The sequence below is a fragment of the Melanotaenia boesemani genome, chromosome 17, assembly GCF_017639745.1.
Source record: "Melanotaenia boesemani isolate fMelBoe1 chromosome 17, fMelBoe1.pri, whole genome shotgun sequence".
In the NCBI taxonomy this organism is placed as follows: domain Eukaryota; kingdom Metazoa; phylum Chordata; class Actinopteri; order Atheriniformes; family Melanotaeniidae; genus Melanotaenia; species Melanotaenia boesemani.
Genome location: NC_055698.1, coordinates 34,208,121 through 34,266,455, shown reverse-complemented (window position 1 = coordinate 34,266,455; position 58,335 = coordinate 34,208,121). Strand labels below are relative to the sequence as shown.

Sequence of the window (58,335 nt, the reverse complement as noted above, 5' to 3'; positions counted from 1 at the left end):
CACCCACACACACACACCACACACCTCACACACACACCACACACACAACACCTAAATACACCACACACAAATACACCACACATCTCACACACACACACACACACCTCACACACACACACACCCCTCAAAACACCTAAATACACCACACACACAACATCTAAATACACCACACACACACACATCACGCACCTCACACACACACACAACACCTAAATACACCACACACAAATACACCACACATCTCACACACACACACACACACCTCACACACACACACACCCCTCAAAACACCTAAATACACCACACACACAACATCTAAATACACCACACACACACACACATCACGCACCTCACACACACACACATCCACACCTCCCACACACACACAACACCTAAATACACCACACACACACACCACACACCTCACACACACACACATACACACCTCACACTTACACACACAACACCTACATACACCACACACACACACATACACACACCTCACGCACACACCCACACACACACACACACACAAACACTAAAATACACCAGACACAAATACACCACACCACACACTCCACACACACACCACAAACACACACACACACAACACTTAAAATACACTACACACACACACACTCCACACACATCCCATACACACACACACCACACACACTTCAAACACACCACACATACACACCCACACACCCCACACACACCACCCCATACACACACACCTCACTCACACACCTCATACACACTGCAGCAGGTGGGTTATTTGTTCGGTTTCTTGTTTACATGTTTTCAGTCTGCAGACGAGACCCCTTCAGGGGCCTGCAGTAAAAACACAAACCTGTCGGAGCTCCATCCCACAGCTGGCAAACGGTTTCAGGTGAACCTGGTTCTGTCTGAGCTCAGAGAGCAGCTGGGACTCCACCTGTGATCCAGGTGAGCTTGGTTCCTCCGCTCCGTCAGCTGGTTTCTGCGTCCAGGACTGTCGGCTGATCTGGTCCCTGAAGTTTCTTCCCAGAGCATCTTTCACCGACTGGCCCCGCCCCCTCAGGACTGCCTCCATTCACTGACTGTGGGATTTCTGCCCGCCTCCTCACGACTTCGAGTCATGATGCATTCACTGACTGAGGGATTTCCTCTCTCTAGACTGACTCTGTTGATATTTTCCTGGTGGTTTCTTCCTCCTCAGTGAGTGACAGCTGCTCCTCTTCCTCTCCTAACGTTGCCATGGCGACAGCTTCCTGTCCAATGGTTCTGGTCCATTTATCTCCTGGACTCCGGACGTCTCCGGCAGTCAGAAATCTGGCCTGCAGGTTCTGATTCCTCTCCTCACAGAGGTCTCTCGGTTGTGGGTCTGGTTTCCCTCGAACCCCTCCCCCTTCACCTGTAACTCAATGGAGGGTGGAGCAGAGTCACAATTCCATCAGCCTACTCACCGCTGAACCGGTGGAGCCGGAAGCTCATCTTTCTTCCCCTCATCTTCCTCCTGCTCCTCTTCCTCTGCTCTGGCCAACATGAACCTGCAGTGATTCTCTGACCTTTGACCTCCTGCTTGTTGCTCCTCGTTGACAGTCCCTTCCTCCGTCCCTCTTTCCTCCCTCCGGCTCCACCTTTTCTCCGGGTCCTGTTTCTGCAGCTCCGTCTCTTTCCCTCCATCCCACATGAACATGTCCTCGTCCCCTGCTGTCCTCTGCATTGTCCTCCTGAGCGCTGTAGTAATCCTCCAAGGCGCTGCTGTCACCGGATCCAACACTCAGGTACGGTGGACTCGAAGGTCTGTCGCTGCCGTCCATCTGAGTGGGAATGTCAGGAAAAGTGGGAGCGGACTTCCTTTCAGCCGGAGACGAGTCTGTGAGCAGCTGTTTGTTGAGGACTTCTCTGTGTTGGGAGATGGTAACTTGAGCGTCTGTCCCCCGGGACGTCCTGGAGACGGGAGGAGCAGGAAGGCTCCCAGACTCCATGTCATCCTGAACAAGACCAGATTTCAGCTCTGAGTCTGGAAAGCCGTGGCTGTGGATCTCCAGGTTTCTGTGAAGCTGAGCTGCAGCTGAGAATCGTTTGGTTCCGTCGCTGCAGGAGGAAGAAGGAGCATAGACTGCCGCACTGGGTGGAACCAGAAACTGGAGGGTTCTGGATGGAGCCGGTTCTGCTCCGGTTGCATCAGGTGGGCAGGTTAAGACCGAAGACGTGATCTCAGAGAGGAAGTTCTGTGGGAAAAGTGACTCATACATAAATCCATAAACCACGTCTTGGTTCCGCAGCCGGTTCTGTTGGTTCTGCTCATCTCTGACAGATGAGATTTCCTGACTACTGGGTCGGTTCTGCTGGTTCTGATCACTGTGAGTGTTCCCTGGTGAGTCCTGGGAAGCTGGAGGATGCTGTTGTCATGGCAAATGATTTGGACTACTGCTGCTCTGAGATCCAAGGAGTTGGACTGGTCCGGTTTCTGGCTGGTTTGAGTTTCTGAGTGTTGTGGACCAGATGGGTGGAACTGTCCGGTTTCTGGCTGGTTTGGGTCATGGGTGTTTTGTGGACCAGAGGGGTGGAACTGGTCCGGTTCTGGCTGGTTTGGGTTCTGAGTGTTTGTGGACCAGATGGGTGGAACTGGTCCGGTTTTTGGCCTGGTTTGGGTTCTGGGTGGTTTGGTGGACCGAAGGACTTGTGCTGAAGGGAGAGATCTTCAGAAGAACTGGACTGGTCCAGCTGCAGCTCGGCGATGTAGCAATCGGTGCCCTCAGAGGTCCTTCGGGTTCTGGTTGGGTGTTGGTTGGACCTGGAGTAGGGTACCGAGAGGGGAAAAACTGATCCCTGATGGTTCGTGGCCACAAGAGGTGGAGACGGGATGTTGAAGGTCTCGCTGGTGCTCGAGTTCTGGTGAGAGAAACTGAGCTGCCTCTTGGATCTGATCTGATCCAGATCCACCTGGCCGAGGTGAACTGGACTCTGTTGAGGAAATTGAGGAAGAACCTTTTTTTTACTGGAAAGAACCTGGATGTGGTGTGAACCCGCGGTGTCAAAACTGGATGGGTTTTTTGAAGACCTCCTGGACTAAAACACCCCCTGCTAAACGGATATTTAGAACTAGAAACTGAGGTAAAAGATTATTTAATCGCTGAAAATCCACTGACCTTTCATTTTAGTTTCTGGCTGAATTCTTAAATTTTCTTAATACTTTACTGGTTTTACTGCCTGTTGCTGGTTTATTCGTAAAAACACAGCTGAGCTCTCAGGTTGAACTTCAGTTTAAAGAGTAAAAAAATATATAAAAAATTCTGATGACATGGATCAATACTATAAAAATGATGGAAAAGAATAAAATATTTAAGTATGAAGAAAGGCTGCATTCCATTTCAAAACCTCCTGTAAATGGAAATGCAGACTCATTAAACACAACTATTATAATTATCACACCATGTTGAGCAGCTTCAAGGCTGGTGTCACAGTTATAACCTTTAAAACCTGATTTTACTCTGACAAGAACCAGTCAGCAGAAACCTGATGCTTTAACCCAGTATAAACCAGTCTGTGGCAGCTTTAATCGCAGTATAAACCAGTATGTAGCAGCTTTTAATCCCAGTATAAACCAGTCTGTAACAGCTTTTAATCCCAGTATAAACCAGGTCTGTAACAGCTTTTAACCCGTATTAACCAGTCTGTAACCAATTTTAATCCCAGTACGAACCAGTCTGTAGCAGCTTTTAATCCAGTATGAACCAGTCGTTAACACCTTTTAATCCAGTACAAACCAGTCTGTAGCCGCTTTTAATCCCAGTATAACCAGTCTGTAACAGCTTTTAATCCCAGTATAAACCAGTCTGTACACAGCTTTTATCCCAGTATAAACCAGTCTGTAGCAGCTTTGAATCCCAGTATAAACCAGTCTGTAACAGCTTTTAATCCAGTATAAACCAGTCTGTAGCATCTTTTAATCCCAGTATAAACCCGTCTGTAGCATCTTTTAATCCAGTATAAACCAGTCTGTAACAGCTTTTAATCCCAGTATAAACCAGTCTGTAGCAGCTTTTAATCCAGTATAAAACCAGTCTGTAGCAGCTTCTAATCCCAGTATAAACCAGTCTGTAGCATCTTTTAATCCCAGTATATAACCAGTCTGTAGCAGCTTTTAATACCAGTATAAACCAGTCTGTAGCAGCGTTTTATCCCAGTATAAACCAGTCTGTAGCAGCTTTTAAATCCCAGTATAAACCAGTCTGTTGCAGCTTTTAATCCCAGTATAACCAGTCTGTTGCAGCTTTTAATCCCAGTATAAACCAGTCTATATCAGCTTTTAATCCAATATAAACCAGTCTGTAACAGCTTTTGATCCCGGTATAAACCCAGTCTGTTGCAGCTTTTAATCCCAGTATAAACCAGTCCTGTAGCAGCTTTTAATCCCAGTATAAACCAGTCTGTAGCAGCTTTTAATCCCAGTATAAACCAGTCTGTATCAGCTTTAGATCCCAGTATATACCATTCTGTCGCAGCTTTAATCGCAGTATAAACCAGTCTGTAGAAGCTTTTAATCCCAATATAAACCAGTTCTGTAACAGCTTTTAATGCCAGTATAAACCAGATCTGTAGCAGCTTTTAATCCCAGTATAAACCAGTCTGTAACAGCTTTTAATCCTAGTTATAAACCAGTCCTGTAGCATCTTTTAATCCCAGTATAAACCAGTCTGTAACAGCTTTTAATCCCAGTATAAACCAGTCCTGTAGAAGCTTTTAATCCCAGTATAAACCGTCTGTAACAGCTTTTAATCCCAGTATAAACCAGTCTGTAGCATCTTTTACCCCCAGTATAAACCAGTCTGTAACAGCTTTTATCCAGTTTGAACCAGTCGTTAACAGCTTTTAATCCAGTATAAACCTGTGTTTAGCAGCTTTTAATCCCAGTATAAACCAGTCTGTAGCAGCATTTAAACCCAGGATAACCAGTCTGTAACAGTTTTTAATCCCAGCGTAAACCAGTCGTTAACAGCTTTTAATCCCAGTATAAACCCAGTCTGTAGCAGCTTTACAATCTCAGTATAAAACATTCTGTACCAGCTCTTAATCCCAGTATAAACCAGTTTGTTAAAACCTTTTAATCCCAGTATAAACCAGTCTGTAGGAGCTTTTAATCCCAGCATAAACCAGTCTGTAAACAGCGTTTAATCCCATTATAAACCAGTCTGTAGAAGGCTTTTAATCCCAGTATAACCAGTCTGTACCAGCTTTTAATCCCAGTAATAAGCCAGTCTGTAGCATCTTTTAATCCCAGTATAAACCAGTCTGTAGCATCTTTATCCCCCAGTATCAACCAGTCCTGTAACAGCTTTTAATCCCAGTATAAACCAGTCTGTAGCAGTTTGTAATCCCAGTATAAACCAGTCTGTAACAGCTTTTAAGTCCCAGTATAAACCAGTCTGTAGCAGCTTGTAATCCCCAGTATAAACCAGTCTGTAGAAGCTTTTAATCTCAGTATAAACCAGTCTGTAGCAGCTTTTAATCCCAGTATAAACCAGTCTGTAGCAGCTTTTAATCCTAGTATAAACTAGTCTGTAGCAGCTTTTAATCCCAGGATAAACCAGTCTGTAGCAGCTTTAAATCTCAGTATAAAACAGTCTGTACCAGCTTCTTAATCCCAGTATAAACCAGTTGTTAAAACCTTTTAATCCCAGTATAAACCAGTCTGTAGGAGCTTTTAATCCCAGCATAAACCAGTCCTGTAACAGCGTTTAATCCCAGTATAACCAGTCTGTAGAAGCTTTTAATCCCAGTATAAACCAGTCTGTAACAGCTTTTAATCCCAGTATAAGCCAGTCTGTAGCATCTTTTAATCCCAGTATAAAACCAGTCTGTAGCATCTTTACCCCCAGTATAAACCAGTCTGTAACAGCTTTTTAATCCCAAGTATAAACCAGTCTGTAGCATCTTTAATCCCAGTATAAACCAGTCTGTAACAGCTTTTAATCCCAGTATACACCAGTCTGTAGCAGCTTGTAATCCCAGTATAAACCAGTCTGTAGAAGCTTTTAAACCCAGTATAAACCAGTCTGTAGCAGCTTTAATCCCAGTATAAACCAGTCTGTAGCAGCTTTTAATCCTAGTATAAACTAGTCTGTAGCAGCTTTTAATCCCAGGATAAACCAGTCTGTAGCAGCTTTTAATCCCAGTATAAAACCAGTCTGTAGCAAGCTTTAATCCCAGTATAAACCAGTCTGTAGAAGCGTTTAATCCCAGTATAAACCAGTCTGTAGCAGCTTTTAATCCCAGTTATAAACCAGTCTGTAGCAGTTTTTAATCCCAGTATAAACCAGTCTGTAGCAGCTTTAAATCCCAGTATAAAACCAGTCTGTAACAGCTTGTAATCCCAGTATAAACCAGTCTGTAGCGGCTTTTAATCCCAGTAGTATAAACCAGTCTGTAGCAGCTTTTAATCCCAGTATAAACCAGTCTTGTAGCAAGCTTTTAATCCCAGGATAAACCAGTCCTGTAGCAGCTTTTAATCCCAGTATAAACCAGTCTGTAGCAGCTTTTAATCCCAGTATAAACCAGTCTGTAGAAGCTTTTAATCCCAGTATAAACCAGTCTGTAGCAGCTTTTAATCCCAGTATAAACCAGTCTGTAGCAGTTTTTAATCCCAGTATAAAACAGTCTGTAGCAGCTTTAAATCCCAGTATAACCAGTCTGTAACAGCTTTTAATCCCAGTATAAACCAGTCTGTAGCAGCTTTTAATCCCAGTATAAACCAGTCTGTAGCAGCTTTTAATCCCAGTATAAAACCAGTCTGTAGTGGCTTTTAATCCCAGTATAAACCAGTCTGTAGCAGCTTTTAATCCCAGTATAAACCAGTCTGTAGCAGCTTTTAATCCCAGTATAAACCAGTCTGTAGCGGCTTTTAATCCCAGTATAAACCAGTCTGTAGCGGCTTTTAATCCCAGTATAAACCTGTCTGTAGCAGCTTTTAATCCCAGTATAAACCAGTCTGTGGCAGCTTTTAATCCCAGTAATAAACCAGTCTGTAGCGGCTTTTAATCCCAGTATAAACCAGTCTGTAGCAGCTTTTAATCCCAGTATAAACCCGTCTGTAGCGGCTTTTAATCCCAGTATAAACCAGTCTGTAGCAGCTTTTAATCCCAGTATAAACCAGTCTGTAACGGCTTTTAATCCCAGTATAAACCAGTCTGTAACGGCTTTTAATCCCAGTATAAACCCGTCTGTAGCAGCTTTTAATCCCAGTATAAACCAGTCTGTAGCAGCTTTTAATCCCAGTATAAACCAGTCTGTAGCAGCTTTTTAATCCCAGTATAAACCAGTCTGTAGCAGCTTTTAATCCCAGTATAAACCAGTCTGTAGCAGCTTTTAATCCAGTATAAACCAGTCCGTAGCAGCTTTTAATCCCAGTATAAACCAGTCTGTAGCAGCTTTTTAATCCCAGTATAAACCAGTCTGTAGCAGCTGTCAGATTATGAGGCTAAAATGATGTAAAATAAATGTATGAATAGATTTAGCAGCATAAAGGCCGACTAGTGGAAGAAAGCAGAATTTATTACTAACAGAACTTTGCAGAAATAACACACAGATCAGATTCTATTCTATTCTACAGTCATTTAGCAGACACCTTTATCCAAAGTGACTTACATTTGAGAGGAAGAACAACACAAGAAAGATTTAAACAAGGTGGGACGTCATCATTAAGTGGTAGTCAGACTGCTGTCTACCATTTAATTATGACTTTCTATCTTGTTGTCTCACTCCTATAATGGATCATTGCGGATTTACCAGATAGTCTCTGAATAAATATTTAGTGGCTGGATTGTAAATCTTCTGGATGGGATAGAAATGCCTGGAAAACCTTGATAGATCACCTAAAGGGTAGTTATCCTCCACAGTTTACCCCACAGAGCTACACACCACCGCTCCTGATGGAGGAAGTGGAGCTTGGGGAGATTTGATGGATGTTTACGGGTTAAAAAACATGACAGCAAAGATTTAAAAATATGTTCTCATACTTCAGTATAAAGGAAAGAATACAGAATAAAAGAAACCATCCTTCCAGTTTTTCAGTGAAGCTTCAGGTTTTAGAAATTCTGCTCATCTGATTTTCAAAAAGTTTAGTTTGCATCTACATCCTGCTGTGTAATGAAAATCATGATGGTAGAAATGTCTTCATACATTGCCCAACCTCTGCAGTGTCAGATGACCCTGGAGGACAGTCGTCTTACCTCATCTTGATGGGCGGAGCTATGAAGGCTGGATGCACTGCTCCAAATGTTCTCCTCATTTTTCTTCTTCTTTCTCAGGGTGATGGAGACCATGGGGAACCTTCTAGGTTTCCTGAGGTCCAACTCAGAGAAGCTGATGTGTTTGTCCTGAAAGGAAGACGAGGAGTGAGACAACCGCCAGGAAGAGGACGGACAAGAGACAAGAGAATCTGTAGATGGTTACTAGTAATGGATCAATAAGTGTGTGATAGATAACTGAGATTGTTTCTGTGGTTAGGGTGGAGCTACTCCATCTTCAGACATGCGGAGGACTGACGAAGCCAGTTTCAGAACCAGCCAAACTGTTTTCCCATCCACTTTTGGTCCAGAGGAGACGGAAGCATCATGTTTCTGACCTGCTAATGTTCAACCTGACTAGCAGGGTCGTTCTGGGACTTCTCCAGACTTCTGTTGCTCCATCTCAAAGGTTTCTGGAAACAGTTCTGGAAGACTGGATCATAAAACTTCAGCCTGTGTGGTGATTCACGTTCAATCTACAAAGTCTTTGTCTGGACCAGACCCGACCTGAGTTTAACTTCTCACGGACTAAATGCTACAGCATCACCTGGAGTTGGTCTGACCTCCAGCAGACGGAGCATCATCACCTTTCAGGCTAGTTAATTGTCCTGGTGAGTCCAACGACCTTTGAGACTAAAATCAGAAGAACCAAATATGGTCACAAAGTGGATGCATGTTCCTCCAAATCCTTCAGATCATGTTTCATATTCTGATGAGTGATATGACCACCACCGGCTGGAGTTTAAAACTGGAAAAACATTCATAGTAGTGTTTTAGGAAGTCCTTTCCAGAAGCATCCACAGTGCTGCTCGGCAGAGCACTGGCGCCATCTTCTGGTGGTTTATTTCACCTCCTTTATCGCTTAAAAAACAAGTTGAGGACTTTGTGTTAGTGAGACTGAACTGGAAACAAAGGAAAGTCTCTGCAGACACGTCTGAACACTGAATGTTCTGCGTGTGGAGCTTGGAGGAGGGAGCGTCATCATATGGGGATGAGAGCACAAGTGTCTGGATGCACCAAAACATTCCAGGATGAAAACCATCCAAAGGACAACAGCTGTTGGTCTGACTGAAATCCAGTCAGCAGGTTTCAGGTTGAACACATAGACGAGGTTTACGTCTGTCATTACCAACCACTTTAACGCCGGCTTTGTGGGCGCGCTGCCTGAGAATGTTTGAAAGTGTAATGGCTCATAATTAAGCTGAAAGAGCCGGAGGGTTTCAGGTAACAACACCTAGATGGAGCGACCGTTGAAGAAGGGTGGGGTGGGTGGGGATGATTTAATGCAGGAGAGGCCACAAAATTCCCCCTGAAGAAGTTTCCTGCTCAGACATGTTGGTCATGTCAGAGAAAGCTTCAGCCTTTCAGAAAAAAATAGATGTGGATACAGCCAAGAACACCAGCCAACGAGAAGACCGGCAGGATCGTTTTAACCCCGGTTCGGTGTCTTAATCCCAGTTCATCGTCCTTTAATTCCGGTTCATTGTCTTTTAATCCCGGTTTCGGGAGTATGGAGTGCTGGACCCCCTTGTACGAGCTGACCGGTCCCTTTACGACCGGTGCCAGAGCTTGGTCCGCATTGCCAGCAGTAAATCAGTCGTTTCCAGTGACAGTTGGATTCCGCCAAGCCTGCCCTTTGTCTCCGATTCTGTTCATAACGTTTATGGACAGAATTTTCTAGGCGCAGCCGAGGTGTTGAGGGGATCCGGTTCGGTGGCCTCAGGATTGGGTCTCTGCTCTTTGCGGGTGATGTGGTTCTGTTGGCTTCATCGGGCCGTGATCTTCAGCTCTCACTGGAGCGATTCGTAGCCGAGTGTGAAGCAGCTGGGATGAGACCATGGTCCTCGGCCGGAAAAGGGTGAAGTGTTTTCTCCGGGTCGGCAATGAGGTCCTGCCCCAAGTGGAGGAGTTCACATATCTCAGGGTCTTGCTCAGCAGTGAGGGAAGGATGGAGCGGGCTGTCTGGCCTCAAAACTTCTATCCACCCACATTTAGTTAAAAAAAAAACAAACAAAGATGCGTCTCTCATCGTCTTCTGGAAGCAGTTTTCCCATCCAAAATCACAAATTTCTACCATCTGCATGGGTTAGATGGACAGATGAGAAATATTGGTTCTTTTTCTTCTTTCTTAAGCTCCAGACAGAAAACGTCCCTTCGTGTAATAAGCTGCTGCCAGCAGGACCAGACATGGAGGGAAGAGGCCTGGATGCAGCCTCTGCATGAAGTTCCTCTGGTTTCAGAGCCAGTAGCAAGAGGTCTGGAAAAAGAACTGTGTTAATGCGCGATAATAACGTATTAACCTGCCCAGCTTGTAATAAAATAAAAATGTTTTGGTCCAACATGAATCTTTACCTCATGTGGATCTTTCACAACCGACTAGATCTATCAGAACTCATTAGGATGGAGCGGAGCTGTCCTTGTACAATCCTGGTTGGTTGCTTCTGGGTTCCAGGTAGGTTCCTGGGTTACCTCATCTTGTTTACAGAGGACCAGAACACCTACTCTTCAGCCAGACCCCAGCCCGAAGGGAGAACCTCATCCCAGCATGAACAAGAATCACCAGCCTATGGGATCCTGACAGAACCTCAAAACTCTGTTATGGTTCTGTTAGGACCAATGGGATTTTTCAAGATCAACAGGAGATTTCAGGAGAGACAAGATCTTGGAAGACAAACTTGATTTATCAGAAGTGACTACATCTATCAGGATCGAGTGGATCTATCAGGACTGACTAGACCTTTCAGGTTTTTCTGGAAGGTCTCAGGGTCACTGACCTTTGCTCTGGACTTAATTTCTGAAGAAAGAAGACGACTTCTTCACAGTGACGTCAGATTCTTCATCCTCTTCAGGGTTTCTGGACTCAGCAGATCTGAAGGAAACAGAACTTTAGCTTGTAGAAATGTGGAGAACCTTCACCCGCTGTATCCATTAGCATCTCACAGCAGAGACCTGCTGAAACACTAGAGAACCTCCTGTGGTGGACTAAAATCTATCAGGACAAATTTATTTAAATGAACATTTTTTCATCTTTTTCTCATTGTAAAAGAAAGAAAAAGAATCGATTAAAATCGGAAATCGGATTTGGTTAAAAATATTTATTTTTAGGCCATATCACCCAACCCTAGAACCAGATGTACAAAACCAGGGTCTGAAGAACCAGAGTCTGAAGAACCATATGTACAGAACCAGGGTCCAAAAAACGAGTGTCTGAAGAACCAGAGTCTGACAAACCAGATGTACAGAATCAGGTTCTGAAGAACCACAGTCTGAAGAAAGAGATGAAACCTGAGCTCCTTCAGACCTACACAGCTGTCTGATGAGGTTTACTCCACCCTCCCTTCACACTCAGACTTCTCCTTACTGTCTGTTAATGAGGCTACAGAAACACTCTGCTCCTCTCTCGCCTCCTCTCTGGACAAACTCTGTCCTCTGGTGTCAAACCAAACAGACAAAACTCTCCCAGTCCATGGCTCACAGAGGTTCTAAGGGAGCACAGAGCCGGACTCAGGGCTGCAGAAAGAAAGTGGAGCAAATCAAAAGAGCACACTGACTTGTCTGAGTAGCAGCAAAAACCTGAAACTTTCACATCCAGCCTAAAGGCCAGCCAAGAAAACCTTTTATCAGAACAAGATCCGCAATGCCTCCCAACACACGACATGTTCATGATGTTTAACTCTCTTCTGTCTCCACCACCTGCTCAGCCTCCCACTGTGCTGACTGCAGAAATGTTTGCTTCCTACTTCACTGAAAAGGTCGCTACCATCAGTAACCAATTCACTGAGCCTTGACCAACTCAGCCTTACCAAACCAGCTACTGGTGCCTCACTCTGCTCCTTCCGCTCTCTAAATGAGGACCAAGTCTCAAACCTCTAGTCAAACTCAACAACCACGGACCCTGTCCTCTTGATCCTGTTCCTCTGACATCCTGCAGAGCATTTTACCTACAATCAAACCTGCAGTAATACCCATATTATCAACTCCTCTCTTAATCGGTGTCTTTCCTTCTGCCTTCAAGCAAGCTCGGGTTCCCTGCTGCTGAAGAAACCCACACTCAACCCAGCCCAGGTTGAAAACTACCGGCCGGTCTCACTGCTTACATTCATGGCTAAACTACTAGAGCGTGCCGTCTTCAGTCAGGTCTCACAGTTCCTCCAAGACAACAACCTGTTAGATCCATATCAGTCTGGATATAGGCAAGGTCGCCTCTACTGAACCTGCTCCTCCTGTCAGTTACTGATTCCCTACGGGTTCTATTCTATTCTATTCTACAGTCATTTAGCAGACGCTTTTATCCAAAGCGACTTACATTTGAGAGCAAGAACAACACAAGCATGAATTCAAACAAGATGGGACGTCATAATTAAGTGTCAGACCACTTTGAGTCCAGCTGGACCTAGGTGCTGTCATGTAGTGCTAGTGCAGTGAATAATTTTTTTTTTTTTTTTTTTGTAGTCATTTTAAGTAAATACAGGATCACGATTCATTCATCAAACAATATCAACATGGTCATAAGTGCATGATTTCATCACACAATATCATCTTGGGCATAAGTGCACGCAGCTTCTTCAGTGCTTGGTTGAGCCAAAAAGCCTTGACAAATCTTTCTAGCGTATTTAGTTACGCTAAATGTTGGAAATGCTCCTTAAACAACTGAGTCTTTAGCTTAGTCTTAAAAGTGGATACGGACTCTGCGGCTTGGACGGAGTTTGGTAGATCGTTCCACCACCGGGGAACAACAGAGGAGAAGAGTCTAGCTACTGATGTGGCGCCACCTTGTTGGTGGGAGCACTAGGCGTCTTTCACTGGCAGAGAGTAACTGTGGAGAGGGAGTGTAGCTCTGGATTAAGGAGTGGAGGTAGACCGGAGCCGTTTGGGTTATTGTTTTGTAAGCCAGAAGCAGAGCCTTGAATTTGATGCGCTGCAACTGGAAGCCAGTGGAGAGCGATTAGCAGCGAAGTGACATGAGGTCTTTTGGGCTGGTTGAAGACCAGACGTGCTGCTGCATTCTGGATCATCTGTAGAGGTTTAACTGAGCATGCAGGCAGGCCAGCCAGTAAGGAGTTTGCAGTAGTCAATGCGTGAAATGACCAGAGCCTGGACCAGGAGCTGGCCGTGTGTTCAGTCAGGTATGGTCTGATCCTCCTGATGTTGTAGAGAGCAAATCGGCAAGACCGGGAAACCGAGGCAACATGGTCCTTTAAGGTCAGCTGGTTGTCTATCATGACACAAGATTCCTGGTAGAAGACGTAGGCACAAGTGTGATGGAGTCAAGCTGCACACTTATCTGTGGCGGTAAAGAAGGACTGGCTGGAAAGACAATAAGCTCAGGTCTTGGACAGATTTAGCTGAAGGTGGCGATCCTTCATCCATGCGGAGATATCAGAAACATGCTGATATTCACATTGAGACGTTGTGTCACTCAGGTGGGAAAGAAAGGAAAAGCTGAGTGTCATCTGCATAGCAGTGGTAGGAGAAACCATGAGAGCTATTGACTGCACCGAGTCAGGATGGTGTATAGTGAAAAGAGAAGAGGGCCGAGCACCGAGCCCTGAGGCACCCCTGTTGTCAGCCCATGTGATCTGGACCTCGCCCCCTCACCAAGATACTTTGAATGGTCTTCCTGTGAGGTAGGATGTAAACCACGAGGAGGACAGATCCTGAGATACCAAGCTCCGAGAGTGTGGAGAACAGTATATGATGGTTGACCATGTCAAAGGCAGCAGACAGGTCCAGCAGTATAAGGACTGAGGATTGACCAGTGGATCTGGCAACCCTCACAGGGAGATCCTTCAAAGTATCTTGGCGAGGGGCGTATCCAGATCACATGGGCTGACAACAGGCTTGGTCATTTCACGCATTGACTACTGCAACTCCTTACTGGCTTGGCCCTGCCTGGCATGCTCAGTTAAACCTCTGCAGATGATCCAGAACGCAGCAGCACGTCTGGTCTTCAACCAGCCCAAAAGAGCTCATGTCCCTCCGCTGCTAATCGCTCTTCACTGGCTTCCAGTTGCAGCGCATCAGATTCAAAGCTCTGCTTCTGGCTTACAAAACAATAACCCAAACGGCTCCGGTCTACCTCCACTCCTTAATCCAGAGCTACACTCCCTCTCCACAGTTACGCTCTGCCAGTGAAAGACGTCTAGTGCTCCCACCCACAAGGTGGAGCTCACATCAGTAGCTAGACTCTTTCTCCTCTGTTGTTCCCCGGTGGTGGAACCATCTACCAAACTCCGTTCCGATCCGCAGAGTCCTTATCCACTTTTAAAAGCAAGCTAAAGACTCAGTTGTTTAAGGAGCATTTCCACACTTAGTTTAACTCTTCTACTCAGAATGAGTTAGAAAGATTTGTCCAGCTCTTTGGCTCAACCAGGTACTGAAGAAACTGCTGGACTTATACCCAAGATGATATTTGTAGGATGAAATTGTGATATTGTATTTAAAACAAAATTACTTACAAAAACAAACAAAAAAAAAAAAAACATACACACCACACACAAAAAGGCACTGCCTCTAGCGCTACATGACAGCACTTGGTCCACCTGGACTCCAGCAGTCTGACTATCACTTAATTATGACGTCCATCTTGTTTGAATTCATGCTTGTGTTGTTCTTCCTCTCAAATCTAAGTCACTTTGGATAAAAGCGTCTGCTAAATGACTGTAGAATAGAATAGAATAGAATAGAATAGATATATAGACCAGGGTCTAAAGAACCAGAACCTCATTTATCAAAGCTTGCAGAACAAAAACCAGCATACGCTAAATATAGTTTAACTTTTTGGGATTTATAAAAACCAAACATGACAGGAAAATGTTTCTACCTCCACAGCAACTCTGATCCAGGCGTACGCACAAAATCTGGAAAAACAGGAAACAGCGACACCAACGGTCCAGAAATAAAACCAAGAAATGATGTGAAATGTGAGACATTTGTACACAATCCACTATTACCTTCCACACCACATGTTTACATATTAAAGCTGTTTGCAGACATGAATAAAGACACATTCCATATTAATCCTCCTAAGAGCCACGCTTGGGAAAACCAGGATTTCCAGGAAAAGGGAGATGATGTTAATAAGAAGCTCAACACTAAAACAAGTTCTGTCATTGTGAAACAAAACTTCATGTTATAAAACCCATCCAGATAAATAAGGAGCCAGTCTGCTGCCAGCATGTAGCAGCCAGTGTGGAAAGTAGCTTTGGTCCTCATTCCAGCAGAGCGGGACCAGACTGGAGGCTGGAGGTCTAGAAGTGATGCTACGCTAACGAAACACACAAGAGGAGGATTTCCTTTATTTACTCTTACACAATGTTTTTACTGTTGTCCTCATTTCTGTCCAGAAGATCGTTATTTCCCACAACTCCTCGTCCACCTCATTAATAGCGGTGATTGTGTCCCTCTGCACCGCCCACCCAACTGGAACACTGCCCACCCAGATGGAATACCACCCACCCAGCTGGAGCCCCGCCCACTCAGCTGGAGCCCCGCCCACTGAGCAGGAGTCATGCCAACCAGCTGGAACACCCAGCAAACTATAAAGAAATGTTATTTAACACTAAATAAACTGCTACCAGTCTCAGATGTATCTGCACATGTTCATTTTATACATTAAGACAAATTACTACATTACCGGCATCATTAATGTTGTTTTTACAAGGTGATTCCTCCCTGTGGGATCGAACTTCCATCTCCTGCATGGCAGACGGATGTTCTACCGACCGAGATATCCAGTCGGATGTTCTGATGTCTCTGCTGTGTCATCCCTCTGATACTGATGACAGCGTCTCCACCTGCCTGCCACTATTCTGTCTTTCTGACACCAGTAATGTCCACGCCGTGTCCATCAGTTAAACATTTTTACCTTCTCCAACGTGGTCCATCAGGATCTCACACCCTGAAATATTCCACTTTTCCCTTTTTTTCCCTCCCAAGCCGTCATGGAAATGATGGGATGAATATGTATTACAGGCGTCCGCCTGAACATTTATAGCCACCATGTGGGCGGAGCAAGGCGTCCCTCACCTGCGCCACTTTAGAGTTGGTTCTGGTTTATAAACAGAAACAGGTGGAGGATGTGCGTGTGCACACTTTGATAAATCTAGAAGTTGATGTTTGCTGCAGACGCCGCCTGTAGTTTGCTTTGCTACACACAGTCTGATAAATGAGACCCCTGGTCTGTAGAACCAGGTCTGTAGAACCTGGTCTGCCAGAACCAGGTCTAGAACCTGGTCTGTAGAACCTGGTCTGCAGAACCAGGTCTGTAGAACCTGGTGATTTAAACAAAAGTTTAAATAATACACACACACACTTCACAGAACAGGGGGTCACATGACCACATCCATATCCTGGTGTTTTTCAGAAGCCGTCAACAGACATGTTGCAGCTGATCTGGAGCTGGTAGACCAGCTGTGGAAGAGGAGACGGCCAAGCATGTTATTTTGCATGGACTAAAATAAAATAACAATATCAAAATAACAAGATAAAAAAATACAACAAAATAAATAAATAAACAAAATTAATGGAAATTTCTGGTGGAGGTGCCCAAACTTTTGCAATCTGTACTGTAAAAGTTCTGAACAGTTTATCAGTCTGCTCATCATCAATAATACAGCTGATCAATCACAACCATCAACACCTGATCATGGAAAAATCTTCTGAGGCCACAACGTCCTCAGGACTTCTGGAAGAGGGACAGCTGGACAGGAGGAGGACAGCATGACAGGAGGACTGCTGGACAGGAGGAGGACAGCTGGACAGGAGGACAGTTTGAAAGGAGGACAGTTGGACAGGAGGACAGGAGGACAGGAGGAGGACAGCTGGACAGGAGGACAGTCGGACAGGAGGACAGTCGGACAGGAGGAGGACAGCTGGACAGGAGGAGGATCGCTGGACAGGAAGACATTCTGACAGGAGGAGGACAGCTGGACAGGAGGACCACTGGACAGGAGGAAGACCGCTGGACAGGAGGAGGACAGTTGGACAGGAGGACAGTCAGACAGGAGGAGGACAGCTGGACAGGAGGACAGTTTGAAAGGAGGAGAACAGTTGAACAGGAGGACAGGAGGACAATTGGACAGGAGGGACAGGAGGACAGGAGGTTGGACTTCTTACGTCCTGATGTGTTCTTTGTTTCTATGTTTATTTCTACTGTTTTCCTTTTTATTTCATGTATAACCTTGTAAATATGTCTTAAAAATTAAGCTTCATGTCTGTCCTCACGTCTGTCCACACGTCTGTCCTCACGTCTGTCCTCGTGTCTTTGGTTATCTCAGCGACCATGGTGCTACAGGATGTTACAGAGGCAGAAAGCAAGCAACCAGCCGCCTGATCGCCTCACGATGCCCAGATCTTAAGACCAACTGTTGTGGCTCTATGGTCACATGACCAGAGTCACGTGTGATCACCATGAAGGTAGATCCGGTCTTTCTTCAGACCTGATCAGAATTTATTCAGCTGAGATCAGATCAGAGTCCACAAAGAGACGTTTGTCCAGCAGGGTTTCAGGTCATGCAGCAGGTATGTGGAGAGACCGGTTCTTCTCCACCAGCCTGAGCAGTCAGGGTGTGTCCGCAATGATGATGATGATGAAGAGGGCGTGTCTCCTCACCGCAGTGATGAAGATGATGAAATCTCAGACATGACACCCGAACGTCATCTGAAGACAGATTAAAACCAAATCCTCCCCAACCCAAACAGATCCAGGACGTCTGGACTTCCTTCATGTCCAGCTTCACACCCAACAAAAGACCAAAGGAATGAACTAAAAAGACATGATGAACCTGGTGAAGAAGTCCAACAACAGCTCCTCTTCCTCAGGAAGGTGAAGCGACGGGACTCTCTTCTCAGCTGCTGGTGAACTTCTACAGAACCTCCATGGAGAGCATCCTGTGTCTCAGAGTGACGGTACGGCAGCTGCACAGGACCAGAGGAGCTTAGCCAGGCAGGTGAGGACAGCTCAGGGGATTGTGGGCCGCCGTCTACCAGGTCTGGACTCCATCTACACCGCCCGAGTCCAGCCGACCCCGCCCACTCAGGCAACGCCCTGTTTGTACCACCTCCATCAGGAAAGCTGGACAGGAGCATTAAAACCACCACAGAGACTCGGTTCTTCCCCAGCAGCCCCCTGTAGCTCAGCACTACACCCCCTACAGTACTCACTCACTCACACACACACACACACACACACACACACACACACACACACACACACACACACACACACCCCACCATCCTTGCAGCAGGATGAACTTCATCCAGCCGGTAAATTTTACTGTCTGCTGGGATTCTTGTTTTCTGTAAATATAGACGTGTTCTCATGTCTTTTATATCTTTATTTTTTTACTTGTTTACGGAGACTGTCCTCCTCCGAAAAACGACCACATAGGTCGTTTGTACCAGCGCCGAATTACGACCACCTTTTACGTTTTAAAGTTTAGCGACCTCTAGCGGTCGAGTAAATATCGGCAGGCTTGTGTCTCAGGAAAGACGTCACCAAATGAACCTTGACCTTCATCACCAATTTCATCATTTCCTGATTGAACGTTGTAGCATTGGTAAGTCCGACACGTTTATATTTAAAGGAGTTTTACTTGATATTACTTTCATCTGTCTAAGAAAAATGGTTTCTACACGGTATAATATGTGATAAAATGGCTAAATCCATAAAAATTAATGACTCATTGATCGCGTTTATGTGAGTCCAGGAGGTTAGCGGAAGCGGCTAGTTTTTAGCTAACTAAAGTGTCCTGACTTAATATCAGGTATAGCTCTGCTGATATTTTATATTAAAGTAAGCTATTACTTGTAACTCTTACGTATCCGAGTTTGTTTAATTTGATGTTTCAGTTGCTGATCAGTTGTGAATAATAGAAAAGACAGGATTTTACCAATAAGATGATAATGTTAGCTCACAAGCTAATGTTCGAGCTAGTTAGCTTAATGACCGGTCCACCTCAAATAACATGCAAATCTGAAGGTGCGTAGCTCAAAACATAATTATCTTGACCAATAACACACTGACGTTACTGTTTTACCGAGCCATTATTAGCAGAACGCGATATAGACTTGATAAGTGTTAAAGAGAGATAACTTTTTGTCAATGGGGTTAAACTAAATTCTATGACCAAGCAGATTCTGTAAGCTGTATTGCCATTTCTGTCCGCAGTAAACAATGTTGTCCTGTATTCAAACTGTATTTTGACCATTTTGTGTCTGACTTAAATTCTATAAACCCATCCCTTCAATAAGGGTCGAAAATGTGAAAGAAAATTGCAGGTGCAGCACTAGCTGGATTTACAGTTCAGAATCAGGTCCATGTTAATTGTTATTGCTGATTTAATGGCTAACATGTCAGAACCCCATCAGTGGTCAAGGATCAGTCTTTGACAGTCCATAACCAGTTGATACAGACTCTTGTTTAATTAATCTACTTTTCTTTTACCTTTGTATGCACAACTTAATCCCCGTAGACTTGTTTGTGGTTATTCACTTTGCATTTAGCTAAATGTTCATTTCAGTGGCAACAAACAGAAGACAGTAGTAGTTGCACAACTAATCCTAGTTCACCTGTTTTGTTTGATGTTGTTTCTGTTTTTCAGGTCTTTTGAACATCAGTCAATTTCTGTGCAATCCAACGGTTCTTCTAAGAACCAGTTTTTCATTTCTTCTACTAGTTTCTCTTTCTCTCTTAGCTTTTGCTTTTTGTGGTCGTGTTTCTGTCTTTCCCTCTATATCTTTCTACTTTGACTTTTTTCATCCTTCTTTTTTTTATTTCTCCTTCCCTTTGTCTGTCTCAAAATGGCATCTGAGAACTTCAGACAGTGGCTTGAGGAGGGGAAAGCGTTGGCAGATGAGTTGGAAGCCAAAAAGGTAAGATTTTTTTAGATATTTTTCTCTGTGATTGTTCTTACCAAATTTTCTCTGAAAAAAATTTTGTGCACACTTTTTTTTCTTTCTTACTTTTAGCCATCAAAGAAAAGGAAACAGAAGGGAACCGGAGGCTCCAATGTTTCCTGGAGGACGAGGGACCATAATGGGTACATAGTACCAAAATTCATCAGAAAGAATCGATCTGGTCAGCAAAATATTATAGTTCTGATTATAAGTTGATACTGTTGGTCAGTATTAACGTTTCTTTCATCTTTGTAGTTAAACACAGGCGCACTATGGAGGTGCCAGAAGTTGAGACCTCGCAGATGGATGAAGTTCCTCAAGAGGTCACAAATCTTGGTATGCATATTGAATTCTGTCAGCTCAAATAGAGTCAAACTTAATCTTCTAGTTTGGAAAACATTAAGTACTTATAGGCATCTGAATATTGTATGTACTGTAGCAGCCATGTATATAATGCAATAGCTGTGAAAAAGCGATATAGATTTTTTTTGTTTTATTAAAAAATATTCTTATGGCTGTCCTTTTTACATTTTTTTATACTCTATCAATTTAGATAACCATCTTCAAACACTGAGAGACCTGCTGAGTTCGGTCACCGTCCCTGCATCAGCAGAAGTTGAGGAGACAACCAGCATGTCTGTGTGCACCAAGAGGCAGCTGACCACAGAGAGAAAATTCAAGGCTGCAGTGCCAGAGCTCCTGAGTTGTATGCTGGCCGCAGAAAGAGTTCCCCAGCATTGCTGTCAAAAGTGCAAAACAGTCAAGGCTGTGGTCAGGTGCTTGGACTGTGTTCCCTCAGGAGTTCAGTTTCTCTGCGCAGGATGTGACTCAATTGTCCACAAAAAAAATGTATTTCATGACAGAGAAGTCATGATTGACCATTTTTATAAACACATTCCTCCCACATCCTTAGTGAAGATGGATGAAAGCGGTCATTGTGAACTGGTTGAACAAGGTGTGTTTAAAAAAATGTATTAGTCCATAAAATCTACTGCATATACAGTGGTATAATATGACCCATGTCTGAAGTTTTCTGTAACTGTTAACATTTTTTATTTGAATACTGGTATTTTTTTCTGACATTTTCTTAACTATAGTATGTATGCTGCCGATTCTTCCACCAACACAAATCTGCTCCTGTGGCCCAGACCAAGAGTATACCATCTCTCCAGGAAAGCAGACTGTCTTGGTGACTATCAATGGTATGTTGACACTTCCCTCTACTCTCTGGATACCATCACAGGCCGATGATGGCTTACTATTATCACTTTGTCCTGTTTTGTAAGGATACTTTTGAAACGGTATATGTTGTTTTTTTTTTTTCAGGTCCATACAATCTTTGTCTGCCTGCTGTGTATTGCCCACATTGCTCCTGCAAGTGGACCCCAGGGATCAGTGACCTGATTAGTAGCCGATACTGGCCAGCAACAGCAAGCTGCCAAATGCTGTTCAAATTTGATGTCTTTGCATCATTTGAACAGATGAAGTTGGCCAGCCCAGCTACGTCCCAAAAAGCATTTATAAGAATGCTTGAACATCGGGCACATTGCACAGGACGGGTAAGAACTCTTGTAATTGGAAAATTTGAATTCCAAACTGCAAAGTTTTTAATTAACCAAAATAATACCATCCTTGTTTTCAGAATGGCAGTATATGCGGTGATACATTCCACAGGGTGTATCGTGAATTTGCCTTCTGCAACTGGAAGAAAGAGCATCTGTGTCAGGTTGAGCCCTTCAAGTGCCCTGCCTGCACACCAGACATGCTTGCCATAGCTGCAGATGGTAACAGAAAGCAGTACCGCTTCAAGAAATCCAAAGGGTTAGCAGACTAATCTTTGTAATTGATATATTAACTATAATGAACCTCATTGCTAAGAAAAATATATTTCAATGTACATACAATTCATATTCCATCATTCATGGCATCTAAAATTATTATTCTAATTTGAAAATCTTTCTGGACAGTCAGAAAACAATGTTTATAACCACATAATTGCAATATTGTAATTCATGATTTTAATCCTAAAATATAACACATTCAAAGTAACTATGTAGAAAAGCCTTGAATGTTCAGCATTACTCTTTAGTTGATACTTTCAGGCCACATTTGATGTAGTAAATGGATATAGATATAGATATTTTTACACTTGGTCAGATGTATTATAGCCCTGTTCATAACGTGGTTGTAATATCACAGTTCCATGACAACAATCCATTAATTTGTTCGGGAACTTTTTGTATCCGTTCCATAGCCCTAATCCACACCCAACAGCTTTACCCTTACAGTAAACCAATATTTAACTACTCGCTTTATGCCAACTTTCAGCTTTCTTTTCCACAGGTGACATAAAGGTTGTAATAAAATAAGGAAATTCCTCTTATTTAACAGGACAGATGAACAATCTCTTTTTGATGGCCTGTTCATTGCACAAGATGCCCAAGTGTCTGCCTTTGTGGATCAGACAAGAAGCCAGATGACGATTGTAAGGTTTTATCCAACCACCTACCCCTTCGTCTTTATTTTTTACTTGTCTCCGGGCTACATGTAACAGTTTATCTCCTTTCAGAGAACTGGTCATGATGTATGTGGGCCGGCAACTTTTACTGCAGGACGAGAAACCTCCCAGAAGTCCAGGGCCAAGGTGGACGAGGAGGGCCTGGAAATTGCCGTTTGCAGACACGGAATCTTGCTACAAGGCTTGAATCACTACCGTGGAGAAATTTATGCTTACCCACTGTTCCTGCAGAAGGAGTTGGCTCAGGCTGCAAACATCAAATTCTTTTGTATGGACCTCACTTGCAGGTGATCTTAACCCTTACCATACCTGAAGCTTGAATCTGTTTTTTACACTGTATTAACTCATTTTAGCTTGGCACAACAGGCCTAAAATCATACCTTTGGGACATTATGGCTGTAGAAAGTTGATATGGCTTATTTTGTATCACCTCTGTGTCCAGCAGATACAAGGTATTATTAGCATTAGCATTTATTTTGCTACATGTTTGTCTGTGGTTGGTAATAGAGTTTTTACTGGTGACCTCCCCCGATTTGTCTCCTTATCATTATGTCAGTATGCACCCCAAACACTTAAGTGGTTTTCTCATTACAGGTATTGGCCATACTTGGAGAAGATGGCAGAGAAGTTGTCAGAGCTCCAACCACTGACAGAGATGAGGCCTTTTCTGTCTGTAATGCATGCCAAGGCTCACACTGGCAAATGTGTGGTACAGTGTGCAAGTTAAAAGTTTCTTTTCACACTAGAAAAATTCCAAGTCTGACCAAATTCATTACTATAAATCATGTGAGAACAGTCAGTCCACATATTGATCAGATACAGTAAATCTGGTGTGTAGGAAAGAAAGTAAATACAGAAAGTTTATAACTCGTGCATATATTTGTGTGTTTGTTTTATTTTCGAGCAGGTGAGGTGGGGTGGCAGAAACCAGGATGGTGCAGGAAATACTGTTGGTGAGGAGGTGGAGCAAGTGAACAGCTTTCTCTCAAGGGCAGCTCTGACCACAAAATACATGACCAAGTCAGGTTGGTTTAAAAAAAATAAAAATTAAAAAAAGGCATGCTTTGACACTGCTTGAATTGACATATTCTCTATTTTACAGGGAGAGCCGATATGATAACAATGCTTGCCATGGGATGGAACAACAGGAAGGTGGAGAGTCTACACAAGACACTGGCGAAGCGATTTGTTAAAGTAAGACGTCTACACTGTATTTTGGTATTTTAACATTTACATTTGTCATTTCAAGCATTTACATAGCAAAACTTTATAGTGTTTTTAACCAACCTAAACGTTTTACAAGGCTAATCAACATTCACCTCATTCACACATTCATACACAGGTGGCTGAGGCTACTGTACAATGTGCCACCTGCTCATCAGATTATCATTCACACACACAGCAATATGGGGTTCAATATCTTTTCCAAGAATACTTTGACATCTAGACTGAAAAGTATTGAGCGTTTTTCAACAGCAGATAGACAGTTGAATAAAAATTATTCTTGCATTGTATTTTTTCTTCTGAAAACATAAATAGATTACACAGAGAGCAGAAAAGGAAGCAGCAAATCTTCAGCATCTCCAGCATGACCTCAACATCACTTTGGAGGACACAGAACAGTGGATTGAGGATGTGAAGCAGTGGGCAGCCACTGGTATGTAACACGGTTGCCGGTGTGTCAGATTGGTACTGTCATTCATTTGGCTACGTTTGGTTTTCCATCTCTGCTTATTTGTGTTTTTCAAGGGAAACATGGTGCTCATAGTAGCCAGGAAGAACTCCAGAGAGAGATTGATTAGATCATCTATTCCCTCAGAAGGAAGAAGCATGATCTCTACCGACAAAATGGTATTTAGTTTTGCATCACTTAACAACTAATGCTTGTTTGTTGTTCTTACTAATACTTTTTTAATATAACAGACAGCAATCAAACGAGGCAACGGAAACGGAGGAGACTGGGTGAGCTCAAAAAGAAACTCAGAGAGAAGATCGTCCAATACAACACAGTTGCTGCAGATGAAGACAAAATTGACTCAGAAGCAGCATGCAGTCTCTCTGATGAAGTCGTTCTCCCTTGGGAGGCACAAGGAGATGGTAAGCAAAGTGGTACCATTTGTGTGCTTGTTGGTGACCATTAATCTAAGTAGTAGGTATAAGTGTGTTCATGTTAATATTAAGCTGTGGATATTGGTATAAGACGACCAATGGGCTCTAGGCACAACTCCACTACTTCAAGAACTTAAGGCAGCTCCTTTGTTTCCTGTCTTTCAGTACTAGATGAACTGATTAATCCAGGTGTGTCTGGCCATTTAATGAGGTCGGGCACACCTGGATTAATCAGTCTGTCTAATAATGAAAGACAGGAAACAAAGGAGCTCCCTTAAGTTCAGGAAGTAGTGGAGTTGTGCATAGAGCCCATTAAAAATTAGTGGGCCACATAATGATCAATACTGAAAATTCTGGTAGAACATGTTGAAAAGTTTTGATTGATTCCCATCTGTTCTTTTTTTTTTTTTTCAAAATAGTGGTGAGTCTCCGTTTGAAGAGGCGACTTTTTGACCAGGTCATGCTGGTCAGGCGCATGGAAGAGGAGAAACCAATCCTTGTGAAGGAGATGACTCAACATTATCAGTACCTGAGAAAGACATTGGACAAACTGGACAACCTCCTCCATCACACTGAAGAGAACATCAAGAACCATAGTATGTTCTACAAATATTCTATTATATTCTAAAAGGACCATGGCATTACCTGTTTCCAACTTTATCTGCCTATTTTTAAATTTCATTCTTCAATTTTCACTCAAGCTACTCCTACAGATATGACAGAGGCTGGATACAGGGGACTGCACTGCTGTCTTCTACAGAAGAAAGACATTCTTCAGAAGAAACTGAGTGCTGTCACCAGCACCTATGCCCGTGTAGACACAGACCCCGGTGTTTTTAACATGTTGGAAGAAGATCTGGAGGACTTTGAAGAGGATTACAGCAGTTCAGAACTTTCAGATGAAGAAATGTAGTACGTCACGTAGAGCAGGTTGTGCATCAGCTGCCACAGATGACTGAACGTATGAGCAATTTCTCTGAAACTTTTTTTTTTTTTTTCTCTCTCTCTGGCTGTGTCGGACCACTTGGAAAACTCCTGGTATTCCCAATGGCCAGTCCGCCCCTGGCATCAATACATTTGGACATGTGTGGGTCATGCAGTTATTACATGCTGAATATGTCTGGAGGAGAAGTTATTGTTATTTTATTTTCTATGAAATGTGTACATGTAAACAGTTACATCTGGAATAAATACATGCCAGTTTACTCCACATCTACTGTGTCTTGTTTTAAATCCATCTGTTAAATTTAAAAACATCTCAAGTTTGAGTTCATTTGCACAATAACAAAAAGGAAAATTAAGCATAGTCTACATGTTGTACAGGCGAATTGGCGACGACATCGATACAAACTACACAAGGAAGAATGGGGACAGAGACGCTATATTTCTGGTGTGTCTTTGCACCCTTGTAGCATGTTCACAAGCGGCAACGTTTAGCTAACACGTTTTATTATTAAGCGATCTGATTGATTAACTTGTATGGAGCACCCTCTCGGTAGGAAGCCACATTATATTTAAACAAACTTTAAACCACTTTTTTACTCAACAACAAAAATAGATCCAAGTTACGAGCCCCGAAGTTCTGTTTTGAAACGTTGCTGAATCCGTTCTGCCATTGAACATACCCTCTGTAGACTGCGAAACAGAGCGACTGGAATAAGTGCTAAAATAGCATTATTTAATGTTTATGTAAATGTTTTCATGTCAGCAAATTAATCAAAATACAAAAATATACGATGTAGTTTGAGTTTTTATGTTGAAAAATGAGTACATAGATAATTTCGAAACCCTAATGTGACAACCCTAAACCTAACCCGGAAGAATACTTAAGGAACTACAATTTGTACAGAGTTGCAATATGGAGAAGCGTGGTGCGCCACATGTTTTGTAGTTCTGAACTGTTTTCCCTATTATGTGGTAAGATTACAAGGAAGATTGTAGGTTCTCCGTGGGTTTTTGAGGGTGGAAAACATGTATTTGTAATCAAATTTGAGATTTCTTGTTGTTTAGAGGGTTAAATTATGTTTTTTATGGGTTTTAACTCAACACAGTGGCGCCCCCTGTTGGATTACCTTCGGTTATGATAGTGGAGGTCAAGACCTTTCCAAAACAGTTGACCCCATATCTGTAACACTTTTTGTTCCTGTTCTGTAAGCCTTCAAAAATGTCACATTTTCAAGGTTCAAAGGTCACTCCTGAGGAGAAGGAACCTTGCACAGTTTTCATTCTGATATATGTTACTATCTAGGTTGAGACCTTTCCAGTGATGTCTTCATTGTTATCCTACGACAAAGTAAATTTTTCATCTTTGCTCCAAGCCAGCCCCTTCCAGGTATAGTTTCTTGCACCCTTTTCAAGGCCAACATGGATAAAATCAGAAAAAGACATTTTCACAGATATTTGCCAACCAGATGTGTTTAACATATTGATGACTGACCTATGCACCATCATACTTCTAATTTTTGACCAGTTTACATCAATTATTTCCCCATTATCACCATAATGCTAACCATTCTATGTAAATAGTTAAGGTTCAAAGGTCAATATTTCAAGCAGGAGCCATTTAGAATCTTCATGCTGACGTTTGTTGCTCCACAGGTCAAGACCTTTCCATTTATGTATTTCAATTAGTCCTATGACAAAGGTTTGATTTTAATACTTCATGGTCATAGCCTTGCCCAGATTAAGATTTCTAGAGCCATTTAGAGGCTCAGTGGGCTCTATGCACAGCTCCACTACTTCCTGAACTTAAGGCAGCTCCTTTGATTCCTGTCTTTCATTACTGGATGAACTGATTAATCCGGGTGTGCTCAACCTCAGCCATCACAACAGCAATGGCTAGACACACCTGAATTAATCAGTTCACCCAGTAATGAAAGAGTGGAAACATGGAGCTCCCTTATGTTCCCTAACTGTGCATAAAGCACATTGTTTGAATTCTGAAATCAAGGTTCCAAGGTCAATATTTCATTATATTTAATGATTTATGTATCAGAAAGAACACAGCCAGCAGCACGTATGTTATTTTAAAATATTTTATCACACATTTAGCCAGATATGAATATTGAAGTGCTGCTCTTCATATGATAACTTTCTTCTTTCCTTGACTTCTCTTTCTCTCCGCCATCATGGGTTTCTCTCGTTGCCCTGACCTGGGGGAGCTGCTAGTGGGAGGGAGGTAGAGAGAGAGAGAGAAAAAGAGAGAGTGGCAGAGAGAGTGGTGGAGAGTGAGAGACTGGCAGGTAGTTAGAGACAGTGGCAGAGGGAGAGAGGCAGAGAGATGAAAGATGTGCGCTGTTTGCAGACAGATTTAAGAGAGAAGCTATGTTCATTTGCATGAACTGGAGTGTTTTAAAGACAAGACTGCACCAAAAGTATCTCATCACGCTTGTGTTGTTCAGGTACCAATATTCATCAGCCCTCGAGCTGATGCTTCTCAGAATTACATGAAATGCATCCAACAATAATATAACACAATGACAAAGTGTTTGAAAGTAAAACAATATGTTTATTACCTTCCCAACAACAGAAAACAAACAACTTACCAAAACAAATTTGTGTCACATAACACAACAAACACAATTTTAACAATTTTTTTTAAGGAAGAACGTTGTCTTTGGGCTCCCAGGAGTTTTTCCACTTTGCTCCACTGTAAGACAGACAGAGAGACCGTAAAAAGTATCACTGTCACATTCTAACATTTGAAATATGTACCATGCTGATACTGAACTACTTTTAATGAGGCATGGAGTCTTCAGTTATATATTAATTCTTTCTTGTTGTTATTCTTATTATCATCAAAATACCCAAGCATACTACCAATGATCTTGCAACCTCGTCCATTTTTCAGAAGTCTCACAATCTGGTCTCTTATGTTCAGGCAATTCCTTAAAATGTGGAGCGATGTTTCATTAAACACAACCCTCACCAAAGCTCCTTTCAAGTCTTGATGACTATGCAATGTGTTTTGCAAAGCAAGTGACTATTCGCCCTATTCACACAGCCTGAGGCTACCATCTACCAGAATATCCATCCACCCACAGTCACACACTGGGGGCTACGCCATCAGAACCAACTGGATTTGGAATTGGGCAACTGGTTCAGTATGTTGCCCAAATTAACTTCAACATGTAGACTGGTCACAGGTGAACACGATTCTGTCAGTTCAACCAAACAATTAAATTTTCATTTTGTATTTTAATTTAAATACAATACACTACACTGCCCAAACAGTATTTGACCTCTCTGTGGAATGCTTGATGAGAAGACTTTGCAGTTGCTTATAATTGAAGATTAAGTTGATAAAAATATTTGTTTCCCTAACCCAATCACCATCAGTACAATAAACTTCAGATAACATACACACCATCCAGAGCAAGGTTGCCACTCCACCAACACCTCGACACAACCCTTAACAAGACACAAAGTAAAATTAGTGACAAAAATGAAAAATGGACAGCAAATACAACCTGAAGCACAAGTAATGTCAAATTAAAAGTGTAATATGACTAAAGATTGCCACCCTCTTTTAAACAAAGCACCTTGACGTATTTCTGTGCAGACAATTACAGGGTATGGTTCCAAAGAGTTATTTTCATCATCAGTAATTTCTTATGTCTTGGAACAAACCTCTCTGAGTCTTTGACTCAGAATCCTTTTGTAGGGGAAAACGCTTAGACCTTGATGAATGGGGCATTCTGAAATGAATGAAAAGATGGTAATAATTCTTAACAGACATCTTATTCTCTGTTCACATCTTGATATTGCCATGAGGAAAAAGTTCTAAATAATGCTAACACTTCTAATAACAAAAATGATTGGTAACTGATATCTGAACAGGACCTGTTTTCAATTATGTAACAGTAACATGACATGGAAGGAGCACATTTTGGAGATAAGGACATTTGCCCATGATTTTTTTTTTTTATTATTAATGTAATGATTTTTGAAGCCTTTCAACAATAATTACATGTTGACGACGAGGAAATCATTGGTTACTATGATTATCATTTTTTATTATCATTATTTTATGATAGTTTATGGTTCAGAACAATCTGGGGTACATTTTCCTAGGTAGCACTTTTCATGGGTGGCTAAACCAGAATCATGAGTATTCTGCACTACAAAGATTGTAACTGGAAAATACTTTGATTTCATATCTGACCACTACTAAAATACAACAGTGCATCATTTTGTAGCTTGTTGAACTGTCATGCATATGTGAGAGCATCCTTTAAAGTTCTGAAACGTTTGGGAAACTATTTTTTTTTGGCTGCTCACATTTTAGTTATTTTAGCTACACTACTGTCATATTACAGAGGAATGTTTTATTAATAGTAAGAACATGAGGAATGATCACAGCGGCCAAAAATTCTCAGCATGTAAACATGAACATGTGTGTGTTAAGCTTAGAAATACTGTAAGGATATCTTGATTATACCTTACTCGTCTTTCATTTTACCCCCAAAGAACTATGCTGAGCTAGTATATTATCATTCAATAACTTGCTGTACAATAACTGTAGCATTTTGCAATCATTTATAGAGATGTATTTCAAGTCACATTGAGGCAGACCCCGTTCCTTCATCTGAGAAAAGGATGGAATGAGCCTGATCTCACTGAAATTGATTGACAAAGTTGATTCAAACAGTTTGGATTCACAGAAAAACAGACATACTGTACATACCACTAATGTCTGCATTCCTACATAATTTTCTTTTCTTCTGGAGGCCAGACACTGGTGGAGTAAGGGAGGTGGAAACAGGCGGGGTGGACACAGGCGGGATGGACACAGGAGGAGCACAGGGGGTGGACACAGGCGGGATGGACACAGGAGGAGCACAGGGGGTGGACACAGGCGGGATGGACACAGGCGGGGTGGACACAGGCGGGATGGACACAGGCGGGATGGACACAGGCAGGGTGGACACAGGCGGGGTGGACACAGGAGGAGCACAGGGGGTGGACACAGGCGGGATGGACACAGGCAGGGTGGACACAGGCGGGGTGGACACAGGAGGAGCACAGGGGGTGGACACAGGCGGGATGGACACAGGCAGGGTGGACACAGGCGGGGTGGACACAGGAGGAGCACAGGGGGTGGACACAGGCGGGATGGACACAGGCAGGGTGGACACAGGCAGGTTGAACACAGGAGGAGCACAGGGGGTGGACACAGGCGGGATGGACACAGGTGGGGTGGACACGGGTGGGGTAAAGGAGCTGCCTGTAGCAGGACCATCACTGGTCTGTGCTGGAGTCTCCATCGTCCTGGTTGTCACCGTCACTTTTGGGAAGAACAAACATGAATTTTTGTGAATATTGGCTTAAGCAGTTGCAAAAAAAAAACATACATATATCAAAGGCTCTACTTTCAAAAGTCTATTGAAGATGCACAAAGAAATAATTGACAGTTTGATTTGTTGCTTCATTTAAATCATATTCTTACTCACACCTTAATGTTAAATGTCTGCAAATCTCCACTAGGGACATACAGGAAAAAGTTTCACAAGAACAAGCAATGATATGGATGTAGATAATACACAGTGAATATTTGGCCTTCCCAGAGATCTGCATTCACCAAGTGCTAATCTAATGGGGACTGAAGGCCTCTACATACTCCACGAGAAGCGAGAACTTTGTTCTCGCTGGCGGGGGGTCCGGACGTGAATGAGGACAGTTCTTGCCACATCGAGCTGGCCAAACTTTGTTCTCGAGGGGCTCAGAGAAGTGTTGCGTGATTGGTCGGACATGTGAACAGCTTTCACAAACAGCTGATCGAGGCTGAGAGAAAGTAAAAAAACGTTTCCAACACACGGTACATAAAGACACGGATACTGCCGCGTGCACAGTCCTGCACTGTCACCGAACAATTTTCATGTAAAATAAAAAATAAGCGGGTCAACCGGCTCGTTGCACAGAGAGACACAGACGAGCCCCCCCGCAGTAATCCCCGCCTCGTCTCGCGCTGCTTCTTGCGGAGTATGACATGCCCTGCCGAACAAGAACTTTTTTCTCGGTTTTGCAGCCTCGACAACAAGAACAAATTTCTTGCTTCTCGCGGAGTATGTAGAGGCCTTGAGTCCCCTGAGTTGTACTGTTTCCTCCCTCTGTTGTATCTGCAGGACCAGAGGAAGTGCAGCCAAAGTGCCATTATGTGGACATCTACAGGCAACACATAGTGCACCAACTTCTTTTTTGTTTTTCACTTTGACTTTAATTCCTCCAACATTGTCTTGTCACTCCAAGTCATCTGACTTACATACATGTATTGTATGTATTGTATCTAATAAAATTAAAGTGTGACATCTGCTACTTTGTGCTGTGACTCTGTTACTGCTACTGTGTTGAACAGTTTCACTTTAAGTTTGTATGACTAAATATCATTAAAACAAGGGATAGCAGTACCAGTAACACACTACTGCTGCAAACCTACCAGAGTGCAAAGGAGAGATGCAAAAAGTGCATGATGTTTGTTGAGCACAGAGTAAAAGATGCCAACTAAGATATGATGAAGAAATATTTACAATATGATATTACAATTTTACCCTAAACTATTCACATGAATGTATGAGAATGATTCAGAGTGCTGGAGACATTGTGCCTTGAGTGATGTTGCTCCTTGGTTTTGATCATGCAGTAAAAATGTTCATGCACCACAACCTAAATTCATGTCCTTTGTCTTGGGATCTTATCTGAGGACAGAAAAGGTTAGCGGTACCTGCCATGTGTTTAGAGAAAAACTTGTAGCTACCATTGAAAGAGGCATTTTGCCACAATGGGATAAATCAAGAGTAGATGTTCAATTAGTCAGCGTGGACACAGTTGAAAGGCGAAATATTAACTTTACTTTGATATGAACAAATGTGTGTATTTCTTCTTTTTAAATTCATCCTGAATTCACTGTGGATTGAGTGTAAATATGACATGAACATTTGTGTACATTACCATTGAGAAGACTCTCATAAATCTTCTTTATTGTGACAAGTGCATCCCTTGCATCCTCTGTGTCCAATGGCCAAGGACAAAGGCACTCTGCTACAAAGCCACTGGAGGTTCTCCTGGCGAGGAGGAGGACGGGATGCCTCTCTAAAAGCTCCCATTTGTGGAGCTGGAACAAAGTTGACACAAATTTTTAAGACTGAAAATTAGAAACATGTTAAGTCAGATGAATGTTGTATAGTCAACTGTGGTCAAATTTGTGTGGTGTATTACTTTGCATACAAAGACTATTTCTGATTTTCTTTGTCTAAAAAATTATCTTATTCATCTCTCCCCTCTCTGCTCTCACTGTTTTCAGTACATGCTGTTTTGAAACAAGGGAGCTCCTTTTTACACAGAGATCATGTAATAACACAGCAAGCAACTAAGCTACCTCTTCACATCGCCTTTATCTATTTACACTGAACTAGGTATGATCATCAGAGTGCCACTTCAATGTGTGGTGCATTTCTCTGCACCACAACAATTGATTCTGCTGCTCCTCTGCTCTTTTCTAATGACAAATAGAGCTGACCTTTATAATAACCTCATGGATTTATAACATAAATCTAAAGTAAACATAAAGCAACATGGCAGCTCAACCTTTTACACAAAAAGGGACACCCACAGCGTACTGGTTCGGTTGGTTCTGGTGGCAGGACAGAGGAAGAAGAACAATCACCCTCCCCCACCCTCCCATTTAGGAACTGTGCCATTCATAGAGAATAATGGCGCAATAGTCCCACTTTGCCCTTTGCTTGGGTGGCTGTGTCTGAGTAGTAGAGCAGGTCAACCACCAATCAGACGGTTGGTGGTTTGATTCCCGTCTCCAACAGTCCATGTGCTTCTGTATCCTGGTGTCAGTCTCTGTATGAAAGTGAATGAATCCTTCCCTGATATATCATACCCTGATGGGTAAGCTCCTCCTCCCCATAAATGTCTGACTGTGTTAACGTGTTGGACAAGTAGTGTAAAGCACTTAGAGTGCTCACACGAGTAGAAAGGCGCTACGTAAGTACAGTCCATTTACCATTCTTGTGGTACATGTACATGTTGATTCAGTTAAAATAATAAAACAGCATTAAACAAACCTAAAACCAGGGGTCTGTGGAGTTTAAAACCAAAGTGTGCACACTGACGAATGCAAAACTGAAAATATCCTAATTTGCTTTAAAATGCATGCTTTATTAGTACAGGGTGTGCAAAATCTTTATATGCTTTGTTCACTTAGTGATTTTCTTTTCACTGAAATCAAATGTGGTATTACAGAAATATAATGTAGCTTACAACGTATTACATACATTGGGAACTCAGGATTTCATGCACAATGAACGTACGTCAAAAAGCAAATGTTAGAATGCTGAAAGGGTCAGTGGAGCAACAGCAATATAGCAATGTGTATGCCAATATCAGATATTTTTTTATTTAGTATTTTATAACAATCTGAAAGAAAAAAAATCTTACCAATAAATTAGTTGCATCGTAGACTTTGTTGATGCTGCAGTTTTTTTTCTGCCGTTCTTTCCAGTCCTCTGTTATTTTCTGCTTCTGTCTCTCCAGCCTGTCCTTATATGGCTGCTTGCCACCACAGTGCTGGCAGATCTTGCTGGCCACCCCAATTGCACTATGGCATATCACACACTCTTTTTGTGTAGGCATCTGGGGAAAGAACCACAAATAGGAATAAGAAAAGCAAACATGTTATCAGGGGATAAGATTCAAAGATTCAAAGCGTTTATTGTCACATGCACAGTAAGGAAACAGGTTTCCCTGTACAGTGAAATTCTTACTTTGCCGTCCACACCGAATGCCATAAATATTCAAAGTATATAGAAAGACTAAATTAAGAAGAGCATGCAAAAGAGTAAACATAATATAAACTATAGGTAAAATATAAGTAAGTAAAGTAATCTATGTACATAATGTGCAGCGTGCTACATAAGCTGTGCAACATTCAGCATTGAATGAGTAGTTGTGCAAAAAGAACTGTCATGAGGATAAGGATGTCTTTTACCCACTTATATTTTGTTGACACAGGTCAGGGTCATATGTTTTATAAAATCTTATCAACACAGTACCCAACATCATGGTTTTCAAAGCAAAGTGCTATACTAATCAGTTTTATCAAGTCAACACATGCAAACTATAGTCGTGATAGTCTCGTAGAGGAAGATAAGCATAGAAGAGGTCTGAATTAAGAATTAATGCTTGTTATAGAATTAATGAGTACATGACAATTGTCAGTCCAGCGTCAGATGTTGCTGAAACTTTTGTCATCCATCAAATCTTGACTTTATTGCTTTTGGAAAGGATTTCACCCTTCTTAAGTTTTTACATCTTTTACTTAACACAGTGTTTTGGACAGGATGATAAATATTTTACATTATTAAGAAAATAATTATTTTGCAGCACACAGTGTCACAATTTTAAGTGATCTAATGATCACTTTGACCTGTCAGAGGACCTAAAGCTCTCAGAAAAATTTTATGCTTGATTTTTGGCATAGGGCAATTTTAAAATAATATATTACTCAATAATTTCAATACACACTTTCTCTTTAGGACAATATGTACTGATTGGGAAATTAAATATGTAAAGTGTGATAATGACATTTCAAAATCGGCTTGGAATCATCAATGTACATCTGTCATATCTGTCTCTCTTTTCCATCTCTAGGTTTCACCTGCGAGAGACCTTAAACCTTCTAAAAACGTCATATTTACATAGCTGTTATGCTAGCAAGCTAGCTAACTTTTAAAAAAAGAAAAATAGATACTTTTGGCTAGTTGTTGTTATTGCTGTTAAACGTTTGCTCTTATAACTTTAATTTTATATCGCCTAGTAATTCTAGTTAATACACTGGAGGGCCAAACAACAAAAAAGGCGCTGACTTTAAAAATAAAATTACGTTTGGCTAGTTGTTGTAAATGAACGTAGCCCTTATGACGTTAATTGTATATTGCGTACTAATTGAAGATACTACACTAGATGGCGAAACAATATCAAAACGTGTTCTTTTGTTCTTAAATGTTAAAACATATTTACTGTGCTTACCTTAATTACTCCAACTGGCGTCGATGTCGCGGCAAACCCCTGTCGCGGTCAAATCCCCGCAATCCGCAATGCTCTCCTGTCACCAGTAGGAGCGCTAATGTAAGAAACGTTACCATGAGCCGTATTCGAGGGCATGTACAAACGTACAATGGGGTCGTATGATTTGGAGGGCTTGTTGTGTTTACGTACGCTACGCCAAGAGACTCCTCAAAATTTCATTATGCTCCACAATGACATCTCCACCTGCTTTCTAGAACATGACCATGAGTTCACTGGACTCCAACGGCCTCCACAGCCACCAGATCTCAGTCCAGTAGAACAGCTTTGGGATGTGGTGGAACGGGAGATTCTCATCATGGATGCAGCCGACAAACCTGCAGCAACTGTGTGATGCTGTCATGTTAATATGAAGAAAACCTCTGAGGAAGGTTTCCACCACCTGCTTCCATCCATCACACCAGGATTAAAAAGGTCCGACCCGGTACTAGAAGGTGGACCTGATGAAGAGGACGACCCGGTACTAGAAGGTGGTCCTGATGAAGAGGACGACCCGGTACTAGAAGGTGGACCTGATGAAGAGGACGACCCGGTACTTGAAGGCGGACCCGATGAAGAGGACGACCCGATACTAGAAGGCGGTCCTGATGAAGAGGACGACCCGGTACTAGAAGGCGGACCTGATGAAGAGGCAACCCGGTACTAGAAGGCGGACCCGATGAAGAGGACGACCCGCTACTAGAAGGCGGTCCCGATGAAGAGGACGACCCGGTACTAGAAGGCGGTCCCGATGAAGAGGACGACCCGGTACTAGAAGGCGGTCCCGATGAAGAGGACGACCCGGTACTAGAAGGCGGTCCTGATGAAGAGGACGACCCGGTACTAGAAGGCGGACCTGATGAAGAGGACGACCCGGTACTAGAAGGCGGTCCCGATGAAGAGGACGACCCGGTACTAGAAGGCGGTCCCGATGAAGAGGACGACCCGGTACTAGAAGGCGGTCCCGATGAAGAGGACGACCCGGTACTAGAAGGCGGACCTGATGAAGAGGACGACCCGGTACTAGAAGGCGGACCTGATGAAGAGGACGACCCGGTACTAGAAGGTGGACCTGATGAAGAGGACGACCCGGTACTAGAAGGTGGATCTGATGAAGAGGACGACCTGGAACTAGAAGGTGGTCCTGATGCGTCCTCCTGACCTGACTGTCTTTAGGTCGAGTGTTTCCAAGTTAAAACTTCTTATCGCAGGTTCTTATCGGAGTCTGGCTGCATGAGTCTGTCTGGATCTCGGCTGCATCTCTGGATGGTCTCAGCAGTGTTTACAGCAGAAACAGCCTCAGGGACAGACCAGCTTAGCGGACTGTCTCTGATCATATCTACACGGATCAGAGCTGAACTGCCGTCTAAGACTCAGACTGGACTGAAGAACTCTCTGGAACTGGGGTCTGGAAGCTGTAGCTCCTCCTCTCCAGCTCCAGAGGAAAATATTTCCGGTCATCAGAAACGATGCCGGCTGGCTCGCGACCTTCTTTTGAGACGAGAAAAAAGAAACGAAGCAGCATGAAGATCAGCTGATCCTGCAGGGTTACAGAATCAGTCTGATCTCTGATGCTGGACTTCACTGAGAGGCTCAGAACCATCAACATGAAAACTGGATCCTGCTCCAGCAGACCATCATACGGGTCTGTGTGGACGATTTGAATCTGGTTCGGTTTTCTGAGTGAACAGTCCGACTTTTTCTTCCATCGCTAACTGTTCGTTTATTAGACGGGATTTTAACGAGTTCTGTAGGTTTTGGGGATCTAGACCAGTGGTTCTCAGTCCTGGTCCTCAGGACCCACTCTTCTACGGGTTTTAGATGTAATCCTGCTTTAATACACCCCTCAGACACCCTCTGACCTCTCAGACCCTCTCAGACCCCCTCAGACCCTCACAGACCCTAAAAGACCTCTCGGACCCTCTCAGACCCCCTCAGACCCTCTCAGACCCCCTCAAACCCTCACAGACCCTCTCACACCTCACAGGCCCTCGCAGACCCCTCAGACCCCTCAGACCCTCACAGACCCTCAAAGACCCCTCAGACCCTCTCAGCGCTGTAGTACTCCAACGTTTCCATGACGAACCAGGACTTCATTCCGTCCTGATAAAAACGGTAAAATGCAGCTGTAACCGAGTAACCGGATCCGTGACGCCGTCACGACTCAGTAAGAGTCCAGATGAAGGAAGCAGAACGAGAAAGAACACGCGCACTGACGAGGTGTTCCTACCTGTGCTCCTGCTGGTCCTCGTTCACGGGCCAGTCGGAGGAAAACTCGGTCTTCTTCTTCTTCTTCTTCTTCTTCTTCAGCTTGAGGAACCTGAACTTCTTCTCTGACTCCGTCCTGTCCGCCTCCTCTTCCTTCACCGCACGCGCAGACTCGTCCAGGTTGGCGTCGCTCCGTGAGAACAAAGTCCTCAGAGACTTCCTGAAGACCTTCGCCATCTGATCTGACCGGAAGATCAGCGAGACGGTTGATGGCAGGCGACAGCTGCGCGCTTTGCTGCTGCTTGGTGTGCGGCGCGAGGAGCTCACCTGTGGCGACACGCCCACCAGAACAAACACACACACACAGCTGCAACGCACACGCGCCAGGTGGTTGCAGGGGCGGGTCTGGGAAAAGTTTAATGAGACCGAAAACCAGATTTGACTGATCCAGACTTCCTGCGGGATCTTTTTATCAGGCTGGAGTCACGTGAAAGTTTTCAGGCTTGAATCAGAAGGAATTCTGGGAATGTTTTCAGAGTGGTTCAGATGGGAACCAGGAAAATCTCCTCTTCCAGCAGGAACTGGCTCAGATCTGGACCAGGAAAACCTTGTTCCAGTGGGAACTGGATCAGATCTGGAACAGGAAAACCTTCTTGTTCTAACGGGAACTGGACCAGATCTGGACCAGGACAACCTATTTGATCCAGCAGGAACTGGATCAGATCTGGACCAGAAAAACTTCCTTATTCCAGCAGGAAGTGCATCAGATCTGGACCAGGAAAACCTTCTTGTTCCAATTGGACCTGGATCCGTTTGGGACAATGAACACTTCCTTGTTCCAGCAGAAACTGGATCAGATCTGGACCAGGAAAACCTCTCAGTTCGAGCGGGAACGGCATCCGATCGGGACCAGGAAAACCTCCTTGTTCTAGCGGGAACTGGATCAGATGTGGACCAGGAAAACCTTCTGGTTCTAGCGGGAACTGGATCAGATCTGGACCAGGAAAACTTCCTTGTTTCAGCAGGAACTGGATCAGATCTGGACCAGGAAAACTTCCTTGTTCCAGTTGGAGCTGCATCCGTTCGGGACCAGGAAAACCTCCTAGTTCCAGCGGGAACTGGATCAGATCTGGGCCAGAAAAACTTCCTTGTTCCAGCAGGAACTGGATCAGATGGGGACCAGGAAACCTTCTTGTACTAGCTTGAACTTGATCAGATCTGGACCAGGAAAACCTTCTTGTTCCAATTGGACCTGGATCCGTTTGGGACCAGGAAAACTTCCTTGTTCCAGCAGAAACTGGATCAGATCTGGACCAGGAAAACCTTCTAGTTACAGCAGGAACTGGATCAGATCTGGACCAGGAAAACATCCTTTTTCCAGCAGGAACTGGATCAGATCTGGACCAGGAAAACTTCCTTGTTCCAGTTGGAGCTGCATCCGTTCGGGACCAGGAAAATAATAATAATAATAATAATACATTTTATTTAAAGCGCCTTTCAGGGCACCCAAGGACGCTGTACAAACAAATAATAAAACATTAAAAGTACAGGGGAGGCAGACATATACAACACAATCTAAAAATCTAAACATAAAGGGCAGAGTGGCGAGGATGTGATTGAAAATAATGTTACAGAGAGTATGCTGTTCTGAAAAGATGGTTTGAATTTGGAAATGAAGGTGAGGAGAGAGTCGGGATTGCGGGGGTCAGGAGGAAGAACGTTCCAGAGCTGGTGCTGAGACGGGCAGGAGGGACAGAGAGATGGATAGAAGAGGAGGAGCGAAGACATCTGGAAGGGGTGACTATGTGGAGAAGATCTGAGAGGTAAGGGGGTGAGAGTTTATGTATGGATTTGTATGTATGGAGGAGGATCTTGTATTCTATCCTGTACTTGATGGGAAGCCAGTGGAGTTCTTGCAGGATGGGAGTGATGTGATGAAAGGAAGGAGTTCGGGTGATGATGCGGGCAGCAGAATTCTGAACCATTTGGAGTTTCTGAAGGGATTTTTGTGGGAGGCCAAAGAGGAGAGAGTTGCAGTAATCCAGGCGGGAGGTGACAAGGCTGTGCATCAGGATAGAGGTGGTGTGGGGGGTGAGGGAGGGGAGAAGACGGCTGATATTGCGCAGATGGAAATAGGCTGAGCGGGTGATGTTATTGATGTGTGAGGTGAATGATAAGGTGCTGTCAAGGATGACACCCAGACTCTTGACCTGAGGGGAGGGGGAAACTGAGGCGCTGCTGATGGTGAGGGAGAAACTATTAACTTTGGAAAGGGTGGATTTGGTGCCAATGAGGAGAATTTCAGTTTTATTACTGTTCAGTTTTAGGAAGTTGGTGGTGAACCAGGATTTTATTTCCAGGAGACAGGCAGAGAGGGAGGTAGGTGGGAGCGTGGAATTTGGTTTACAGGACAGGTAGAGCTGGGTGTCATCCGCGTAACAGTGGAAATAGATATTGAATTTACGGAAGATGAGACCAAGGGGGAGGAGATAGGTGATGAATAGAAGAGGACCCAGGACAGAACCTTGGGGCACACCTGTGGAGACTGGGGAGGGATCGAAAGTGAAAGATTTGAGTTTGATGAACTGAGAGCGGCCACTGAGATAAGACTGAAACCAGAGAAGGGGAGTAGAGGTGACACCAAGTGAGGAGAGTCTGCTGAGGAGGATGGAATGGGATATGGTGTCAAAAGCAGCACTTAAGTCAAGGAGGATGAGAATGGAGTGAAAACCAGAGTCAGCTGCAAGGAGAAGGTCATTGGTAATTTTAATAAGGGTTGTTTCTGTGCTGTGACGGGGGGGAAAACCAGATTGAAAAGGCTCGTAGAGATTATTGTTGGATAAATGGGAATGAAGTTGAGAAGCGACTGTTTTGTCCAGGATCTTAGACAAAAAGGGCAGATTGGAGATAGGACGGAGGTTATTGAAGTCATTGGGATCTGACCCAGATTTTTTCAGAATGGGGGTGATTGAAGCAGTTTTGAAGGAAGGTGGAACAACACCAGTAGAAAGGGAGGAGTGAATAATGGCAGTTATGAGGGGAAGCAGAGAGGGGAGTGAGGATTTGACAAGAAGTGTGGGCATGGGATCAAGGTGGCACGTAGAGGGCTTTGATTTTTGGATGAGGCCGGTAATCTCAGATGGATCAGGGAGTAGAAAATGAGAAAAAGGTACAGTCTGCATGACTGGGTCAGGTGTGTGAGGAGACAAAGAGTTGGAGCAGAGGTGTTGGTGGATGTTGGAGATTTTCTGGGTGAAGAATAACAACAGAGAATTGCAAGTGTCAGTGGAGTAGACATGGGGCGGCAGAGAGTGGGGGGGTTGAAAAATGTTATGCAGTAGAGAGAAAAGGGTTTTAGAATTTCCTTCATTCAATTAGATGAGTCCAGAGTAATAAGCAGATTTCCTTTTTGAAATGGAGTCCTTATAGAGAGTTATGTGAGTCATGTACAGTTCTTTGTGAATGGTAAGTCCAGTTTAAACCTCCTAGTTCCAGCGGGAACTGGATCAGATCTGGGCCAGAAAAACTTCCTTGTTCCAACAGGAACTGGATCAGATGGGGACCAGGAAACCTTCTTGTACTAGCTTGAACTTGATCAGATCTGGACCAGGCAAATCTTCTTGTTCCAATTGGAAATGGATCAGATTTGGGACCAGGAAAACTTCCTTGTTCCAGCAGAAACTGGATCAGATCTGGACCAGGAAAACCTTCTAGTTACAGCAGGAACTGGATCAGATCTGGACCAGAAAAACTTCCTTGTTCCAACAGGAACTGGATCAGATGTGGACCAGGAAACCTTCTTGTACTAGCTTGAACTTGATCAGATCTGGACCAGGCAAACCTTCTTGTTCCAATTGGAACTGGATCCGTTTGGGACCAGGAAAACTTCCTTGTTCCAGCAGAAACTGGATCAGATCTGGACCAGGAAAACCTTCTAGTTACAGCAGGAACTGGATCAGATCTGGACCAGGAAAACTTCCTTGTTCCAGTTGGAGCTGCATCCGTTCGGGACCAGGAAAACCTCCTAGTTCCAGCGGGAACTGGATCAGATCTGGGCCAGAAAAACTTCCTTGTTCCAGCAGGAACTGGATCAGATGGGGACCAGGAAACCTTCTTGTACTAGCTTGAACTTGATCAGATCTGGACCAGCAAAACCTTCTTGTTCCAATTGGACCTGGATCCGTTTGGGACCAGGAAAACTTCCTTGTTCCAGCAGAAACTGAATCAGATCTGGACCAGGAAAACCTTCTAGTTCCAGCAGGAACTGGATCAGATCTGGACCAGGAAATCTGCCTTGTTCCAGCAGGAACTGGATCAGATCTGGACCAGGAAAACTTCCTTGTTCCAGCTGGAGCTGCATCCATTCAGGACCAGGAAAACCTCTTAGTTCCAGCGGGAACTGGATGAGATCTGGGCCAGAAAAACTTCCTTGTTCCAGCAGGAACTAGATCAGATGGGGACCAGGAAGCCTTCTTGTACTAGCTTGAACTGGATCAGATGTGGACCAGGAAAACCTTCTGGTTCTAGCGGGAACTGGATCAGATGGGGACCAGGAAACCTTCTTGTTCCAATTGGACCTGGATCCGTTTGGGACCAGGAAAACTTCCTTGTTCCAGCAGAAACTGGATCAGATCTGGACCAGGAAAACCTTCTAGTTACAGCGGGAACTGGATCAGATCTGGACCAGGAAAACTTCCTTGTTGCAGCAGGAAATGGTTCAGATGAGGACCAGGAAAATCTCTCTTCCAGCAGGAACTGGCTCAGATCTGGACCAGGAAAACCTTGTTCCAGTGGGAACTGGATCAGATCTGGACCAGGAAAACCTTCTTGTTCTAACGGGAACTGGACCAGATCTGGACCAGGACAACCTATTTGATCCAGCGGGAACTGGATCACATCTGGACCAGGAAAACCTCCTAGTTCAAGAGGGAACTGGATGCGATCGGAACCAGGAAAACCTCCTTGTTCTAGCGGGAACTGGATCAGATCTGGACCAGGAAAATTGCCTTGTTCTAGTGGGACCTGGATCCGATCTGGACCAGGAAAACTGCCTTGTTACAGCAGGAACTGGATCAGATCTGGACCAGGAAAACTTCCTTGTTCCAGCAGAAACTGGATCAGATCTGGACCAGGAAAACCTCCTAGTTCCAGCGGGAATGGCATCCGATCGGAAGCAGGAAAAAACCTTGTTCTAGCGGGAACTGGATCAGATCTGGACCAGGAACCCTATTGGTTCCAGCGGGAACTGGATCAGATCTGGACCAGAAAAACTTCCTTGTTCCAGCAGGAACTGGATCAGATGGGGACCAGGAAACCTTCTTGTACTAGCTTGAATTTGATCCGATGTGGACCAGGAAAACCTTCTGGTTCTAGCGGGAACTGGATCAGATCTGGACCAGGAAAACTTCCTTGTTTCAGCAGGAACTGGATCAGATCTGGACAGGGAAACTTCCTTGTTTCAGCAGGAACTGGATGAGATCTGGACCAGGAAAACTTCCTTGTTTCAGCAGGAACTGGATCAGATCTGGACCAGGAAATCTGCGTTGTTCCAGCAGGAACTGGATCAGATCTGGACCAGAAAAACTTCCTTGTTCCAGTTGGAGCTGCATCCGTTCGGGACCAGGAAAACCTCTTAGTTCCAGCAGAAACTGGATCAGATCTGGACCAGGAAAACCTTCTAGTTCCAGCAGGAACTGGATCAGATCTGGACCAGGAAATCTGCCTTGTTCCAGCAGGAACTGGATCAGATCTGGACCAGGAAAACTTCCTTGTTCCAGCAGGAACTGGATCAGATGGGGACCAGGAAGCCTTCTTGTACTAGCTTGAACTGGATCAGATGGGGACCAGGAAACCTTCCTGTACTAGCTTGAACTTGAGTATATCTTGACCAGGAAAACCTTCTTGTTCCAATTGGACCTGGATCCGTTTGGGACCAGGAAAACTTCCTTGTTCCAGCAGAAACTGGATCAGATCTGGACCAGGAAAACCTTCTAGTTCCAGCGGGAACTGGATCAGATCTGGACCAGGAAAACTTCCTTGTTGCAGCAGGAAATGGTTCAGATGAGGACCAGGAAAATCTCTCTTCCAGCAGGAACTGGCTCAGATCTGGACCAGGAAAACCTTGTTCCAGTGGGAACTGGATCAGATCTGGACCAGGAAAACCTTCTTGTTCTAACGGGAACTGGACCAGATCTGGACCAGGACAACCTATTTGATCCAGCGGGAACTGGATCACATCTGGACCAGGAAAACCTCCTAGTTCAAGAGGGAACTGGATGCGATCGGAACCAGGAAAACCTCCTTGTTCTAGCGGGAACTGGATCAGATCTGGACCAGGAAAATTGCCTTGTTCTAGTGGGACCTGGATCCGATCGGGACCAGGAAAACTGCCTTGTTACAGCAGGAACTGGATCAGATCTGGACCAGGAAATCTTCCTTGTTCCAGCAGAAACTGGATCAGATCTTGACCAGGAAAACTTCCTTGTTCCAGCAGAAACTGGATCAGATCTGGACCAGGAAAACCTTCTAGTTCCAGCGGGAACTGGATCAGATCTGGACCAGGAAAACTTCCTTGTTGCAGCAGGAAATGGTTCAGATGAGGACCAGGAAAATCTCTCTTCCAGCAGGAACTGGCTCAGATCTGGACCAGGAAAACCTTGTTCCAGTGGGAACTGGATCAGATCTGGACCAGGAAAACCTTCTTGTTCTAACGGGAACTGGACCAGATCTGGACCAGGACAACCTATTTGATCCAGCGGGAACTGGATCACATCTGGACCAGGAAAACCTCCTAGTTCAAGAGGGAACTGGATGCGATCGGAACCAGGAAAACCTCCTTGTTCTAGCGGGAACTGGATCAGATCTGGACCAGGAAAATTGCCTTGTTCTAGTGGGACCTGGATCCGATCGGGACCAGGAAAACTGCCTTGTTACAGCAGGAACTGGATCAGATCTGGACCAGGAAATCTTCCTTGTTCCAGCAGAAACTGGATCAGATCTTGACCAGGAAAACTTCCTTGTTTCAGCAGGAACTGGATCAGATCTGGACCAGGAAAACTTCCTTGTTCCAGTTGGAGCTGCATCCGTTCGGGACCAGGAAAACCTCCTAGTTCCAGCGGGAACTGGATCAGATCTGGGCCAGAAAAACTTCCTTGTTCCAGCAGGAACTGGATCAGATGGGGACCAGGAAACCTTCTTGTACTAGCTTGAATTTGATCCGATGTGGACCAGGAAAACCTTCTGGTTCTAGCGGAAACTGGATCAGATCTGGACCAGGAAAACTTCCTTGTTTCAGCAGGAACTGGATCAGATCTGGACCAGGAAAACTTCCTTGTTTCAGCAGGAACTGGATGAGATCTGGACCAGGAAAACTTCCTTGTTTCAGCAGGAACTGGATCAGATCTGGACCAGGAAATCTGCGTTGTTCCAGCAGGAACTGGATCAGATCTGGACCAGAAAAACTTCCTTGTTCCAGTTGGAGCTGCATCCGTTCGGGACCAGGAAAACCTCTTAGTTCCAGCGGGAACTGGATCAGATCTGGGCCACGAAAACCTTTTTGTTCTAGCTTGAACTAGATGAGATCTGGACCAGAAAAACGTCCTTATTCCAGCAGGAACTGGATCAGATGGGGACCAGGAAACCTTCTTGTTCCAGTGGGAACTGGAACAGATCTGGACCAGGAAAACATTCTTGTTCTACCGGGAACTGGACCAGACCTGGAACAGGACAACTCATTGGTTCCAGCGGGAACTGGATCAGATCTGGACCAGAAAAACTTCCTTGTTCCAGCAGGAACTGGTTCAGATGGGGACCAGGAAACCTTCTTGTTCTAGCGGCAACTGTATCAGATCTGGACCAGGAAAACCTTCTGGTTCCAGCAGGAACTGGATCAGAACTTCCAGCCAGTTCATCCATACAGCACTAGTTTAGCTCGCTCACATTCCTTGGATGTATTTAGTGCAGGACTTTCTCCAGGTCAAAGCACCTCTACTGGGTCAGGGTCTGGTTCCTGACCTGCCCACTTCAATCAGAGACCTGGACCAGTCCATCATTTGCCCATGTTGGTCAGCAGCTACAAAGTTACTAAACACACAGTTAAGCAGCGACATTGAACCATTACTGAAGGAATCCCAGCCTCCCTGCACCATTACACCATCCTGAAGAAAGATGGGGATCTCCTCAGCATCGATTGCATCTGCAGTGCTGAAGTAAATGTTGCGAGATCTTCCATCCTTGCAGTCGTCATGGCAACAAATATGCCCAACCCTGAGACTCATGAAGTCCTCTCTGACCATGAAGTCAAGCGGTAGTTAGACGCAGTTTGTCTGAATGGGGCTGAAAGTTTAACAACAAGCTGATGGGCATTACAGAATCGGGACCAGCGGCCTCATTTCTAAAGCTGGTGTAGGTACAATAACCAGCGTACGCCAATTATAGTCAACTTAGGGGATTTATAAAAACCAGACTTGGTGGGAGAATGTTCCTCCCTCCACGGCTACTCTGACCATGCCGTACGCACAGAATCTGGAAAAACAGGAAACTTTGACAGCAGGGGTCCAGAATAAAAACAGACATAATGTGAAATGTGAGACTTTTGTTCACAATCAGCTATTAACTTTCACACCACGTGTTGGATATTAAAGCTGTTTGCAAACATTACTAAAGAGGCCCATTCCATGTTAATACTCCTGGGAGCGCTGCTCACACTCACATCAGCCCCGCCAGTAGAAACCATAAGGAACCAAGCCCTGCCAGGAGGAACCAGGCCACACCAGGAGGAACCAGGAGGAAATAGGCCCCGCCAGAAAGAACCAGGCCGCACCAGGAGAAATCAGGCCGCACTGGGAGGAACTAGGCCCTGCCAGGAGGAACCAGGGCGCACCAGGAGGAACTAGGCCCCGCCAGGAGGAACCAGGCCCTGCCAGGAGGAACCAGGCTGTGCCAGGAGGAACCAGGAGGAACCAGGCCCCGCCAGAAGGAACCGGGCCGCACCAGGAGGAATCAGGCCCCGCCAGAAGAAACCGGGCCGCACCAGGAGGAATCAGGCCCTGCCAAAAGGAACTGGGCCACACCAGGTGGAACCATGAGGAACCAGGCCCTGCCAGAAGGAACCTGGACGCACCAGGAGGAACCAGCAGGAACCAGACCGTGCCAGAAGGAACCAGGCCCTGCCAGGAGGATTCAGCAGGAACCAGGCCGTGCCAGAAGGAACAAGGCCCTGCCAGGAGGAACTAGCAGGAACCAGGCCGTGCCAGAAGGAACCGGGCCCGGCCAGAAGGAACCAGGCCCTGCCAGGAGGAACCAGGCCACACCAGGAGGAACCAGGCCCTGTCAGGAGGAACTAGGCTGCAACAGGAGGAAGCAGCACTGAGCTGGAACTACTGACCTACATGATTCTTCTAATTTTCTTTCTTTCTTTCTTTCTTTCTTTCTTTCTTTCTTTCTTTCTTTCTTTCTTTTGTTTACTTTCTTTCTTTCTTTCTTTCCTGTTGCATGCTGGGAGTTTGGTGGTGGTGGAGTGTGCGATGAGTTTGAATGAGAGTTTCTTTTCTCTCTCTCCTTTTCGTTTTTTACCTGGTATTTATTTTCTGGCTGACACGCATTATTTGTGACGGTTGCTAGTGGGTTTGTGGTCAGTGGGTGGCCAGCAGGCCGTGTGTCTTGGCGGAGATGGCGTGTTTTGAGACGCCGTCCTTGTCTTTGAAGCACAGCTTGCTGGTTCAGCCTGTTGGAAACGGTTCTCCTTGCTGTGGTTTTCTTAAAGGAGGAGAGTATGGTGGCGGGGTTGATTGCGAGCGGCGTTACGGTGTTTACTTGCAGGTTTCCCCGCTTTCGGTGCCCGCCTCCCGTGTTACTGTGTCGGGTGTTCCCCCGTTTGTCCCAAATGAAGTTCTGGGGAAAGAGCTGCAGCGGTTTGGGAAGCTGTCAAGCAATTTTCGGACCGTGGGGCTAGGCTGGTAGAGTGAGAAGCTGAAGCACGTGCAATCTTTCAGGAGGCAGGTGTTTATGTTTCTGAGCTGTCAGACGCAGACACTCGATGTGTCCTTCAAGGTGAAGCATGAAGAGGGATATTACATGGTCTACGCCAGCACTGGGAACATGAAGTGCTTTGACTGTGGTGTTGTGGGACACAAACGGATAAATTGTCTTCACAGAAGGTGGTCGGGCTGGATTTACTGGATGAGAAGAAACTTTTTAGGTTAAGGAAACATGTCACTAGTTTGAGGAAGACACTCAACTTGAGAAGGGTTTCTGGATGGTTGAAGCCTAGTACGTAAAAGATATGGTGAAGATACTGCACTGGGTGTTTCTCCTCATGTTTCCTTTTACTGTTTGCTCTTTTATTCTCTCTCTTGGTAGTATGGGTAAGGTGGGGTGGGCATATTAAATATTAATGGAGGGAGGGATCAGCAGAAGAGAGCAGTTATTTCTGTGATGATTTCTCAGAAAAGGTTAAACGTGGTTTTCCTACAAGAAACACATAGTGATAAAAGTAATGAGCTGGACTGGGAGTTGTGGTGGAAGGGGCAGTGTGTTTTCTCTCATCGCATGAACATCTCTGCTGGGGTAGCCTGCCTCTTTTCTCCTGGGCTGGATTATAACATTACATCCACAGTGGAGTTGGTGGCTGGTAGGGCTCTGGTTGTCAGGGCAGAAATACACGGCATCCATATCTGTTTCTTTAATATTTATGCTCCTACTTTGGGCTCAGACAGGCTGGATTTATTCCAGAAATTAAAGGATTTTCTCAAATCTTGCGACTGTACTGAGTGTGTGGTAATGGGGGGGACTGGAACTGCACCACAGGGTTTTATTAGAAAGGACTGGACAGGAACCCCATATGAGGTCTGCCACTTTAACCCAGATAATCTCGGAGTCTGATCTAGTCGATGTGTGGAGGGTTCACCATCCCCAGGGCAGGCAGTACACGTGGGTTAGAATGGTGGACGGAGGTGTGAGTGCAGCCAGGTTAGATAGGATTTACCTGTCTAACAGTTTCTGTAATAGACTGGTGAGTAGTCATATTTACCCAGTAGGGTTCACAGATCATCATTTAGTCACACTGGATCTTCACATTTCACACACTATCAAGTGTAGCTCTTATTGGCACTTTAACATTAAACTGCTTCAGGACAGAGGTTTCTGTCAGAGGTTTGAGGATTTTTGGTCTCTGTGGCGGTCTAGGAAGAGGGAGTTTATCACTCTGAGTCAATGGTGGGAAGTGGGAAAGGCACATATACAGGTTTTTTGTCAGCAGTACACCAGCCATTCTACATTTCAAGTTAAATTGGTGATCCAGTGCTTAGAAGGAGAAATCAGAGATCTGGAGGACACGTTGTGTCCAGGTAGCAGTTCAGACGGCAGCAGACTACAGCTGAAAGAGAATGAATTGAATTCTTTTTTAAGGGAAAGAGTCAAGGGTGCTTTAGTTAGGGCCCGGTTTGTCAGCCTGCAGGACATTGACGCATGGACATGGAGGCTTGTGACCAGCAGTGTGTGGCTGAGCTGCTGAAGGGGCTGCCTCGGCTGAACCCTGTGGACAGAGACACGCTTGATGCTGCCTTCTCCTTGGAGGAGCTTACTGCTGCTGTTGGTCAGATGGCATCTGGTCGTGCTCCTGGGCTGGATGGGCTGCCAGTGGCTTACTATAAGCACTTCTGGAAGAGTATTGGCATGGACTTGTGGGAGGTGTTGCAGGAATGTTCGGCCTTGGGTCTGTTGCCGGTGTCCAGCAGACATGCAGTTCTCTCTCTCTTGCCAAAGAAGGGGGACTTGGCTTTATTCAAGAACTGGAGGCCGGTGGCCTTGCTATGCACAGACTACAAACGTTTTTTTCAAGGTCTGGCTAACTGGCTAAAACGGGTGCTGGAGTTCATCATTCACAGAGATCAATCGTACTGTGTACCTGATCGATCCATCATGGATAATTTGTTTCTGATGAGACTTATTGGACGTTTGTAAGATTTATGGTATTAATGTTGGCATCATTTCCTTGAATCAGGAAAAAGCTTTTGATAGGGTGGATCATGGTTTTCTTATTTCTGCGTTACATGCTTTTGGTTTTGGGGTTGGGTTTATTTCTCAGGCGAGGCTGCTATATAAGGAGGCATTTTGTCTCCTGAAAGTAGGGGGTGGTTTGATCTGTCCGATGCAGTTTCAGAGGGGTATTAGACAGGGCTGCCCCATCTCTGGAATCCTGTACTCTATAGTTCTTGAGCCTCTTTTAACTAAGATAAGGGCCAGACTGCCGGGTCTCCTGCTGCCAGGGATGCCTTGGCGTCCTCCACTGATTGTGTCTGCCTACGCAGATGATGTCACAGTTATTGTATGGAATTAGAGAGATGTAGAGCAGCTGAGCTGTAGTTTGGAGCTGTACCAGAAAGCCTCACCAGCTAAAGTTAAATGGGGGAAGAATGAAGCCTTACAGGTAGGGAAGTGGGCGGACCAGGGTGTTTCTAATTTACCGGGGAACCTTTGTTGGGGACGACAGGGGTTCAAGATCTTGGGTGTGTTTTTGGGTACAGAGGAGTTTCAGGAGCAGAACTGGGAGGGTGTTGTGGACAGAGTGTGTGCCAGACTGTCCAAGTGGAAATGGCTGCTACCTCAGCTTTCCTACAGGGGACGAGCCCTTATTGTCAATAACCTTGCGGCCTCGACCCTGTGGCATCGGCTGGTTTTGACCCCACCGAAGGGCCTGGTGGAGGACCTTCAGAGAGCTGTCGTCGATTGTTTCTGGTCTGGGATGCACTGGGTGAGGGAGGCGGTATTGTATCTGCTGGTGCAGGAAGGAGGACAGGGCCTGGTGGACATTGTATCTCATATCAAGGCCTTTAGGTCGAAGACGGCTCAGCGGTTGCTGTACCATTCTGGACTGCCATGGACTGACACTGCCTGTGTACTGCTGAGGCAGGCCGGAGGCTGGGGATACGATAAACATCTTTTTCTGTTTCAACCGGGGTCCATAGATTTGCCTGGTCTGACTTCTTTCTACAGGTCTGTCCTGCAGGCATGGCGGGTTTTCATCTTCCATCGGAAGGAGACTTTGACGGTGGGGATGTGGATTCTGGAGGAGCCTCTGGTTGGTAACAGCCTCATCACTTCTCAGGCTCTGGACTCCAAAAGCCTGAGATCCAGACTAAGGGAGGGGGGCTGTGTGAAGCTTGGTGATCTGCTAAGAACTTTTATTACACAATTGTCCCGGATGCTCAACATCAAGTCCAGCAGACTGTTGACCAGGTTGGTGGAGGAGGTTCGTGCGTCACTACCAGGACCCCTCAGAGTGTTTGCTGAGGACCGGGCTGTTCTGGATCAGTGGACAGCTGGTGTGGACTACCTGCTTCCATCCCTGACTGTCTCTCCTGCCATTGGTCAGTGGCAGGGTGATGAGGACATCTTGTTGGCCAAGAAAAACCGTGTGAGGGGTGTGGGGACGGTGGACGTGGTGATGATGCTGACAGGGATGCTGGCGGCTCGACTCAGGCTGGAGTTTGAGTTTTATAGACTTACTGAAAGGACTGATGCCTTTGTGGGAATCTGGGGGTGCGGGATGTGCTGTGTTCGGTGAGAGAGGGCCGTTTGTTTTTGCATTTCTGAGGGTCGTTGGTTCTGGTTCTGTAGTTTCTAAGTACTGTTAGGTGTGAAGGGTTTGAAATTTTGTTTATTAATGATTTGTATTTTGTATTTCATGTTTATTAATTTTTTTTTTTATTTATTTTTTGTTTTAAGTTTCTTTTCTTTTGCTTTGTTGTTGGTGTTGTTGTGGTCATTTAAAAGTGTTTTTGAAACTCAAACTCTTTCCTCCTTTGTGTATCTGGTAATGAAGAGGATGATGTTGTGCAGCTCAGTGTACCAACAGCACCATCTGGTGGCCGTGGCGCAGTTTGCAGCCTCATCATGAAGCTGTGCGTGTCGCTGCACGGAGCCTCTTCTTCCTCGCGGGGGCGGCATGAGCTCGTTCACAGCAGCTTTGAAAACGATGTCGGCCCCGGCGTGCACACGCACCAAAAACGTGCACGGTCAGAAGGACAGGGTCTAGATTAGTTCCTGATCTGTGACGTCCTAATTATTCTGCTTCAGTTTAAATTCAAACTTCCTTATGAGAAAATCCTGTTACCATGGTTACAGACAACTTTACAGGGACAACGTTTAATTAAGTTATTAATATAAACAAACAAATAAACAAACATGCAGGTAAAAAACAGAGTAAATGGTGTGGTTTCTGAAGTCTGAATCAGGTTTTATCTTCAGCGGTTGAACTTTGTACCTGCTCAGCCAGGTGATCACAGACTCACACCCATGTTCACTGACACGCACGCTCAGGTGTGTTATTGTACCTGGGACCTTTCTGTTGAATCCAAAAAGAAAGTGAAGCTCTGGCTTCAGGGCTGATGTGATGATGTTTACTGATTACCCAACACCAGCTGGTCTGAGCTGTTTACCTGGTGGAAAACTTTCATCTCCTTTGAATTCTGATTCGTTGAACATCATGAATCTGATCTGTTTTGTTCAAACATTATTTAAATGTTCTGTGTTGACAGATGCACCCAAATATTATTTTATGTTTTATGTTGTTTTTATTGATTTGTGAATTTGTATTTTCACTTCCTAATTTGAAGAGTTACTGGCCCAGGTGTGTGTGACCAGACTGATTTGATGTGTGTGTTCAATAAAGAGCCGTTCCCTCACAGCTGTTCGGATTGTGAGCTGAGCCGACTAAGAAGCAGTTTTTGTCTCCCGTGCGTGTTTTTTCATATAACATTTGTTGGGAAAGGTAATGTGCTTTTTTTTTTTTTTTTTTTTTTTTTTTGACACGTAGCCGTTCGGATCTGCCAACATTCTGTCTGACGGGTGTGATAAAGACGCCCGGCTCCCGTGGACCAGAAGGAGAAGCAGGAAGGGGAGGTCTAAATCCTGCAGGGAGGAAGCTCAGTGATGTCCCACAGAAGGGAACCGGATCACCATCCTGGATCCATCCAGTGCTACCCACACTTAAACATTTCCAGGATGGATGTTTTACAGTCTCTCCTTAGAATTCCTCTCAGATTCATTTTACAATCTGTAATGTGTAAAATGTAAATAAAACCAGAATCACATCAGTTCATCTTTCGTCTCCAGTAGAAGATCAACATCAACGCAGAGGTTGAAACGGAGACGTTTCACCATGTGATGAAAATATGAGCTGATCGTGAATTTGATGCAGCAACACGTCTGGAAAAAGTTAGAACAGGAGCAACAAAAGGCTGGAAAAGAGCCTCAGGAACGAGATGCAGCTAACCAGGTTAATCATCAGATCACCAGCGTCCTTGTCCCATGCATACAGAGATTCCTCCTTATTCTCTGATTCTTCTGATGATATTATACGCTGTAGATGGTGGCTCTTCAAAGCTTTATGTTGAACACAAAAAAACAATCAGATCCAACCATCAATGGAGTGGCCGTTGAGGTGGTCTCCATCTACAAATACCCGGGGGTCCACATCACTGACCACCTCATCTGAAACAAGAACGCTTCCCATCTGGTGAAGAAGACTCACCAATGTCCTTCAGAGGATGAAAAGGTGAATCCAGGACCACCAGGAGTAGAAGAACCTCCTGCATCACGAAGGACCCATCCCACCCTGAACACAGCCTGTTTTCCATCAGGCAGGAGGGTGGACAGCCTCCTGCAATGTGATGGACCATAATCTTCGTTCTAATGTGCAGTAACCTGTTTCCATCTCGAAGCCTCACTTCTTCATCTTTATTTGATCTGATTGAAGGAGTTTTCTCTTTTCTCCTACTTTAATGCGTTTGATTTGCCTCCCGGTTGATCCTGTGGAGCAGACTTTCCTTCTCCTCCTGTTAAACAGGAGATTTTAGTGTTCCTGCGATGACTCACTGGCCTGTTGATGAGCCATCGATTTGAGTCAGGATTGTTGCAGCAAGAAAACATCTCAGACCAGCAGGATGGTAGACCTGGAGTTGGTGACCTGGCTCTGGAAGCATGTGGGATGAAAAGTTAGTGTTATGCTTCGCCATCAAGAATTCCTTAACCACAGCAGCAAACTGAACATGTTTCACTACAGTTCCATCCTGACCACATCCACACGTCCAGATATTGTCAACGCCACCCCCCCGCCCCCTGGAAACAGGAAGTGACTCCTTTTGAAGCCTAAATGTCCATCAGAAAAACACACCAAACTGCCTCATTTTACTCATGCTTTCCAGGAGGTGAAAACGGCCGTCACACAAACTGAGGCGCTGCATTGACGATGATAGAAGCAGGTGGGATAACATGCTGCAGGTGGGGGAGGCCAAGAAACTAGTTCAGGAACAGCTGTTGGGTCCAGGAACAGCTGCTGGGTCCAGGAACACCTGTTAGATCCAGGAACAGCTGCTGGGTCCAGGAACACCTGCTGGGTCCAGGAACAGCTGCTGAGTCCAGGAACAGCTGCTGGGTCCAGGAACACCTGCTGGGCCAAAAAACACCTGCTGAGCCAAGAAACAGCTGCTGGGTCAAGGAAAACCTGCTGGGTCCAGGAACAGCTGCTGAGTCTAGGAACACCTGCTGGGTCCAGGAACACCTGCTGGGCCAAGAAACAGCTGCTGGGTCCAGGAACACCTGCTGGGTCCAGGAACAGCTGCTGAGTCCAGGAAAACCTGCTGAGTCTAGAAACAACTACTGGGTCCAGGAACACCTGCTGGGCCAAAAAACACCTGCTGAGCCAAGAAACAGCTGCTGGGTCAAGGAAAACCTGCTGGGTCCAGGAACAGCTGCTGAGTCTAGGAACACCTGCTGGGTCCAGGAACACCTGCTGGGCCAAGAAACAGCTGCTGGGTCCAGGAACACCTGCTGGGTCCAGGAACAGCTGCTGAGTCCAGGAAAACCTGCTGAGTCTAGAAACAACTACTGGGTCCAGGAACAGCTGCTGAGTCCACGAACACCTGTTGGATCCAGGAACAGCTGCTGAGTCCATGAACAGCTGCTGAATCCATGAACAGCTACTGAGTCTAGGAACACCTGCTGGGTCCAGGAATAGCTGCTGGGTCCAGGAACAGCTGCTGAGTCCACGAACAGCTGCTGAGTCTGGTAACACCTGCTAGGTCCAGGAACAGTTGCTGAGTCCAGGAACAGCTGCTGAGTCTAGGAACACCTGCTGGGTCCAGGAACAGCTGCTGAATCCATGAACAGCTGCTGAGTCTAGGAACACCTGCAGGGTCCAGGAACAGCTGCTGTGTCCGTGAACAGCTGCTGGGTCCAGGAACAGCTGCTGAGTCTCGGAACAGCTGCTGAGTCCATGAACAGCTGCTGAGTCTGAGAACACCTGCTGGGTCCAGGAACAACTGCTGAGTCTAGGAACACCTGCTGGGTCCAGGAACAGCTGCTGGGTCCAGGAACAGCTGCTGGGTCCAGGAACACCTGCTGAGTCTAGGAACAACTACTGGGTCCAGGAACACCTGCTGGGCCAAGAAACACCTGCTGAGCCAAGAAACAGCTGCTGGGTCAAGGAAAACCTGCTGGGTCCAGGAACAGCTGCTGAGTCTAGGAACACCTGCTGGGTCCAGGAACACCTGCTGGGTCCAGGAACAGCTGCTGGGTCCAGGTACACCTGCTGGGCCAAGAAACAGCTGCTGGGTCCAGAAACACCTGCTGGGTCCAGGAACAGCTGCTGAGTCTAGGAACACCTGCTGGGTCCAGGAACACCTGCTGGGTCCAGGAACAGCTGCTGGGCCAAGAAACAGCTGCTGGGTCCAGGAACACCTGCTGGGTCCAGGAACAGCTGCTGAGTCCAGGAAAACCTGCTGAGTCTAGAAACAACTACTGGGTCCAGGAACACCTGCTGGGCCAAGAAACAGCTGCTGAGCCAAGAAACAGCTGCTGGGTCCAGGAACAGCTGCTGGGTCCAGGAACAGCTGCTGAGTCCATGAACACCTGTTGGATCCAGGAACAGCTGCTGAGTCCATGAACAGCTGCTGAATCCATGAACAGCTACTGAGTCTAGGAACACCTGCTGGGTCCAGGAACAGCTGCTGGGTCCAGGAACACCTGCTGAGTCCACAAACAGCTGCTGAGTCTAGTAACACCTGCTGGGTCCAGGAACAGTTGCTGAGTCCAGGAACAGCTGCTGAGTCTAGGAACACCTGCTGGGTCCAGGAACAGCTGCTGAATCCATGAACAGCTGCTGAGTCTAGGAACACCTGCAGGGTCCAGGAACAGCTGCTGTGTCCGTGAACAGCTGCTGGGTCCAGGAACAGCTGCTGAGTCTCGGAACAGCTGCTGAGTCCATGAACAGCTGCTGAGTCTGAGAACACCTGCTGGGTCCAGGAACAACTGCTGAGTCTAGGAACACCTGCTGGGTCCAGGAACAGCTGCTGAATCCATGAACAGCTGCTGAGTCTAGGAACACCTGCAGGGTCCAGGAACAGCTGCTGTGTCCGTGAACAGCTGCTGGGTCCAGGAACAGCTGCTGAGTCTCGGAACAGCTGCTGAGTCCATGAACAGCTGCTGAGTCTGAGAACACCTGCTGGGTCCAGGAACAACTGCTGAGTCTAGGAACACCTGCTGGGTCCAGGAACAGCTGCTGAGTCCATGAACAGCTGCTGAGTCTAGGAACACCTGCTGGATCCAGGAAGACCTGCTGAGTCCAGGAACAGCTGCTGGGTCCAGGAACACCTGCTGGGTCCAGAAACAGCTGCTGAGTCCAGGAACAGCTGCTGAGTCTAGGAACAACTGCTGAGTCCAGGAACACCTGCTGGGTCCAGAACGTAAGTGATACACCGAACCATGACTGACTAGATGACACAAACATGCAGACTGAGCTCAGCTGTTGGTTGGTAGTCTCTGTGCACAGGAACAGAAAAATCCAGAACTAGTTCTCATCCTGTTGGAAGGCTGTAGTTACTCCGCTCACAGCTCCAGTCCTGAGAAACCTGGATATCTTGGAAGTGTTTGCTACTGTAAGTCAGATCCATCACTCGTCAATGGTCAAGTGTGGTACAGACGAAGCGGTCCAGTTCAGATGAAAACGAAGCAGCTGATTGGTTCGATAGAATAACATCCCAGAAGCTGGTTTCTGTGTACACACTAGCACCAAACTGGAACCTGCATCCAGTTGAACACGCTCTCATCAGCTGAAAACTAGAAGAGTGAAACATAAAAGAAGAAGAGAGAAGTTTTGACTGAAGGGACAGAGGGGAACTGGTTGGACTGGTCCAGTCCCGCAGAAATACTAAACAGGATATGGAGCCCTGGAAAGTCAGCTAGCAGCTTTGTTGTGGTGGATGCAGATGAACCCTGTTCAGAGGCTGGATTGAGGTCTGGAGGTGGACTGGCACTAGAGACACCTTGCAGACCTCCTTCAGCTAAAGGACGTCCCTGAAGACAAAATGTCCTTCTACCCAACCTGAGACTCCATCTTATTTGGCTTTTAATGGATTTTATCTAGTTTTTTTTTTTCGTCTGAATTAGATATTTTTCTACTTTCCTACTTTTATTATATTTTGTTGATTCTATTGTTGTTTCTATTGCTTTTAAAATTCTGGTTTTTACCTATCAAGCCCTACATGACCAGGCATCTGAATACATCAGGGATCTCCTACAGCTCTACAGGGTGTGCAGAATTATTAGGCAAGTTGTATTTTTGAGGATTAATTTTATTATAGAACAACAACTATGTTCGCAATGAACACAAAAGACTCATAAATATCAAAGCTGAATATTTTTGGAAGTTGGAGTGGGGCTTTTTTAGTTTTAGTATCTTAGGAGGATATCTGTGTGTGCAGGTGACTATTACTGTGTATAATTATTAGGCAACTTAACAAAAATCAAATATATACCCATTTCACTTATTTATTTTCACCAGGGAAACCAATATAACAACTCAAAATTTACAAATACATTTTATCTTTGAATCTTGTTGCAGAGGTTGTGCTTTTATTTCTCCTGGTCTGGACTACTGCGACGCTCTTTATTCAGGCATCAGTAATAACGAGCTTTCTTGTTTGGAGTTAGTCCAGGACTCCGCAGCATGACTTTTCACTTATTGTTTGCATTTAAAGCTTTAAATGAACTGGCCTCCAGTACATTACCGACTGCCTCCATATTTACACTCCAGCACCGCTCTGAAGTCCGAGGGCCAGTAGTCGGTCTACGACTCTGTAGTTGGTCCCAGCTCAAGGTACCTAAGACAAAACATGAAACTAGAAGGGACAGGGTTCTCTGTAGATGGTCCAGACTCTGGAGCTGCCCCTCCAGCTCCAATCTGCCCCACAGTGGAGT

General features: G+C 45.0%; 1 protein-coding gene and 1 long non-coding RNA gene across 3 annotated transcripts; one reads left to right on the top strand and one right to left on the bottom strand.

The window, feature by feature from the left end:
• Nucleotides 1–20,024: 20,024 nt before the first annotated feature.
• On the top strand, nucleotides 20,025–24,702 carry LOC121656518. Its single transcript, XM_042011554.1, has 14 exons — nucleotides 20,025–20,150; nucleotides 20,247–20,355; nucleotides 20,430–20,510; nucleotides 21,323–21,376; nucleotides 21,501–21,733; nucleotides 21,817–21,995; nucleotides 22,566–22,659; nucleotides 22,744–22,979; nucleotides 23,287–23,398; nucleotides 23,597–23,717; nucleotides 23,795–23,886; nucleotides 24,232–24,349; nucleotides 24,442–24,543; nucleotides 24,616–24,702. Exons 1-13 carry the CDS (start codon nucleotides 20,079–20,081, stop codon nucleotides 24,492–24,494), a joined length of 1,554 nt encoding a protein of 517 aa, XP_041867488.1. The 5' UTR covers nucleotides 20,025–20,078; the 3' UTR covers nucleotides 24,495–24,543; nucleotides 24,616–24,702.
• A 3,200-nt stretch (nucleotides 24,703–27,902) lies between these two features.
• On the bottom strand, nucleotides 27,903–30,639 carry LOC121656526. 2 transcript variants are annotated; one of them, XR_006013411.1, is made up of 4 exons: nucleotides 30,488–30,639; nucleotides 29,431–29,498; nucleotides 29,168–29,211; nucleotides 27,903–28,450 (listed from the first exon to the last, which is right to left on the bottom strand). It is a non-coding gene; the product is annotated as an uncharacterized LOC121656526 (long non-coding RNA). The 2 variants fall into 2 exon arrangements; XR_006013410.1 differs by lacking the exon at nucleotides 30,488–30,639 and having other exon boundaries at nucleotides 29,431–30,481.
• Between the last annotated feature and the right edge of the window lie 27,696 nt (nucleotides 30,640–58,335).

What these genes read in the sequence shown, in the direction of transcription:
- LOC121656518 (XM_042011554.1), top strand. Translation starts at nt 20,079, where the DNA reads ATGGCATCTGAGAACTTCAGACAGTGGCTTGAGGAGGGGAAAGCGTTG. An exon ending in CGCTTCAAGAAATCCAAAGG is followed by an intron (nt 21,996 to 22,565) that starts GTTAGCAGACTA and finishes CTTATTTAACAG; the next exon opens with GACAGATGAACAATCTCTTT. An exon ending in CAAGAAGCCAGATGACGATT is followed by an intron (nt 22,660 to 22,743) that starts GTAAGGTTTTAT and finishes ATCTCCTTTCAG; the next exon opens with AGAACTGGTCATGATGTATG.